The 58,512-nt window shown below is 45.2% G+C and overlaps 1 protein-coding gene across 1 annotated transcript; it reads right to left on the reverse strand.

Annotated features, from left to right (window-relative positions):
- Positions 1 to 21,882: 21,882 nt before the first annotated feature.
- LOC114635959 (A disintegrin and metalloproteinase with thrombospondin motifs 17-like) lies at positions 21,883 to 54,572 on the reverse strand. Its single transcript, XM_028784303.1, has 7 exons — positions 54,489 to 54,572; positions 51,498 to 51,599; positions 49,727 to 49,872; positions 37,686 to 37,852; positions 30,368 to 30,495; positions 23,928 to 24,048; positions 21,883 to 21,953 (listed from the first exon to the last, which is right to left on the reverse strand). The coding sequence occupies exons 1-7, from the start codon at positions 54,570 to 54,572 to the stop codon at positions 21,883 to 21,885; spliced, it is 819 nt and encodes a 272-aa protein (XP_028640136.1).
- Between the last annotated feature and the right edge of the window lie 3,940 nt (positions 54,573 to 58,512).

Genomic DNA, 58,512 nt, shown 5'->3' on the forward strand with positions numbered 1-58,512 from the left:
GGGGGGAACTTGTCTTGGGGATGCTGAGGATATCTGCATCTTGTCATGGAGCCTGAATGACATCTATATCTGTTGGAGGACCTGGGCCTCCCTCACGGCTGACACTAAGGGTAGACAGAGATGCAGAAACGTATCCAAGCTTCACTTGTGGAAGCCATGCTATAGCTTGGGGACCATGCATCTGAAATCCCAGTGAGGGTTCAGAATGGAAGGGTCTGTGCTTTGCCTGGGGAAAATTATGACAAGCCTTGTAAAACCACCAGGTGCCTGACTGGCTTTAGACATAATGTAGACGTGTGAGGCAAAGCAGGCTTTTCTGTGGGAGACAGACCTGGCTGTAGACCAGTGAGCGTCCCTGAGACTAAGCAGCTAGCAAGTGCATTCCCAGCCACAGGGATCTGGGAGAAGGGGCCAGCAGGAGGTAAAGACAGAGTACACAGCCCACCTGCCCAGGCTGAGGCAGACCAGGACGGAAGTGTCAGATGACAGGAGGTAATTGTCCCAAGGCTTGCTGGGCCTTCAAGGCTGAATTGCAGGATGCGGGTGTGGGCTCTAGAAGTAGACCCAATTCACGCTTACTTTCCTAGCCAACAGACCTGCAGTGGCCACTTGGAGAACTGTTTCCTGCTAAAAACCAAAACGACAAAACAAAGACCCCCAAGACCCCCAAAACGAAGTGCTCTAAACTAGTCTTTACAAGAGATCTTTATTATCTCAGTGTGGGAATGAGACCAGCAAATTGAGGCTCCGTGTCAAACCAGTTTCATAGCCGTGTTTGATTAGGGCGTATATGTCTAATTGGTTTCAGATGCTAATCTCTAGGAGTCCGTGGGTACCGCTGATTGTGAACATAATATGCGCACTCCAATGTGGGGGACCACAGCCTGTTACACAGAGGGAAGGAGCCTTGAAGTGATATGAAATAAAGAGCACACCTCAAGAGAAAAGGCGATTAAATATTAGTGCTGACAATCTAACTGGTGGTGAGATGCTTTCTCTGACTTCCGTTATGCTCCGAACAGCTCCCGGCTGCGTGCACACTTCACTGAGCTAAAGACGCATGCGTTTTATCAGAGCTTTTGGTGAGGAGGGGTCCTATGCACGCTTCCATGCTTGTTAGAGAAGGCAGACTCCTGAACTAACAGCCGATGTTCCTGCATGAGCCTCACTTTATCTCTAGCCCCCTCTCTGCGCCCCTCTGAAGATTTGCTTTGAACTCGGAATAGTTGTGGGGGTTGTTTCAAAGGCTTTGACTGGGAAACAATCTCGTTCTAGAGAAATGGCTCTGGGATAGGTCCCTGGGTCCCAGAGATCCTACTTGTAGAAATGATCTACAGTGGAATCGCTGGCAGATCCCCAGAAAGTTTATGGCACACATAGAAGCTGGCTGGCTTTTAGCTCAGCAGAAACTACAATGGGGTCAGCACCCTCATCAGGCCTCACTCAACACCCACAGTAGGTGGTGGCCAGAGAATCTTCTGAGTGTTAGCTCATCTTCAGGGGCACCAATAAAGGGCGGGGGAAGGGGTGAGGAAGAACTTCTGGGACTGCACTCGCTTCGGACAACATGCACTTTGATAACAAATGCACACACTGCTAGAAGCCCTGTTCTTTAGGAGATCAGAATCAACAGTATCATCCAGCATGTACAAGGCCTGTGTTCAATCTCACCACCTTCACAAAATTACCCACGATGGGGTGTTGGCATAAATAGTCCTTGAGATTACTCAGACCCGGAGAAGGGAACTGTGGCATGACTTCCCCTGGAGGCCTTGGATACTGAGCCCATGTTTGTGTGGCATGTGTAGAGTTCCTAGGAAATAATATAGCACTGATATCCTGCCTAGCCAGTGTATACAGGTTTCTGAAGACTGTCTGAGGAATAATTTGTGCTTACACGATTCCCCAGTGCCCGGAAGCTGAAAGTGGCCCATGCAGTACAGACCACACATTGCTTCCACAGTTCACTTCTTTTTTTTTTTTTTTTTAAATATTTTATTTATGTAAGTACACTGTAGCTGTCTTCAGACACACCAGAAGAGGACATCAGATCCCATTACAGATGGTTGTGAGCCACCATGTGGTTGCTGGGAATTGAACTCAGGACCTCTGGAAGAGCAGACAGTGCTCTTAACCTCTGAGCCATTTCTCCAGCCCCACAGTTCACTTCTACAAGGTGCTTCTGAGCTCTGGGGTAGCCCTATGCATGCTGCTATCTGATAAAAAAGATTTGGGGCACAATCGTGCTGGCTAGTTTTATGCCAACTTCAGAGGAGAGAACCTCAGTTGAGAAAATGCCTCCATAAGATCGGGGCTGTGGGCCATTTCCTTAATTAGTGAATGGTGTGGGAGGGTCCAATCCAATGTGGGCTGGGCCATCACAGGGCAGGTCATCCTGGATGCTATATAAAAGCAAGCTCAGCAAACCCTGAGGAGGAGGACAGTAAACAGCACTCCTCCATGGCCTGTGCTTCAGTTCCTGCCTCCAGGTTTACACCTGGCTTGATTCTTACCTTGGCCCTCCTCAGTGGACTGCAGCTCTCTGGGTATGTAAGGTGTACAAACCCTTTCCTCCCCAAACTGCATTTTTGTCACAGTGTTTTCTCACCACACTGGGAACCCTATCTAAGACAATGTCCATCTGTTTAATGGGTACCAGATGTCCTTCCCTGGCTGTCACCCATGTGACTCCAATTCTTGTCTTGGAAGAAACGTCTTTTGAAAAAGATAGGTGTTCTTCCAGTGAAGAGCCAGGAGGAGATTCTGGGGAGGAATCTCAAGGTGGAAGGAAAAAGACCAAGAGAGAGGTGAAGGGCTGGAGCAATGTCTCAGTCAGTGATGTGTGTGCTATAGAGACACAAGGATCTGAGTTTGGATCCTCAGTGCGTATGCCAGGCACAGCATCTCGAGGGTGTAATCCCAGAACTGTATGTGAGGACAGAGATAAGAGGACTGATGAAGGTTACTGGCCAGCCAGCCTGGCCAGATCAATGAGCTTCAGGTTGAGTGGGAGACCCTGTCTCAAAATAGAAATGTAGACAGTGACTAAGAAAAGACATTGACATCTCACCTCTGGCATCTACACACACGTGTACAAATGTGTGCATGAATGCACATTTGTATACTCTCAAGAACATGCCACATACAGAGAACATACAAACGCATCACACACAAATAAATGGACAAATGAAAATGATAAAAAAGAGAGAAGGGCACCTGTAGCAGGGAGCCGTGCACACTTCCAGGAACCAGAGGCATCCCTTTCCATGCAGGTTCTAGGGCACAGGACTCTAATTACCCAGCTGAGCCGCCAGTTTAGGTGGAGGTACAGGGCCAGCACTTACCATCAGATGCAGTGGCACCGTGGTAGGTCCCTTGGCTGAGAACTTCTCCCACAGGCCTCTTCTCACATAGCGGACAGTCGTACCTGCAATCTGGAACTCTCCAGGGAGTTCTATCTTCCAGTCGCTGTTGATGGATCTCTTACTGGAGTCTTTGAGAGCTAGAGAGGAAATCGAGAACTGGAAAATCAGCGCCATCTAGCCCGTCCAGTGGTACTCTGGGGGTCCTGCCTGAGTCTGAGGCCTCCGTGAGGGCAGGCAGGTACCAGCAGCAAGAGGACTGTACTCTCTGGATACCAAGGACAAAGAATGGCTCACAGAGAGTAAACGTCCCCTGAAGAGCTCTGAGGGCTGATAGCACATCTTCCAACACAGCTGCCTAGCTCACGTCTGATCCCACAGTGGGACTTGGGGAGAGACCAGAGGATGGAGATGCCAGGATCCAGTCCAAGCTTATGGTAGTAGATGGTTTCTTGATTGATGAATGAGTTCTACATTGGTATATTCAAGGCCACAAAACATGTCTTGGAGCTTTGAATAAAACTCATCTACTCATGTGAGATTAAAAAAATAACAACTGTTAGTTGTACTCTTTGGGGGGGTTAGTGTGAGAGCTGAATACATGCAGACAACACATACTGATAACTACTAGTCTGTACTCTACATGTGAAAGAGAACACACAGGGCTTATTCTGTGTCTAGTTTACTACACATCACACTATCTCCTATAGTTCCACCCTCATTGCTGCCAAGGAGAGGCCCAAGGTAGCCAAGCGACCAGCATCATCTCTAGCCTAGTTCTGCTCAAACTAGGCTAGGGACCTAGCTGAGGGACCCTGAACTCCTGACCTTCCTGATTCGACCTCCCTAGTGCTGGGGTTCCAGATGCCCAGTTTATAGAGTGCTGGGGACTGAACCCAGAGCTTCCTGCATGGCGTGCAAGCACTGTACCCATTGAGCTATATCCCCAGCACCTTGAATGATTTTAATTTCTATGTGTGTGCATGTTCCTGCATGAGTTCATGTGCACCATGTGTAGGCAGTGCCTGCAGAGATCAGAAGAGAGCATCAGATTGCCAGGCATGGAGTTACAACCAGTTGTGAGCCACTGTGTAGGAGCTAGGAATTGAACTGGTGTCCTCTACAAGAGGAGTACGCTTTCTTAACCTCTACAGTATCTCTCTAGCCCACTTGCCCCCATTGAGATAAGGTTTACATTGTAGACCAGGCTAGCCGTAACTACTCTGCCTAGCTTGACATGTCTCTAAAAATGAGATGAACAAACCAAATCAATCCCCAAACCCAAACAAACCGATCCCTCCAATCCAAACTCCTCAGCATCACAAGTTATTGGGGAATTGTGACCCATCTCACCTTAGTCAGGGTGTTCTCATGAATTGGCAAAGACAAGAAGAAAATCATGTACGTTGTGGGTAGGATTGTACATTTCCCCAGCTGTTATGGGAAATGCATAGGAAAAGTATAGACCCAGTGCAGGATCTGGCTTCCTCACTTCTGGTAACTCTCTCCAGGAAATGAAATCAGCACACCTAGAGATGTGCTATAGCACTGCTCACAGCAGTAAGGCACATGTCAGCCTGACTGCCGGCTGACAGATGAGGGGACACGGGAAATGCAGAGCACATCTGTGAATCGGAACATTAGTTATCCATGAAGAAAAATGTAAGCGACCATCTGTTTTACTGTCACCTCCCTGGGCCTGTGGAAGGGCAATATAACTCCAGTATCCCCCAAGGATCTGACACCCCCGCACTGGAAAAGCGGATATTCTTTTAGGAAGGGATGTTATTCTGTTACACATTTACACATGAAAACCCTGGCTACTCACAGATATGGTGACAGCACTCAGCAGCTGCCAGGATGGTGGGGTGGGGTGGGTGGGCCCTGAGCTCTGGGTAATCAAGGTCCCACACTCTCTAATTCACACTTCTGGTGCAAAGCTTATAAAGGGGTTTAGGGTAGGGCACTCCTGCACTACTGTCTCCTGAGGTCCTGTGGCCTTCTTGCCTAGGAGAACCCTCTACAGTAGAGTTCAGAAGTCCTTTTCTTTTGTTATTGTTGCTGTTTAGAAAAAAAAATCACTGCATTAAAAACAAACAAACTAGCTACAAAACAGGGCTAAAGAGATGGTTCAGGTTAAGAGAATGTACTATTCTTCCAGAGGACTCAGGTCTGATTCCCTGCACCCACATTGGGAAGTTCACAACTGCCTGTAGCTCTAGCTCCAGGGGATCCAATGCTTCTGGTCTCTGAGTGCCCTTGCACCCATGTGCACATGCCTACACATATAATTAAAGATAATAAACTAAAAAAATATTAAAAACAGACAAGGAAGCAATAGCAACCGCATGTATTTTGGCACTTAGTAGGTGGCAGATGACCGGAGGTGACAGTAAGTCTTAAGGTGGTTATCCAAAATGAAACTCTCATGTGCTCTTGGTATACACCAGAGTGCAGGTTCTCCATGTCACTTTGGGGCCTCAGTTTACAGTCAGAGCATTCAGAGACCATTCTGTTTCCTAGCTACTCCTGCTTGCTGAGACTAGCACCTAAACAACGCATTGACAATCAGTTCTAGTGACTCAGAGGGGTCCCTGGAAGCCATGTTGGGTCAGAAGCCTGAGGTTGCGGTGGCTCAGAGAGGTGGCTGCAGGATATAGATCATGTCCAGCCTCAGCTCCCTGGTCTGTGGGATGCTACAGTCCCAGCAAGTGCAGTGACAAGTGAGCTTGGGACATTTCAACTGTCCAGCCACCCAGGGGAACAGGCAGGATGCTATCCAACATGGTGACGTATGTCTCAGCAAGGCTGTGTAGAGGAACTAGAGGATTCCTGGCAAAGGACTAGGAAAAAGAATTCTCTACTACCTATTTTGCTAGAAACATTCAATGGTGATTGAAAATTTCTGGCTACTGAAGAGGAAACGACCAGACACCCTCCACCCCCTCAGTTCTTCTAACAACAGTTTTGTAAACCATTATTTAAGAAGCACCACCTCAAGCACTCTCACCCATTAACCTCCCCAACGACTCTTGGAATTATTTTTCTACAGATCAAATGAAAACACAGAAGCATGGGAAGGCTAAGTAACTCTCTGGAAGACACTCGGCTATAAAGTTGTAGCAACGAGACGGGAACCAGACAGACCACGCCTCATGCACTTGGCATGCCCTCTTCAGGTGGAGGTAGAAGAGGCATCTGCTGCCTTTCAGCTTCGCTTGAGGTTTGAGAAATCACTCCCTGGACATGTTCATATATACTTGCTTTGAGGAATCAATGTGGGCTGGTAAGAAGTTTTAGGACAGAAAAATGATGGACCAGAGTCCTCTAACAATGAGTTGAGGATGCCCGTGGAATAGCAGGTTACCTTGGCCAATCTCCACTCTAATCTGAGTGTTTACTGGCAGGGGCACTAGGACAGGGTGCTCCTGGTCTCAGGGAACTCATAGTTTGGAGAAGGAACAGATCACAGAGCGGTATGACACAGCTCCACGTGCACATTCGTGTCTTGGGTGTGTAACTGAGGGTGACACAGGCAGGCAACGGGAGATGCTGGGGGGAAGAAAGACCCTAAAAATTTAGCTATGGCACCCGGGAAAGGAAATTGCTTCTGGAAGTATGTGGTGGACCTGGAGGTGAGGCTCGGATGAGTGACCTTCGGTGGCCACAGAGTCAAGATGGTCTCCTGTGGCAGGAAGGAAGGGAGCCAGTAAAGGTGACAGCTATCTTTTCCCACAGGTCTGGCTAGGGAAATGGGGTGAGAGATGGAGAGAGGTCACAGAAAGGAGGTGGAAGGTGACCGGTACTGTGGCTACAGTAGAGGATTCTGGAGCACTTGCAGCTGTTGGTGAGCAGGAACCAATGAGATGAGCAAAACTTCTTAAAACCAGGTGCTGCCCACAGCACACCTGGGCCCCTGCTGGAACCCACTTGCCGAACTCAGAGCAGAGAATCTGGGCGGCAGCTCTCTCTTCTTCTCAGAAATTCCCATGTGTACTAACCGTCTGCGTTTACCTACCAGCCTACCTTCTCAGCTCAAAGCTAGGGCTAGGAGTCCAGAGGTCAGGACCTTGGCCTTTCTTGCAAGGTAGCCAACTTGACTGCCTAGTATACTTGCTGTCCAGCCTGATTCTCCATCTTTAAGGGATGTGCCCCCCTCCGCCACTGCCTGCCATGTCTGCCCCCTGAGCTTCCCTTGAGAGTGTATTTCCACTCTAGTCATGTGGGACTATGCCCAGTTCTAGGCTTTGGTTGCCTTTCACTTTAGAGAGAAGCACCTTTCTTTCTAGGTGTTGTCCAAAGATGTAAACCTAAGTTATCACCATATGGAACGAGCCTCCGAGAGAGGCAGACAGTGTTTCCTGTCACATCATTTGAGACTCCTAGATTCAGCAGGACCTGAAACTGAAGCCCAGAAGCTCAGTGATTAAGGATTGGATTTGTTGTCACTGTGTCTTTAGGAGGCCAGTTTGCAAAAACACTAGTCGTGGCAAGGGCAGGGCAGATGAAGGAAGAAAACTACTCTTATGAATTCGTAGGGTCACCTGCGCTATTCGCAAACAGGAGCTCTATATCCCTGATGTGCAATGGGCCCAGTGCATGCTCCTGGGCTGCTGTTCCATCCTGCAGCATGTCCTGCACAGGCGGCCTTGTCTATCAGCTCTGTGTGTTCTTACCTCTGGGCCCTTTTGTAAGATGTTCTGAATGACTTACAAACTATGATCTCAAATCACCCTGGCCCACACCCAGAGGTCAACATCTGGGAGGCAAGGTCTGAGAAAGCACATCTAGAGAAGGGAAAAACCATACTTAGGGTTGGGGGACAGTTATTATCATCAGCTGTTGGGTACCAGGGGAGCCAGCATAGAAGCAGCAACTGTAATGGGCAGGATGGAGGTGGAGGGCATGGCTGCTGAGCCCTCTGCTCATCTGAGCATGGTCCTCAGGACAGTGGTGCTCATGGTTTTTTGGCCATGATTTCTCAGTTCAGGAAGAATTTGAAGCAAGAGCTTCCTGAGGTGTGGGCATGGCTTTTAACTCTTCTGACTTGGGTGGGACACAAGATTTCTAAGTTCCTATATTCCATGTACAAACAAACAAACAAACGAACAAACAAACAAGCAGAATTTAGCACTTGATAGTCCTTTCCAAATGGTGAGAGGTCAGTCTTGGGGTTTGTTGGGACACCAAAGTCATTTCTGATGGTGAACAGGTAGCTTCCCTTGGAGTCTAGTGATTCAATGACTTGATGGGGTTGTCGCTTCTTGTCCCCTTAGGTTGCAGTAGGAGCTGCTCTCCCACTTTCTGGGAGTGGGCCCAAGCAGGGTTTGCAGAGGAAGATTGCTCCTCTGCAAGGGAATGTGTCCTGAGGCCGATGGATATGATATGCCTATTTTCTTAACGAAGCTGCTGTCTTCTCAGCTCTCAGGCATCAAACCCTTTTGGTCTGTAAGCGTGTCAAGACCAATCAGTCTGCAGTCTACACTAGGATTTGGGGACTCAGAGAAGACTCAGCAACATCATCAAAAGGATCCCACATGCTTTGATTTATAGGCAAATAACAGTCTGCAGCAGAGAGAGCTGGATTCCACCGGTGGTTTGATTTTATCTGCAAGGTCTGAGGTTCTGGTTTGCTGGGGAGATTCCTCAAACTGCTTCTCCCTGGGTCAGAGGCTGCATGTTTTAAACCATGATTCCCCCTCCCTGAAAAAGGTATATGCTTTGTGGATTTTGCTTACACGCCTTCAACAGTTAGACAGACTTTTTGCAGGGTGCCACAGGAACAAAGAATTTGACCACTGTGACAGAACGAGACCTTTGCTTAGCCCACAGTATGTCACATGCTGAACAGCCAGCTATTTTCAGCTTGGGACCTTTTCTAGGTGAATGTTTAGCTACCATCTTGGGACTTATAGGCATGCTCAGAGAAGACAGCAAGTGTCCCTTGGAGCAAGGAGAAACAAGGGGGCACTCCTTGTCAGTGGTGGCCATGCAGAGGCAGGCTCTCCCCCTGCCTACTCCTGGCTCAGAGGAACCCAGAAGGCCAGAGGGTTCTTTTTGGTTCTTCCCTAACAGAAGTCAACGGGAAGACTTGACCCACAGTCAACCCGCTTCTAGTCCTGGCACTGTGTCAGATTCTGGTTTTTTTTATTATTATTATTATTATTATTTTATTTCCACTAGGAGTTCAGCCAGCTCTGTTCTTAGCCATGGATACAAACTGTAGAGGCATTTCCTGTTCCAGGTGGTTTTGAGCAGAAAGCCAGCCAGCGTGGGCTGAAGGTAGGCGGGGGTGAAATTCTTCAGGAACTGCTCCCAGCAAATGTGAGAGTAATTCAGAATGAAACTGGGTTGACTTCCAAGCACCCAGCCCTGAGTGGAAACACGGCTTGCTGGAGCTGACTCTAGAAACATAACCAGCAAGTGTGGACCACCTTCGGGCTTGCTCCTGTCTATGTGCCAGGGCCTGGAATGCTCGGGTTATGAATTTGGGGTAAGATAAGGGGACCAGGGCTGGTTCCAAGCTCCCATGGAGGCATGGCACTGCTTCTGGGAAGCCAAGTCATTCAGACATTTAAACCGATCCTCTTGGGATACAGACTGGCAGTTGCACACAATGAAAAGTCATCTCTGTCAGTCACCCTCTGGCCCTGATTAGACTCCACGGGCGATTCTGAGAGGCTCCAGACTGAAATGGATTCAGGTGGAGTGTGGAATGGGGCATGAAAGTAAGCCTCTTGGGGCTATCGATTGCTATCTGCCAATCTAGCATGGTGATGCTCTGGGGTAGATTGAGGTGTGGGGGTCAGGTCTCTGAGGTGCTGCACTGCCAGTGACTGGGCAACACAGAGGTGGAGGTTACTCTCCTTTGCATCTGTGGCCTCTAGGCTTTCACAGTAGAGCTGACACGGCCAACTGTGACAGCAAGCCCTCATGTGAGTCCCAGTGACAATGAGTTCCTTTATATTCTAGGGCTTAGATATTGCGGATTGTTGGGGCAGAGGATCTGGTCCTGTTCTCTGCAGTGCTTACGTTCCACAGAAGCGCAGAAACGGAAGTGGTTTTATTATTTCTCCCAGGCTCATGGAGATGGGTCAGGCAAGATGGCTGCTGGGGTATCTTGGGACTTACTTCGCTGCTTTATGGAAGAACTGGCATGACACACTTAGAGCTGGTTCAGCTCTTAGATTACCAAGTTCCCAATTTTGTGAAGTAAGGGTGAATGAAAACTGACCTTGGTCTCTTGTGGAGTCTTAGTGCCGCGCCCTCGGGAAAAGAAATATGCTTTCCTGGCAGAAGGATTCATTCCTAGAGCATCAGCTGGGAAAGGTAAATTTGCGGGGTGACACTAAGCAGCAAGACTTTCTGATGTCAACACTGCAGAAGCTGACCTATTTTCTCTGGTAAGGAGAAGGAGGCAGGATCTTCAGGAACTTAGCAGAGGGCTGCCACTCTGAGAAAGTTGTCCAAAGCAGCATAAGGCTTGTTTTAGACAGCTTTCATAAGTACTGTCTATGTGGTGGTCTGGCTGGGGAGGAGTGGGCTAGGCTGGGCTGGGACAGTGCCCATGCCTCTTCCAAGGGCAAAGGTGCAGTATCCCTGGGAGTGTCTCCTCCTCGGTAAGGATAACACTGATATTGAAGGCTCTATAATAGCACCACCACCACCACCACCACCACCATCATCTTAGGCTCGATGTAATAGCTCTGTGTTCTTCACTAAGATATACGTGCTAGAGATTAGGTTTGTGTCTGTCTCAGCAGAGTTAACTCAAGTTGTGACCATTTCTAAGATCGGCATGGATACTTTTGTGTGATCTCAAAAAAGGTAGGAATGTAGTTAAAGACACAATTTCTTTTTCTGTCAGTGTTAAAAGTTCAAATAAAAAAGTTTTGTGGGAAATTCTGGTTGATCCCCCGAACACTTGGCAATTATTCTCCTCCCTTACTCCCTGGACACCTCACAACAGAGGCTGAGAGAGGGGCCCCTGAAGAGATCAGTCATGTCTAGTTTAACCTGAACAAGGACAATGGGGTTTCAGCTGACCAAAGAATATGGCTGACAGCATCTCTGTCCCTCTGAACCAAGAGAAGAGCAGCCCTTGAAACCCAAATGAGTGTTTTCTTCCTGAAGCCTGTGGAAACAATACTCCGGCATTCAATACAGTGCTCCTACTTCCTGATGCTCAAGGACCAGGCCGATCTTTGCTGGGGGTTAACAGCAAGACTGGGATCACTCAGAGGACCTTCTAAAGAAGCTAGGAGGGGGTTCAGTGAACCCGTCCCTCTACAGAGGGCAAAGAGCACAAGTCAAGATTTCAACCCTTTAGAGCTATGTAAGTATTCGTACTTAAAGTCAGCTAGTCAGTTACTCTAAAGTTAGGTCCCCAGAGCTTGATGAGGGCCAGTGCTGTTCTGTGTCCCCATTCAGCTTAGGATCATCCTCAGCAAGAGACATGTCCAATGTCCTTGGCAGCCTGCAAGGGCTTGCTGAAGGATGGCCCAAGGGTCTCTGCTACCTGTACTAACTGCACTGGATTCTCCAGGAGAGACCGTTGGGAAACACACTTCCTTAATGACTCATGGATTTCTCCATATTTTTATTCTCTATCCTGACCAAAAGTGGTGATTCTGACTGTACTCTTCCCCCCACAACATACCTTGGGTCTTCCTGTGAAAAGTGCTGTCTGGTCCATTTTTGGGTACTTATGGTATTACAATGAAAGTGCAGGTATAACACCAGAGTTATACCCGGGAGAAGGTATATAGAGAGTACAGGTATATATGAAACTGGGAAAAAGATTTGGTATCGGAGCTATAAGTCCCCAGTCGTCAGAATCAACTCATAGGGCAGCAGCTTTGAGTGAATGAGTTTTGTTTTACCCAGGAAGCTGTGAGCAGGTTTGTCTTCCACCACACGGATCCGCCGAGCTCCAGCCGGAATGACAACAGCTTCAATATAACCTGTGGTGACAGATGACATACAGCTGAAGCACACCTCAGTCCTGGGTCAGAGGCCCACATGGAATCCCCCACTTAAACTGCCAACCATGCCTCCTGTGGTGAGTTCAGAATCTGCAGGCTCATGTGGAGGTCAATCTAAGAACATTCAGCTTCTTGACCGTTCCACTGGTAGGTATTTTATGTTGAGTTGCAATCCCCTCTCTTGAACACGTATTTTGAAACCCCTCAACCCAGTCCCTCTACAGAGGGCAATGTGTACTAGTCAGGATAAAAATCCAAACCTACAGGGATATGCACGTGTTCGTGTGTGTTAGAGTATGAGCTCATTTGGAAATAGGAGCACTGCACACATATTGAGCTAAGGTGAAATCATATTGAATTTAACAGGATCTTAGTCTCGACACCTTTTCATTAAAAAATTATATTTACTTGTTTGTCATGTGTGGGAGCACTTGTGTCACACCGCATGTGTGGATGTCAAGGGGAAACTTGGGAAAGTCAATCCTCTCCACCATGTGGGTTTGAGGGATCAACTCAGGTCACTAGCCTTGGTGGCAAGCTCCCTTCTCTGCTGGGCCAGCTCACCTTAAAATAGCTTTTAAGGAGGAGGAATTTACACACAGGTATAGGCAAATGCCGTGAAGACACGACAGTGGACCTGGGTGAATCTTGTACAAGGTAAAGAGCACCAGAATGCACACCACCAAAAGCCGGAGGAGAAGAACAGACAGACCCTGCTGACACAGTTATCTCAGACTATCTGTCTCCAGGGTAAGGACCCAGGTTTCTACTGTTTGTGGCTCCCAGCCTCCCAGCCAGCAGCACATTGCTATAGCTGCCTGGACTCAATATGGGCACATCGGAAGGACTCTCCGGTCTCACGCCTCTGTTGGGAGTTCCTTCACGCTCTGTTGCAGCTAACCTTTCCTCTGGATGTCCACAGGATCATAACAAAAGCAGAGAGATTCGTCCTATAAATGCCATCCCCTTCCCTTGCCGAGCACCACCTCCTACCTCTGCTGCCCTGGTGATTTCTGTGTTTTTTGTAGCATACACTCATGGCAGTCTTGACTATTGCCATGTAGACGGGGAGCTCTGCATACTCCGTCTGCTCACAGAGCTGGACGAGGGTAGTTAGTGACCATTCAGGGTGGAAATGCCTGGAGGTGGTCAGGGATCCAGTCAGGGAATGCCAAGTGTGCTATGTCAGTAAGTGGCCCAATGGGGTTTGGGATTCTGAAGTGTAGACTGGTAATCCTTTACACCCATGCTTAGGTTTGAGAAATGGGTATCATGCATTTGCCTCAGCCCATGGGAGGGTGCTGTGTAGCCCAAATATGATCACTTTGAAACACACTTAGAGATTTCTAGGTCCAGCTACATGAAGGACCTATACATGTTGTCAGTGTATAAGGAGAATTTAAAATGCAGCCACGAAGTACACGAACATTTATGTAAAAGGCAAACAGTATGTTTATGAAGTAACAAGAACACAATTTTGCAAAGTACAGATCCACACAGCACCTAAACCAGTGGTTCTCAACCTGTGGGTCATGACCTCTTTGGCAAACTTCTCTCTCCAAAAGTATTTACATTAAATTATGATTCATGACAGTAGCAAAATGACAGTTATGAAGTGGCAATGAAATAATCTTATGGTGGTGGGGGGGGTCCCCACAACATGAGGAATTGGATTAAAGGGTCACAGTGTCAGGAAGGTGGAAAACAACTGGATTAAGCCGTGGAGATTATGAATTCCGTTTAATTGCCCTGTGGTCTTGTATTTTTGGGGAGAAAACCAATACCACAATTTCAACAGATGCACAACTAGTATGGGTTAACTTCACTAACTTGTTATGATGAAAGCTATTAAAATTTTAGGACATAAAGAGCCTCTCTGCACCACAAGTGATAGCAAACGCCTTTTCAATGGAAAAGAATCTTATGGATGCTAAATACTACCCCATCCTTTTTTTTTTTTTCTGATTACAACATGAATAGATATACTATTCTGCATTTCACTATGTGAATTATACAATGGAAACAAAGGATTTTAATATAACATACATTGTATATAATATAACCATAGTAGGACAGGGAAAAATACAGCCCAGGTTGGACATGGTGGAACACACCTTTAATGGCAGCACTTGGCAGAGAGACAGAGAGGCAGAGAGAGAGGCAGAGAGACAGAGAGGCAGAGAGGCAGAGGCAGGCAGATATCCATGAGTTCAAGGTTAGCCTGGTTTACAGAGTGAGTCTGGGGCCAGCCCAGTCCTACATAGTACAACCCAGTCCCTGAAAACCAACAAAACATAACAGAAAAGACACAGCCACAAGGACACACCCTGAGGCTCCTTTTCTTTCTTTTGACCCCTCCAATTAGTGCCACCATATTATGAATCCGTGAATCTGTCAGTCCACATGTCAGAGAGGAGCCCCCGTGAATGTCCCGAGTTGTACTCTGCTCAGCTCCTAAGCAGTTCTCCATCCGAGCAAGTGGGCAGTGGAAGCTAACCACCGCATGGATACAGATCCTATGCTGCTTCGCTGCACAGCTACCAAGCTTCAAGTGACAGAGTTCTAACTGCCCCAACTACTTGTATAGACAGGTCTGTGAGGCTGTGAAGGGCAGGCCAGTGAGTAGGGAATAGGATTCCCCCTAGCTTATAGTGTAATTAGCTAGAATATGGGTTTACCCATAACAGTTGAAATCACTTTGACCACAAAACAATTTCTATCTATTAAGTTTACACAAAATATATGAGATTATAGATGGTAAGACTTTCAGGAATGGCTCAATCTTAAGGTCACTCTATCCCATTTATTTCTCTTATTGGAAACACCGTTATTGGTTTGGTATATGGTCATTTATATATCTTCTTGCATATATCTGCACAAATATAAGTATGTATAATATTGTACATTAATGTTAGGAGTATCATTATAGCTCAATATTTTATGATACTACAATATTTTGAATAAAAATTTGCTATTTTAAAGACATCATCTGTCTCAAAAATGATATGCACTAATATATACAGTTCTATTTCATGGTTTTGTTTAAATTCTGATGAATGTATTGCCTTGGCAATAGCTACCTATACTGGTATAAACAATGTTAGAGACAATGGAATAGCATAGATAAATATATATATATAAAACTTCAGCAGACCCAGTTGAGCAACATCTAAAAAGTGTTATATGCTATGATCCAATATGACTTATTTCAGGAATGTAAGGTAATCACTCATATTAATAAGAGATAAAATCTACATGATTATCTCAATAGAAACAAAGAAAATACTTGGCAAATTCAGCCAGGAGTAGAAAGGGAATATCCCCAGCATGATAAAGGTTATCTCAAAAAGCCTCGCAGCTAACAATTTCAAAATACTGAGTGATTCTCCCCTTAGGAGAAGAGTTTTTCAAAAGCATATCTTGCTTGCTTTTCCTACTCAACTGTGTATTGGAGACTCTTAAGCAGTTAGGCAAAAATAAACAATTAAATATATAAATACATAGAAGACACAACATAGGAGGAAAAAAGGTGAGATTATCTCTATTTGCACATGGTACACTGCATGCACAGCAAGGTCCAAGGAATTACCCAAGGGAACTACTAGAAAGCGATGCAGTGGGTTGGAAGATGCGGGGAAACTCTAACAATCTGTTGCACTGGGAAGGAACAGTTAGGAAACTGTTTACGTATCATCCAGAAACAATAAAACATTTCAGAATAAATCTAAGCCATGATATGTTAGTCCTCTGTATTGAAGGCTACAACATATTATTGAGACATATTAGGGAAGATCTAAGTAAATTAAAAGCTATCATATGTTTATGGATCAGAAAGATTTTATTGGGCGGGGAGGGGGTCCTGGGACTTGATCTTGGACCTTGTGCATGAGAGGCAAGCAGGCTACCATGGAGATCCAGTCACAGCACCGGAAGACTCAGTAACAGAACAGGAACATCAACCTGCAGACCTAAGGTAATAACTGTCAAAATCCCCCCAAAGATGTGTTTTTGCCAAACATGACAAATTGATCTTAAAATTCATATGGAAATGCAAGGGCCTCACAGGAGTCAAAACACATATTTCAAATGAAGTTGGAGAACTCATACTTTCTGATTTCCAAACATTTTACGCTAACTACACTAATCAAAACAGTGTGGCACACTGGTGTGAGGATAGATACTTCTATCAACGGGATATGATTGAGAGCCCAGAAATAAATCATTTGTTGCTTAGTTTTATAAAGCAAAGACGCCAGGAATACTCAATGGGAGAAAGAACAGTCTTCAACAAACATCATTGGGAAAATTGGCTACCCTCTATCTCAGACCACATTCTCCACAAAGCCCAACTAACTAAAGGTGGGCCATGGACCTAAATGTAAGAGGTGAAACTACAAAACTCTGAGGACAAGACAGAAGTAAACCTTGGTGTCCTAGGACTGGGCAGCAGCTTAACCCTATAGCAACAAAAGAAAGTCAAATCTTGGCTCCTATCAACAGCTAAGAGCTTGTCATTCTCCGTCATGAACACTGTGAAAAGGCAGTGCATAATCCTGGGACGAAGGAGTCGTGAGTCATTTATCTTATCAAGAATCTGATTCCAAATATATAAATAACACAATCCAGTAATAAAACAAACATCCCAGCTTAAAATAGGCTAACAGTTAAATGGGCAGTTCTTGAAAAAAAAAAGATACAGACATGGCCTGGCCATTATGTCTGTTCATGAAAATATGCCATGTGGCATGAATCACTAAGGAAGCTCAATCAGAGAGGATGGTGAGGTACGACATCATCTGCACTGTGACTGCTGCATCAGAAGGCTGGAGAAGGAGTACTGGCGAGCAGCCTGGCAGAGTGGGACCTGAATCCATTGCTAGGTAGAACCCAAGGTGTAGCAGCCACCCTGGGAAAGATTGGTAACTTTCCCAAGAAAGTATGTTTCCAAGTAACATACTACACACAAAGGAAATGAAAATCTGTTTGCATGATAACTTGTATACAAAATCTTACACCTAGTGCCATTTGTGGTAGCAAAAACCACCACCACCACCACCACAAAAACCAAACCAAAACAAAAACCCAAACCTGCTGAACAAACGGCCAGTGTAGCCTAGCTAAACAATGTAGTAGCATTTGACAAGGGAAAAGGAGAAATGTTGCTGTAGGCAGCTACAAAGATGAAGTTTGGACACATTGTACTAAGTAAAAGAGATCACACAAGGCACCACCTGCTCCTGACTGTAGCTGTGAGACGGTCAGAACAGGCAGATATATCAATACAGATCTGTAGTAGCGGGAACTAGGAGGGAAACCTGGAAGGGTGGCTAACTGGTTTCCTCTAAGAATGCCTCTTTCTAAAAAAAAAAGGGAGGGGGAGGGCAACAAATAAAACCACTACGGACACCAAAATCACTCCCTCCCCTCCCCCACCTCACTTCAACCCCTTTGAGATAGCATTAGATTTTTATACCCCAGATACTTCTTAGAGAATTTTGTTCCTTCTGGGGAAGTTAAAGAATTATTGGATATGGGGAATACATAATAGTGATGTATCAAAGATAAAAATTCTTCAGGGTCCAGGACTACACAGAGAAACCCTGTCTTGAGGGTCAAAGTGATTAAAATGTTTTTTGGAATTTCCATTTAAACCAGAAGCCATACACTCGAGAACAAAACAAGTTTGTGGAGCCAAGCTATAAACCCTGGGGGGTGGGGTGGGGAAGGGGGCAGGAGAGCAGGTGCCAGGGGTGGGATGGGGTATTTCTTCCTGTTTGGACTAACAGCTTGCTATTAGCACCATCAGCTGGCAGCATCGGAGGCAGAGTGTGGAGCTGCCTAGGTCTTAATTAGTTCATTTCCCAAATTCCCGAGCAAAGAACATTTGCAACCAGGCATGGTCACTGTGCTATTTTTAAATCTAATTTTGGCATAAGTCGCAACACTGAGAAGGCATCTGCTTTCTGTCTCTTCCTGCGCCTCTCCTGGGGTGCAGAGGCTGATCAACAGTGGCAAGCTCAGGGTAGATGTGCAAACCAAGCCAAGTATGGTGGCCTCTCCCAGCAGGGAAGTGGCGGTGGTATACAGGCCCTGCTAGTCTTCCTTTCTACTACTATGATCTCTGTTATCTATCTGTCTGTCTATCTATCTATCTATCTATCTATCTATCTATCTATCTATCTATCATCTATCTTTTTCTTTCAGATAAGGTGTCTCTATTTAGCCTTGACTGTCTTGGAACTTGACATATAGACCAAGGCTGACGTTGAACTCAAAGAGATCAGAGACATCCACCTGCCAGGCTTAAAGGCCTGTGCCACTATGACCGATTAGTTTCTCTAGTTTTAACACAGAAGGAACCAATTAAAGAGAGAGACACTAAATGAAGGCCAGGTCTCTGACTCTCACTCTCCTCTGGTCAGCTCTGACCCAGAGCTCAAAACCTACACTAAGTGGTAAGAAGAGTGACCAGGAAGGGAGAGAGAGCACATTCACCAAGTCCCAAAGCGTCTTGTCCCTCAGTCCAGATGTCCCATGACTTAGTCAGAGATAGCACATGGAATATAAAGAAAGGGAAGAATCACTCTGAGGATGTAGAAGATAAATTCACATTTTAGACCAAGGAGCAAGGCTTCACCTAGGAGTAATTTTCCATTACAGTTCCAGTCACCAGGCAAGAGGGATTGGTTAGAGAAACAACTTGATTATGAAGAAGCCATTGGGAAACCAAGCCTTTGCCATTGTTCTAGGACACACATCAGTTTTGTATCAAGTGAAGTCTTAAGGACTGTGAGCTCAAGTCTGTCTTGACTCTACCAACTAATATTACCAGGCAGGAGGCTTTTCCCCCTCTGTGCAATTATGTTTACCTGCATTTTCCAAGCAGTTTTTCTTCTAGAAGATTTGGAATTATAGTTTTGTTGTTAAGCAGTATTGACTATTTTGGGACAAACATCACTGAGATATTAGAATAGTGGCCTAATCTTGATTATGTACTGAGATTCTTTTTCTATGTGGTATCTAATTCATGGGGAAATAAAGAAATTTAATTTTGTTAGACAAATCCCAAGATATCCAGAAAGGATTTTGTGAAGTTTCTGCTTTTCTCTGTTTACAGAATTGTTTATGAGAATTTAGACTCTTCAGCTTCTAATGGGGTCACATCCTGAAACATCAGTTGTAAGTTGAGAACATCTTAAGTGCATGCACTACACCTAATCTACTGAAGGTCATAGCACAGCCTGCTCCCACTGTGATTTGCTCTGGGGAATAGTGACTTGCTACAACGGCATCCTGGAAGAGAATTAGTCAGCAAACTGCAAGGCTGGAACAGAATAAGATCCAAGGTACAAAGTCTGGTTCTTATTAGAAATGGATGGGTTCCTCAGTATCCTCGAGTGGAAAACTTGCTGTGGAAGATAAGTTGGGCACTATCTGTGTGGATTAAAGTGGTTCTTGACTATAACTGAAAAGATCTCCTTGGGCTCGAGAGGCCCATGAGTCTAATCTATGCTTTAGCTGACCCTTGCAATGTGTGGTCAGCACAGCCAGGTCAGATCAAGGGTATTGCCTTCATCTCTACCAAGAAGGCATCAAGATGCACTCTGCCAACAGGGAAATCTTGTGAGAATGGCAATATGGAAACTTCCCTATGAGGGAGGCACCAACCATGACTAGCTTTCTTGTCTTTGCATTGCTTGCTAAGGTACCAGATGTGGTTGATAAGAATACAAAGCCACCCATGGGACCCTAGGTAATGTTTTTGTCTGTCTCTCAAGCCATGGCTCTGTCTCTAATATTGGTTTTAGCTTAGCTTCCCACGGTTGGCAGGTTGGCAATTGGACTGAATGTGTCCTATAGTAAGTAGTCATTGGTCTTTGTTTTGCCCATGGCTTCATTCATGACTCATTCTCACTAATTCTATTCAGAAAACACTCAGGTAAGTAAGCAAGAGCCCCACACCAAGCACGTCACCTTCAGGACCATGCCATAGAGTCAAACATCTTACACGAGAAACACTTGGGAATCGCCTTTGCCATCACACATGTGGACACCTTTATACAAAGATTGTTCTTGACTGAGACAAAGAAAAAGGTTGCAGTTGGTGTGTGCACCTTTAAACAATGGGTATCGTTCCCTTCTATCAGTGGGACTATGCCTTAGCACCGTCATAGAACCATGAACTTTCTCATGGTATTCCCATTCCCCACACCTGAAGACAGAGCTCAGAACTCAGAATGTGGCAATGGCTGGGGGCTAAGGACTGATGATACTACATGGTGTGTATTTATTGTATTCATAAAAGGAAAACCACATTAGCCTTTCTGTTAGCCATCTACTGTCTCTTCAAGAACAAAGTGCCAAGGGATCCAGAACCCATCAGGCACCTTGGTTGGGCCTCAGTTGGAACTTTGGCCTATCTGTATCCTGGATGTCCACGGGAACTAGTCATCTTTCCAGTTCCACAGAGCAAGATGGAATAAAGATGACAACATTTAAACGAAAAGTTCATGCTTGATGGGAAAGCGTCATAGCAGAAAATTCCAACCTACTCAATTCAAATAGCCTAGCCATTTCAGTCCAGTTGAAGGCTTGAGAATTCCTTCTACCCATGAATAGCTAAAGGCCTGTCTGTTCAGGACTGGGAGGGTAAGGGGGGAGCAGCAAATATTCTACACTTAGAAAGCTAGTTCCCCAGGCAAGGCCTTGAGGTTTTCCATCATAGGTTTCTGGCTTATCTAGGGCACTGTATGCATCTACCCTGGATTCCCAGCTCAGGGGCTTTTGTAAGCAGACCTGGGAGAGTTCAGGCTGGGGTCAGGCCTTCACGCAGGACCTGGCAAAGTTCCTGCGTTTGATGTTGCTTTATCTCTCTGTATGGCATTTCTCTTTGATACCCACCCTGAAGGGTGATAAGGCATTCCTCCCATTTCCATTCCTCGGAGCTGGGCACAGATGAAAGCTGCCTTCCTATCTATACCAGCAAGATTAGCAAATCTACTTGATTGGGGTCACCAAGATGTCAAATGCCCTTGACCTTCATCAAATTTCTCTGCTGAGTCTCATTCAAATATATGGATTTACCTTTAGCCAGAAGTGTGTTCTCTCCACCTGGCTGCCAATGTCTTCAGTCACCTTTTATAACTGATGTATACACGGGCCCTGGCCAGGTGCCTCACCTCGACTGTGACTAATGTCATGACTGTAACTTTGATGGTCTGTATATCTGATGTTGAAATGTATGCATGCCAAACAAATGTTCTCAGTGGTGGGGTGGGGTGGGGAGGCAGTATGCATTGACCCAGTGTCTGTATTCTGCATGAATGTACCCTAGCACATCAAATCCTAAGCGGCCAATAGCTAAACACATGCAAATGAACAAGTTTTCATTTACACACAGGTTTTCAATAAACAAAGTCCATACTGATGTGATCTTACCTCACAGACTCTGACGGTAAAGGGTTTAAAAATTAAAGCCAAACCCTTGACTTTGATACTAATGTGTGTCATTTGGCAGCTGCTCAGAAGTGACAAGCTCACAGGTCGATGACGCTAATGTTTGCTTCCCTTCCCTGAAGCTTTGTTATGGGGTCTGTACCCCAAGCAGCTAGAAGTAAGCATATCAAGCTGAAAGTTCTGATGAGAGTTACCCCCAAAGTTCCCCATAGGATTTTCCTTCCAGGGGACACTTATTCTACAGCCACAGAAGCCCGTCCTCCTCTGGAGGGCACACAGACGAAGCCCAGCACTGACTGGGTAAATCGAGGAAGGAGGGCAGGAGGAAGGATGCTGCTATGTAAAGGTTAATGCATCTGTCCTGACCTAGGCTGTCTGACAAGTGAGCTACTATGGTAGAAGATTCCAAAAGTTATGGGAGAACCTTCTTTAATGTTCTATTGAACTCGTCAAGTGGCGGGTGTTGCAGTACTCAACCCATCTAATACAGAATGATGCAACTGCACTGAGTTCTGACAACTGAGGGACAGCATAACCTTCCATTTAAATGAGGCATCTACTTATCATCATCATCACCATCACCACCACCATCACCATCACCATCATCATCATCACCATCATCACCATCATCACCACCATCACCATCATCACCATCATCATCAGTTTTGTGTGTGTGTGTGTGTGTGCAAACACATGCTTGTCATAGTGTGCATGTGGAGGTCAAAGGACAACTTCTAGGAGTCAGTTCTCTCTTTCCACCATGAGGGATTGAACCTATGTCATCGAGCTTGGCAGCAAGTGCCTTTCGTTACCAGCTGAACCATCTTGATGATTTTAAATAAGGGTCTTAATGATTATATTTATCAAAAGAAATCAATATTAAATTGTAACCCCCTTGCCAACTGTTGAGATTTTATTTCCGACTTTGGTGATAACCATACAAGGCAAATTCAGGGTGCCCAGAGGAGAGACAGTATCAGATACACCGAAGCAAAGAGCAATCAGCTAAGTTTTAGTGCTATGCTGCCCAAGGAAACCTTCTATGACAACGAGGGTGCTCTTCGTCTGACCCAAGACGCACCAGCCCTGCTGGCAGTGGGGAACCTGAATCGTGGTCATCATTCCTAAGTTAGTTTAATTTCTGCTGGTTATGATTTAAATTTGGGTGGACTTAAAAGGCCAGTGCATTTTGCACTTGACAGTTCAGGTCCAGAGGGCAAAGTCCTCCCAAATGAACTCATCCTAGTGGTAGCTTCTGTTTCCTTCTGAAGCAATGTGATGGGTGTCAACTTCAGACGTCTTCAACTTTTTAAAAAACATTCATGTGTATGTACATTGTGTGTGTGTGTGTGTGTGTGTGTGTGTGTACACAGACGTGTGTGCATATGGATGTGTCAAAGTGCATATGTAGAGGTCAAATGTGAAGTTGTGGGAGTTGGTTTTCTATTCCTACCATGTGGGTTCTGAGGATTGAACTCAGATTACCTTCGATTTTCGTGGCAAGCACCATTTTTCTGCCCCTGAAGTTCTGTTTTAAAATTTAAATTTGCATTTGCTATTACCTCTGGCTTTGCTTTCACAAGATCCGGAGTAGTGTGTCCCTTTGATAGTTTCTAGAAGGGATGTTCCTATAGACCAAGATTTCTATCCACACAGGAAGTTCAGATTCTGCCTTATCCTATGGATTGTTCTGCAAGGCAGGACTTAAAACCATGATTCTGCTCTCTCATCAGGTCAAACTGAACCAACATGTTTCTATGCAAAGCCACAAGTAGAAGTTAAAGTAGATGTGGCCCAGCATAGACTCACTCATTCCCTTGAAGGCCTTGAGAGTCGCTTTGTAGACTGCCTATTCTTCCTCAGTCTCTCCCACAGAAGTACTACTCCCCAGCCAACTGAATGCCATAAGCTGATGTCCTCTATGGCAGCAGACCAGCAAAGCGCCTCCTGCTTCTGGACAAAGAAGTCCATGGCAGGAAAGGTGGTACCAATGGAAAGATCAGGAAGACCTGGCATTGGAATGGTCACATACAAAAATCCACTAGCATCGAGTCAAAGAAGATGAAATATAAAGTGTGTGTCAGTGTGACCTGTAACAACCACAGCCCTCGGGCCCGGCACTCACCTGTCCCCCGGGAGTGGCTGAAGTCACCCTTCACCACACGGCAGGTCTTGCCATCCCCACTGCAGACACCACACCTGTCTTCTTTAGCCGCAGACCCGATGATGCCGTCGCATCCAATTTTCTAGAAAACCAAAGGGCTGGGTTCATTTGTGTTTAAGATTCGTCGAAGCTTTTTCTCTGCTGATTTTTTGAAGCTGATTCCGTGTACAAGTGATTTCTCTGAGAGGCAGTGTGCCGGGGCTTGGGAGGTGGGGTGTCCTGTCACTTTTTAGTTATTATTGAATTCAGGAGAGAAAAAAAAACTTAACCAGAATGCAGATTTAGTTTGCCTTTTTAATCTTTTTATGAATTTATGTACTTGAAAACATACACCAAATGTATTTAAAAACATGTACTATGGAATAAAGGAGCCCTGCTACCCTAAAATACCCACAGGGGTACCATACAGATCTCTGAGAAGTAGGGACTATCCACCTCTGCCTTCTCACAGCAGAAACTCAGGGTGAAGCAGGTAGCCGGAGGGGGGGAATGGTCACACCATGCTATACCTTGCTTCTTATCCTGTGGCGTTGCTAAATAGAAGCCGACCAGGGTTGAAAGGCAGAGCATCCCAGATCATGGAATCTGCTCAGAGCAGAAAGCTCAGCCAATATCCCATTCTAAAACTGTACGCGAGGTTCTGCATCCTGTCTCGGAGTCTCACAGTTACTATCCAGGCTGTTGGTGGTACAGCTACAAGCTGGCATTGGAACAGGCCCCTCACCTCAGCCTTGTCATCTGGACCTGCTTCCTTTCAGCTTCCCCTGTCTCTGTCATGTGTTCTCCAATGTAGTTCTTTCTTCCACCGGCTTCCTGTGATTTCTCATCCACTCCCATGCTATCATGGCAAGTCTCTGGCTTCACTGCTGGCTACTTGTCTTGAAATTCAGTTAGGATTTCCTGATTAAGCAGCTTTGGATGTTCTACATAAACATCCCACTTGCTCCCCTTAGTTTCTCCCAACAGCAGTGAAGGGAGCTTTGTACATCAGTGCTGAACAGATGCAAGTAAGATGGCCCCTTAGGTGAACCCTGGATTCTCAGGAAGAAATCAGATGGTCCCTTAGATGGACTCTCAGTTCTCAGGTTGGGACAGGCCTCCCAGTTCTGCCTATGCTGCCTGCTGTGTTATTTGTCACCATTTGCATCTGGAAGCCAGGCCTGCAGAGATATCCTTGTCAGAAGAGCAGCAAATATGAAGCCTGAAGGGCAACAGCCAAAGCACTTTGCCAAGAGGACACTTTCTCCCTTTGCTAAAGTCAGTGAAAGAAGTCTATAATATGTTTGGCAGGGACAGACATGATTCTTCTGAAATGGAAGCGACCATAAAGCACAATTAAAGTCATGACTTCTGAGTGTTAGTGGAGCTTTAACAACTGCATTTATGAGCCTCAGTGTTCCAAGAGAACATGACCCAAGGAAACTCCAACAGTCAGTGGTCTAAAGCCTTCCCACGGCATTCTGCCGGTCCTGGGCTACTCTTTCATTTACCCTTAAGGAATCTTCAGGACACCCACTTCTGAGCTCCCAAATTCCTAGCCAATCTATGCTGGCCAGAGTGCTGCTCTTCTGGAAAAGTCAGGGACCAGAGTGCTTCGTGGCATAACGAAAAGTGCAAGATGTCATGGAACTGGCAAGCTATGCACAAGTTCTCTTTGGTCAAGGCAGTTCCTGTACTACATGCAGACTTACAGTTCAAAGAGATCTAGTTCAGAAACATGTGCACGAGTGTGCCACATGCAGGAGTGTGCCATGTGCAGGCCATGTGCAGAAGACATCTTTTGCCCCAGGAATGAGAAGTATTGGTCTCTACTGATTTAAATCCTGGATTCCAGGCCTCGAAGTTTTGCCCTGTTGCCAGCAGCAAACAGCCTCCTGTCAGCACACCTAATGGCTGAGGCTTTGTCCTCCTTCTCCTCTTCTTTGACCTTCTCTTTACCGTTTGTCACAGTATAACACCCACACTATCTCCAATTTGTATATTCTTGTCTCCCTGTATCCACTGAGGATTGGTTCTAGAACTTTTCAAGAATAGGGAGATCCAGGGATGCTCAAGTCCCTTACAGAAAATGATGTAGTATTTATCCAAAACCTGCACACATTCTTTTGCTTTCACTTGTCTCTGGAGTAGATATGATGATGAATACATGTAAATGCTATATAAATAATTTTATATTGTTTGTAATTAAATAATAATTTGATAACTTAGCAATGATAAGAAAAAAATTGCATATGTTCAGGAAAAATGCAACTTTTTCTGAAGCATTTTGCATTTAAAGTTAGTCAAATCTATTTATAGATAGAGTCCATCCAATGCCTTTATTGATGACTACTGTGTCTAACCTGAGGACAAATCTGTGTAAGAAAGAGATAGTAAGGTGGAAATAAGCAAATGTATCAGTGTTATGGCTCTTGTCTCTTTCCCAGCTCTTGTGACTTCTTCTCTCCTCACTTTTCCAGCTGCCTGGGCATGGTCAGCTGAGTATGTGCCAACTTTGAGCCAACCTTCTGCTTTTCTCTGATTTTCTTAGTAATTTTACCTTCTTTGTAGACTTCAACAACCAAAAGTCTCAAGCCCAATTATTCTTCTACTTACCATACACGTATAGTCCCAAGAGTCTGATGTGTAACCTTTTCAGAATTCTGGACAGTGTTTGGATTTAGAGGATCATTTGATCTCCAAAGCTGCTCTAGTCTGACTTGTCTAGTCAGACATTACCAGTACGGCTTGAAAATGATAAGCAAACCATCCTAGCCTGAAATCTCTAAGCTATTTGACAATACCCAGATATCTGCCTAGCCTGGTGTTTTGGTCTCCAGATAACATCCACTGTCTACTTTACTATGCTCAAGGCCACTCTTGGTTCAGAACCTTCTTGCTCAGGATGGATATGAGCCACCACACTGTTGTTTTGATCTCAGTGCTATCTTGATCTCCATCTGAAGACTCAAGGAGCAGACCCATGACTTATGAAATGCTATAGCCCAACGTATGCACACCGACTCTGTACAACTTCTACCCAAAGCTCACCAGCTCATTTTGTCTTCCCCCATGGTGAATACTGTCATCTTGATTAGCTTGAGAAGTGCCCAGGAGATTGGTAAATCAAGCCTGAGGGTGTTTCCAGGGAGGATTAACCAACAGAGGAGACCCAGGACGTTCCAAGGTGAAGGAAGGGCTCAGACAGAATAAAAGAGGAAGAGACAGAAAGTCTAGCATAGGCATTGTCTCTCGGCATAGGTGTTGTCTCTTGACACTGGTGTGAACTGCTTGGCTCTGCCAAGCTTTGCCTGCCATGGTAGACTGAAGCCTATAAAAGTGAGATAAACTAAGTATTCCCTCTTTTGAGGTGGACTTTTTAGGTATTTGATCACGGTACTGCTAAAGTCTAACTCCTTTCTCCAAATGCATCCTGAATCTGGTCACCTCCTAGTCTGTCTTGCAAGCACCCCAGCTCTTCCCAGCAAGGTGAGTTTCTATAACAGTCTAGTCTACTCAGGCTCCAGCCCAGCCAATTCCAGTGACCAAGAATGCTTTGCCTCTCCTTTAATCTCTTGATCACACTTGGAGTAAACCCAAACTCTCCCTGCATCTGATCCCCCCCAAATCAGGCCTGTCTCCCACGTTCCACTACCCTGAGTTTTCACGCCTTGACTGAGGCAGCTTTGCTCTTGCCCTCTTCTGGTGGGAGATCTCTGCTCTTAGCTCCACCAGGGTTCTCCAAGGCTGTCTTCTCTCCAGCAGCTGCCATGATGCCTTGTTCAGTCCTTCTCAGCTCTCAGTCATGACCCCCTCACTGGCTTTCCTGGGGCAGGGGTTTTTATTTTTTTCTCCTTCACATATACTAGCTCTTTATGGTTTTGTTTCTTTCTCTTCAGGACTATTTTGGAATTTAAATATATATTTCTATTAATCCTTTGGGTACTTCATACACTATATTTTGTTCATATTGACTCCTCATTCCTCCGGGATTCTCCCCCACGTCCCTATTTTCTCCTAACTTTCCCTCTCTCAACCTTTAAACAATACTCCATGGAGTCAAATTTTTGTTGGGGTGTGGTGCCATCCACTGGAGCATGGCCATATCCTTAGAGAAAAGGATTCTCTATCCCTCCCCTCAGAAGCCATCTATGGTCAATAGCTCCTCAGGGGTGGGAGCTTCACAAATCCCTCCTACCTCTATGCTATAACATCAGTTGACTTGATCTCATGAAGATCTTGCACAGACAACCACAGCTACTTAAGTTTGAGTGTAGTGGTCCCATCTTGTCCGGAAGATACTGCTTTGTAACGTTTCTCCCTGTACTTGACTCTTACAATTTTTCTGCAGTATTCCCTGAGCCTTCAGAGGGATGATAGAGGGATGAGATGGATGTCCCATTAGTGGCTGAGGATTCTACAGATGCTTGTTCTCTGCCCTTTTTAGCAGATATGAGCTTCTGTGTTAACCACAGTCCATTGTACAAAGAACAGTCTCCAATGAGAACTAAGTACTCCACTATCTACGAGCATAGAGACATACATTTAGAAGACAGTTTGATACTCTATTTAGCAAAATAATAGTAGCAGGTTTACCTCTGAGACCTGTGAGTTTTCATGTCACAGGCTTTGAATCAGATATTGTACCAGGGATCTGCTTTCTCCTGTGGAGGAAGTTTTAAATACAATCCGGAAGTGGTTGTTTGTGCCCATAATATTCATGCCACTGTTATGCCTCTGGGCCAACTTTCCCAGTGTGGGTCATTATTGTAGCATGCAGGGTCCACATCTGGGCAAGGATCTGAGAAATCTATTGTCAAAGTACATGGGACATTCTCAAGTTGAAAAGCCTGACATTAGATCCAGTTCCACGGATGTGCCTACGGGCACAGACTATCAGGAACTGAAGCTATGCTCAGCACGAGCACAGGCTTCACTGGCTGGAGAATGTTAGGATTCTCAGAAGAACCTCCTTGCTGGCAAGACTACTGATGCAGATGCCTGCTAGGGGCCAGGGTGGCTCAGCTGGCACTGACCTAAAAGGTACAAGAGCTCCGACTTGTAAAGCTGCCAGCAAAAGAATCACATCACTGCTTTGCAATATGCCAACATGCAGGATGATCCAGGCAAGCATGGAATTTAGGAAACAGAGACCACTAACAGGCTTCTTGAGAACTGTCAGCAATGCTTTGATTCAGTAGTAATGATAAAGGCTTTCTTCGTGCTGTCCAGGAACAGGGCCTGGAACATTTTTTGCTACAATAAAGTATCCCAGAAGGGCCTGCTCAAGCACTTCTTGGTTTCTGGGAGGTGTCTTTGCTAAGACTCATGAGCACTCAGTTTATCTGTTTAGATACAACGCCAGGATATGTTTCCTTGAAAGATTAACCCATGTGACTGCCTTGGGCTATCCAGGAAGAAAACCTACTTAGGTTGAAACTGTTTGCTGCAGGAGCTAACAGAGATACTGAGTTTCCATCTGTGTCTTCCTCCAACAGCTCTTCATAGGCTCACTTGACAGGGACACAGTAGAGGTACAGGGTGACAGTGGCTGGGCACACTGGACTGAAGGCTTGTATCCTCCCAATTCCCATCGCCCCAAGGTGATATTATTAGGAAATGAGCCATTGGGATCTGATCACATCCTGATGGCAGAATGTCCAAAGATGGAGTTAGTGTCTTTCTAAAAGAGGCCCCAAGAGCAGCTTTTGCCCCTCCATCTTGAGAGGATGGAACAAAAAGAAGCTGTTCATGAGAAGTGAGCCCTCTCCAGATGTGAAATATGCCCAGTGTTGAGACCTTGGCTTTCTGTGCCCCCAGCATGGTGGGAAAGTTCCATTGTGTAAAGCCGGCTTGATAGGGTTAGTCTCTGCTCAGGCTGCACGCTCAGATGGAGTGGAGTCATAAGGAGATGAGCCCTGCCGGCAGAGGTTGCCTTACCTGAGCTTTATCTTCCTTGCTTTGGCTATTTGTCAATTTCATAACAAGTCACAAGTTGGGGATCTATGGCTCAGAGGGTAGAGGGCTCCTCAGATGTCCCTCCCTGGACACTGTGCAAAGGTGCTTGCTTAGTTCCGTTAAGTGTTTGTAAGTAAACAGAGTATGCTGTCTGCTTATTCTCCGGTCCTATCTCATGCACACCAGGTCTTTGTATAAAGCACGATATCTAGAGGAATTTTCAGATAATTTCAAGAGGCTGCTGATCTTTCAGCCACTTAAGCCTACCATGGACATAATGCTCAGTTGCTTCAAGGGCAGAGCATTTGCCGGTGGCCACTGGCCACGTAGGACAGCTAAGACCTCTTTGAGAAAACCTCCTCCCCATGGACCCACAAAAGCCCCAGATCCATCATAGATCCAGTTTGGGGATGAGGGAACCTTTCTCCACAGCCCCACCAAGGACAGTAGGAAAATCAGGTCACCTGGCATCTGCCATACACGCAGAGGTCAGTCTCGTAGGGTCCACAGGGTGTGCCATCCAGGACCCTGTCAGCCACCAGCAGCGGGGATTCCTTCCCGAGGGGTGAGCAGTAGAGTTCACAGGGTTTATCTGAGGAGGGAAAGGTTGGTGGGTGTTTATGTGGGAAGGGATATGTGGAAAATGTGGGAGGCGGGGTGAGAGAGGATGGACAAGCTCAAGTGAGCACTGAGCCCAGATCCCAGTCACTCAGCTCTGTCCTCAATACTTGAGGACATTTAAAAATGACACTCGGATCAGGAGCCCCTGCCTCAGTAAATGGCAGAGCAGACAGCTTTGTGGGCTTCCTTCTCTTGGTTCTCCTCCTTTGCAGATACAGGACATTCCCTCTTCGTCCAGTCAATAGACACAGCAGCTGCACAAAGGCTATGAGTTAGCCTGCCTGTGCTTAAGTGACTGTGTGTCAAGGCTGAGGCTGGGGCCTGCTACAGTAAGGTGGGAAAGTAGGGGAGGGTGAACAAGAATGCCCTGGGTAGGGGTCAAGAGGCCCCTCGGGTCTCTGTGACAGTTGTTTCCCTAAGAGTGCTAGTGTGTGTCCACTAAAAATGTTTCAGAGTTCTGTCCCTCACTTGTCCAGCTGCGGGGCAGTAGAGCTGTGATACAAGGCCTCACGGTTCTGGAAGAATCTGAGTGAAGGTCTAGGAAGGGGACACAGAGACCATTGGGACTACTCATGAGAGCCAGGTCAGCAGCTAGAAATAAGTCCCTGTTCCCAGTGCTTCTGGGACAATGTGAGCTTATAGACCACATTAAGTTTCTGGCTTTGTCTATGCTGTTCCTTCTGCCTGCAAATGTCTCTTTCTACACGTCTTTGTAGGAGGCTCCTATCAACCTAGAAGCTTCCAACCCAGAGTTTTCTCTTCTGTCACTCTAACATGGGATCAGGCAGGCTTCTCCATGTGCACTTGGTATATATAGCCATTGGCTTGGAGGTCTAGAATTGTTTGAGCAAATCCTAGGCATGAAGGGTTTTCCTTATAAGGCAGGTTCAATTGATAAATACTAAAGACTCTAGGATCCAAACAAAACAAAACAAAACAAGACAAAACAAAACAAAACAAACCCTTCACGTTCTCAAACCTTCTGAACTCTCACATGACATTCCAAAGAGAAAATTCTACACCTCTCGTGTGATAAATGCAGCCAAAACATAGGTGAATTAAAATTATAAGATTATGTTTAGGTTATGTATATAACATGTATATAAGCCATAAATAAAATTCATGTTTAGACTGTGTCCTGCCACAGAGCTAGCTCATTCTGTATATACAAATATTGTCAAGTCCAAAAGATTTCCAGTTTGAAAGGCTTATCATTGCACATATTTTGGATGCAAGAAGGATTTTTGACTTGTACCTTCAGACTGAAGTATGGAAACCCTTAGGCACCAAGGGACCATGCTTGTATCTTCTGCTCCCAGCCCAGAACTGGAACGTAAGTTCATGAGACTTAAAATGTATTTGAACAAATGAATGGACCTCATCTCTGAAACTGGCTGAATAAGAGGAATGCATCTTTTTTTTTCCCCTCCTCTGCCACCTTGCCCTGATCCATTTGTCAGACTATTTTGAAAGGAAATCCTGAGAGAGCCACAGAGACTTTATGCTACCTTGTTGGGCTGTCTCCAGCATCAGCCTTCCCCAGTGAGCCCCTTTTGGTGGTCTCTGGCAGGGGTCTAAAGGGTTTGGTAGCAGATGTGGCATTGGAGGTCTCAGCATCCCTGTTGGAGAGGGCTTGTCATAGCAGACAAGCCATCTTACCCAATCTCAAGGCTTTTCCTGTCTGCCTGACGGCCCATGATGACCCAGCTCTATGGGAGGTCACCTGAGAGTATGACAAAAACAGTTTCCAGTATTCAGGCTCAACTCAGTTCTCCTATCTAGTCGTAAATGAAATAATTGACTTTGAAGAGTAGACTGGAGGTCTTAAATTTCCTAGGCAAGTTATTTACTGGCATGGCTGGAGCACCATACCCCAAGTACTCCACAGGCAGTGCTAAAAACAGGCAATGAGTGGTACATGTTCTCGAGGCCCTATCTGTTTGATGAACAGGTGTGGTGACCTTTGCATGAGACAGGTCACATGGCATGAGTCTTTTATGAGCACAAGGAGGACAGTGCCTGCTCTAGATGGAATGCCTCATTTCTTCGTGAGCAGCTGGAAGTGGCTGTCCCTTCATTTAGAGAAAGTGACCCAAGAAAGCAGCCAGTGATAGAAGAACTAAGAAAGACGGTGTTGGAAACTGAGGTCAACTCCTAGGAAGCTTATTGGATGGGATTAATGAGAGGTCATCAGGGGTTTGAGACTCTCTGTGAGCGCCTTCGGGGCACAACCCAGCTCTGCAGTCTGAACGGTCTTGTGTGTCTATGACACACCAGTGGTGCATTCTATGCACTAAGGTCTCATTGTGAAAAAGTAGCTCAAAAGTATGGGTCCTAACTTCCTTTGGATTAACATGTTAATTCAACACTGAGGGCCAATGGATTTTTTTGACAGCAGTGATGATGATGATGATGAAATAAGAAAAAAGTCATAGATATTTATGATCATCTACATGCCAAACCACATGCTAAATGATGCCTACCCCATTTAGTGCAGATGAGCATGGGGCTCACAGGATACATACAGTCCTCCAACAGGAACAGCCACTCTCTGCTTTGTTCCATCTTGATGTTCTTTTGACCATCAGTGTTTACTCTGGCCGAGGCACCCTTGGGGCCCCAAATACCAAGGGATAAAATGGTACCACCCAAACCAAACCACAGTGTTCATAAATATTTATGGTTTCTAAGTGTATGCTCAGGTTTGAACAGAAATGGGAATGGGGTTTGGCAGAAAGGCAGAAGCTCTTCTGAGGAAAGTTGGAGTCTAGAAAGTTCCAGCATGGAAAGGGATAAAAGTTTTGGTTCTTTGGTAGAGATTTCAGAGATGTGGAGTCATTAAATCAGGGGAGGTAACTCCAGGGGACAGATGTTGGCCATGATCTTTTAGGGAAGGCCTTCTCCAGAGCTCTACCTGCCTCTGACTATGGCTACAACTTCTTGCATTTGTCCATCTTCTCCAAGGGGGTTCTTTCTCCCTAAGGGATTGAGAGAATGGGATTCAGAGCTCCTCCAAATTCTCTGAATGGTCCCCTCCAGGTTGCTGTGAGTGGGAAGTTAAGTCTCCAGGAGAAAAGATCCCTTTAAATAGCACGAGGTGGTGGGTTTCAGCTTCGAGCACAGTGTGAGAACTCTTACATCCCATACTCCTAGGGAAGGGATGAAATCTTAAAAGCTGTACAGCCACCCACAGCAAGGAAAGATGCCTAGAACATGCCTCCTGCATGGATGGTGTGTGCTTAGATGAACTCTGGCTGAGGCTTCTGTCTGGCTTCTCAGAGACCTGCTTGTTGGCAAGGGCTTCTGACTGACCAGAGGAAGCAGAAGCCACAGCCAGGGCAAGAAAGATTGGACTCTGAGGTTTGAGAGCTGGTGATTACATCAGCTTAGAGGTCTGGAATTCCTCCCGAGCACCAGAAGGAACACGGACACTGTGGCTCACACTGTTCTTACAGCCCTCTCGGACTCGGTTACAAAGTCTTACTTTGTCTTTACTTTTAAGGCAGAGATCAGTTAATGTTGAGGCCAGAATGAATGATCGTCTAAGTGCTGTCTTCTGTCTTGGCTCCTCAGTCTTCTCTCCCACAAGCTGTCCATCAGGACTTCATAACCAGTCCCCAGGTACCAGGCTTTAGCTGATTAGATCAGTAAAGTCCGCCTGACTATGAAGAGACCAATCAGAGTCTTTCTTCTGGAGTAGCTAGACCCTCCAGATGGCTCTCAGTTAACGGGACAGCACTTACCACAGCCAGAATAACTGAAGTCTTTTCCCTGATAACTCAACATTGAAACTCCGTGACACAGAGAGGTTCTGGCTCATGGCTGGTGGGTCTCAGAGAAGGCTAGGTTATCTTATTTATAATTCAGAAATATGCAAAGCTCTGAAAATGAGTGTTTTCTTATATGTGTGGCAAACTATCAGGCTGCAAAACCAGCCTTTCCTGACAGAAATGAGGACCTACCTCATTAGGGCCCCTCCCTGCTCCGCCCCCGGCAGGCTGCCATGTATCCTCTTGGGTGCCAGCAGGGATGATAATATGTGGCTACTGAGCCATCATTGACTTTCAAACACTACAGAGCTTTGAATTCTGAGCCATAAGTGACCTCGAAGGATTCGGAGATGTGCCACAGATTTACTTAATCGGAACTGTGGATTCCTCTGGTTGGTTGTTTGAAGAGAAGGTTTAGAGAAAGGCAGCTTGCATTGGGGCAGGGCTCCTGGAGGCCATAGAAGAAGGGCCTAATGTTTTCAGATATCTTGGTTCCAGCCCCTCACTGATCCTTTGGGAACACCCTTCATCTTTGTCACAATGCTGCTCCATCTCTGGGCCACTTGGCTGAGTAGCAGTCATGGCTCTGACCCTCCCATCCCGTGTTTGCTCAGACACTCAGACTGGAGGGTGGGAGATGTCTCGTGTGTGAAGCAAAGGATCTGGGAAAAAGCCACTTTGTCCAGATACAGCTTTCCAACACTTTTGTGGGAATGGAGCCTGCTGTTGGCCTGGTCACATGGGTCTGAACCTTTGGATGTTTCTACTGTGAAAAAGATTCCCCCAGGGAAAGCAGAAACACATCTGGCAAGGGTCCACCTCAGCGGGTTTCTGTCTAAAGGCTTTTCTTCTTTGGGATCTTTTCTGAGGAGAGTCTTTGTCCTCCTTTGGAGGTTGAATGGATTTGTGGTCCCGAGTCCTCCTTTGGAAAGTCTACCTCTGCAAGAATTCTTTTTGAAAGAGGGAAAGGGAAAAAAGAGAAAATACTGCTTCCCCTTTACTGAATTGTGCGTCACTCGCCAAAGAATTCTGCAGCGATAGCAGTGCTATGAATAGGGCAGTTATAATGGGCTGTGAGAAGTCAGAGCCCAGCCACAGGGATCACTCCTATCACAGCTCAGCTACAACTGTGCCTTTTAGACAGAGGGGTTTCAGGGGAACATTTATCATCAGCCGCCTGAATCAGCCATTTATTATTGCGTTATTGCCCTTCTGAAATGCTGTTAAAAATGCTGGCTTCTGTTTGTACTGAGAGAAATGGAACCTCATACGTAAGAAGTCGTGGCAATTTCACCACAGAGGACATTGGGTCATGCTACCCTCACAAAGCCCTGAACCAGAGGTCTTGCCTTCAAAGGCTGAACACCTCCACTCTGTAAGTCTTATCAAATATGGTTGGCCCTTTCAGGTCAAGGTATTTGTTAGGTCTAATTACTTGTTACGTGGGTAGAATGGAACAAGAGACCAATGTGTGAGAAAATGTATCTTAGATCTGTCAAGGTTCTCAAGGAGCCTCCGCATGAGGGAGACAGCAGTCTTAGTTACCATGATGTTAAGGGAACCAAAACATTCAGCCATGCAAAAGAGGTTAGTGGTTAATAAAATTTAAGATGGAGATACTCAAGTGGAACTTCCACCCTGAATACCTGAAGCAAGACTGGTTAAAAGCAAAGCAAGCAAGCAAGCAAGCAACAAAAAACTCACCCCACCCCACACACACACAGAGAGCTGAAAGGAAATGTTCCAGGGGTGAGGGTATCTCAGCCCTCATGCCTTCTGTCTCTAGGAAAGGAGGAGAGGACAAAAGAGGCCTCAAACCATCTTTCCCTGGCTCTCTGGAGACAATGGAAGGCTTGGTACCAGAGCAGTTCCCATCACAGCAAGCTGCTGTCCTGGAACACAGCGCTGTCTCTGGTAATGTATTGGTTCCAATCAGGGGTCTGAATATGCCTGAGGTGGCTGGGAGCCTCTGGGCTGCTCATGCATCGCTTTAATGCCAAGATATAAAAGTAAGGGTGCCTCCAACAGCACCTCTTATTTTGGGAGAGGGAAGTGTCATCTCATCTCTTTCTTCAGGGAAAGTTGGGGATGCGGAAGCTAAGCTCCTCCTGACTTCTGCTGGCTAAGTGACAGCATGGTCATCATTATGGCCCCCAACCCCCACCAAGGAGTTATCTTTTCAAATACAAGAAAAATTGTCTGGGGAATGAGCTTTCAATTACTTCAAAGGTCACCAGGTAGGCAGGTACTGTTGAAAACAATATGTGTTATTTTACAAGCTAGCTCAAAACTGAGAGGTCAGACTGTTGGGGTAAGAGCTAAGAGTGGCAGATCAGAAACTGCTGTTGCTGGGGATATCTGGGCTCCCCCCACAAAACAACTAGGTGCATGTGAACTTGTAATCGCAGGTGAGGATTTCATGGGGAAGAAGACCAAGACTTGGTGTGAGAATTCATTCTTCTGAAAACCACTTGGAAGTTATAGAGATCAGATTCAGTTGCTTTACTTCTAAGGATTCTTTACTGTGCCTGTGACTTCTTCCTTCCTGCCAGAGTATTTGGGTACCAAGAGTCAGTGAGTTAGTCTCTGAGTCAATTCTGTCAGCTGCTGGAGCTTAGACATCACATAGCCTGTCACCTCTCATCCTCAACAGCTTCTTTTGCATACTTAGACAGTGAATGTGGATCTAACATGTGCCTGGCTATTGGTATGCGTGATACATGGGACCATATTGTCAGTATTACAATACAAAGTCCTGTTTCTTAAAGGGGAAGAGTTTTAGGCAAAACCCCAACACTCTGGACTAGGCCTTGGGTTGTCCTTACCTACAATGACCAGAAATCACAGATTCTATGGAGACATGGCCCAACACCTAGACTTGTTTCTGTGGACTGAAAACATAGTGGCAGCTTATGGCATAGTCTCCTGGTGTTGGAGAAAGCTTTTAGAAAGAAAATGAGACCTGTGCTGGTTACCCTCTTTCCTATATTGTACACGGTTCTCAAAAGTCTTCCAAGTACTCCAGGCAAAGAGTAAAGCCAACCCAAGTGAGCTCAGGGAAGCAAAATGGCACACACTCAAAACACACCGTTCTACTCTTGGCACCTCAGAACATAGCATAGTGGGAAACATATGCTAGCATACTTGCCCTGCTGAACATGAATCTAGCCTGCTGTCTGCCTTTATGGCCTCTGTGAGAGATCTCAAGTTGTTAGAATTCAGCTTCACTATTATAGGAGCAGGACCATGACTAACTTAGGCAGAGGACAGAAGTGTTCTCAGGTGGGCTGGACTGGGAGTTGAGGATTACGAGCATCCCTAACTGGGTTTTACAGTCCTTGGGAAAAGAGTGAGTGAGGCTACATTGAAAGGAAGGGCCACATGCCATTACCATCAACCACCACTGCTGTCAACAGGCCTCTCTTCTTGCTGCTCAGTCGGTCATGGGCTTGGCACTGTTGGTCCCGGAAGCTGGGCACACCCTTGGGGCAAGGCAGGTTCTCACAGGCAGCATGTTCTACGCTGGCACCCTGGCAGTGTGTGCCTCCAGGCCCAGGGCTAGAAAGAAGAAGACGATCCGTGTTAGCCAGCTGGTCTAGTGGAAACAGTAGAGGTACTGGACTGTCGCTAGGAAGGTGTGGGTAAGGTTTCCAGACTAACTGGGTCTCTCATATAGATCACATCTGGGTAGGCCCAGCCCCATACCATGCTAAAGTGTGTTCAGCAGAAAATTACACTGGAAGACTAAAAAAAAAAAAAGTCATCTAGAAACAGGATACAGTGAGTATCAGTTCAGCAAGACCCAAAAGTTGTATCTTCTATCCAGGTTTAAGACTTGGTCATGTGTAACCTTGAACATCCCAAAGGAAATTTTGTTACTTAAAAAAAAGTCACTATAAATAAAGAGTATAAAATACTCTTCGATATATTCTAGAAGTTTCCAACTTTTAGGGGGAATAAAGAGTTCTTATTTACTTTATAACAAACTGGGGTGATTAATACATTCATGCATGGTTGGTCCCTAGATATCGGCCAGTTAAGTCTCAGCTCTGCAAGTGTGAGGTTAATACTGTGGTCTGGATTCCTAGGTGTCATGTCTAGACTGACTGGATGATAAGCATTTCTAGAGAACGGGCTGTGTTCCCTGGCAGAGTGCACAAATTTAAGGTTCATTAAAACAGAATGGTGGGATGCTGGCTGGGTTGGCCACAGTGTGGCGTTGCTTAGCTTCTTTGAGAGGCCCCAAGGCTCCTTGAGGGACTCTGACCTAGACAAGCTTAAGGGTCCCATACATCTCCATGGTGCCACGGTCATGAGATGACACACTGCCTACTTGCTTTTTATTGAAATTCAGCATAAGAAAGATTACGTCACATGTCTGGTACCTGTACGCTGTACTCACAAACCAAGTATTGAGGGTTGGGTATTTCTTTCCTTCCCTTTGTCTCTCATCATGTCTAAAGGCCACCCTGTGATCATGGTTTTAGAGGAAAGATGTAGGAATAGAGAATGGCGAAAGTCTTTATTAAAAATGTACACCAGCGATCAATGAGCCTTTTCCATAAAAGGGCCAGAGAATAAGTAGCTATGGTCTTGTGAGCCACACAGTTTATTGCAGCAACTGCTACTGGCATAGAAGCAGGCAGAGACAACATGTAAAATTAAGGGTTCAGCTGTGTTGTAATAAAACTTTATAAAAACATCTGGTGGAGAGGATGAGTCCACTGCTTATAGTATAACAAAGCATCATGGGAACAATATGCCAGGTAGAAGGAAAGGCCTCTTGCAGGTCCCCATCAGCCTCACACACACTAAAGAATTTCTTCCTCTACAGAAGAAAAGGTTGGGAAAATTACATACTGACGGCTCTTCGAGGGGTCAAGTTAAGAAAAGCCAGTTCTTTAAGTGCTGAAGGGATCTGAAGGGTGGACCCCACGTTCTGTTTTCTGCCTAGAACACCAGGCAAGCACATCTCGGAGAAGTGGTCATATCATGAACCTAGATAGATACAACCTCACACCATATCCCCAAGGACTCTGGGCACAGGTACCATATACCACAGAATGGGTTTCTGTATCACAAAGCCAGTACAGAAGGAACGGAGATAGACTAGGCCCCTAAAGCCACGTGGGGCATTGAGAGGGAAACTTTCATTGTAATAGGTAAGTTCTCACGACTGGGAAACAAGAAGGGATGCATGGTAGAGCAGTATCCTCTGGCAAAATGTTCCAAGCTCAACCATGTCCCCTCTCCTTAATTGTATATTAAAATTCAACCCTGCGCCGGTGCCTCCAGCAGAGCCTGGGTTGGACAGCAGTACATAGCAGATTGAACTGAACTACATGAAGATTGATTACTTTAAAATGACAGGGGTTGGGGGGAGGAGAGGAGGAGGAGAAAAGAGTGGTGGAGAGGGAGAGAGATGTCAAAGAAGACAGAAGAGAGAAAAGCCCCAGGAATCTCCCTACATCCACAATGCAGGGATATGTCTCTATCTAGACAGCTAAAACTGTCATCCATAACTACTTTTGATATGTGGGAGTGTATGTCAAAGCTTGTAGATTCCTGGCTGGTACACTATAGTTAGCTTTGGTCTACTTCATCCTTTAGTGTGATGGAAGGTAATATTCATCTTCCACCTAAAGCGCCATGAAAGACAGGCAAGATCTTGATGGAACTGGGATGTAAGAAAAGCCTCATTCGCCAAATATCCAGCCGCTGTGCTCCAAGTGTCGACTGTGCTTCTGACCACTGAGCTGATGCTGTTGAAGACCCCAGCAGGTGACATGGCTTCCAGGGATTTTCAAAGATCAGCTACCCTGCATGATTTTTCCTTCTTAATGCCTGTCAGTTTCCAGGACAGTCAGGACTACATAGAGGGACCCTGCCTCAAATAAATAAATTAGATAGATAGATAGATAGATAGATAGATAGATAGATAGATATGTGCCAGACATTTAGGGATTAAGTCATTTAAAAGTAATTGGATCTCCAGAAGTTAGAAAGCTATGAGGCATGGCCAGGAAAATATCCAGGGTCAGAAAAGACCTTAAACTTTTCCTTCAGATTGACATCTGGCATGGAGATCTCATTCAGCCATAAACAAATAAAACAAAACATATCCGCAGACCCCTATAAACAAACACAACAAAAGATAGCCGCAGATCCCATCCCCCGTAACTCTGTTGTTAGGCAAATTTGTTAATAGACAAATACTTTAAAACAACTCTCATAAAGACACTTAAGAGTAAAAGGAAAACACAGAGATCAGGGTATGCTGTATGAACATGAGATGGAGTTATTACAAAGAAAGAAAAGTAAAATTAACCACAATGATCAGATGAGCTTAGGGCAAGAAGAAAGAACCCACAAGCTTGAGAAGATTTTCTGTGTTGCTGCACCAGAGCGCTCTGACCAAGGGCAGGTGGGGGAGGGGTTTTCATGTCTTCCGGGTCACATTCCATCACGGAAAGGCTCAGGATATAATCTGTAACATTCTGAATGTTTGTTTTGAACTCAGGTAAATGTAGGCCCCACCCTTAATTTAGGGAACTTCTCTTTGCAGCAGATGGAGAACATTACATCACAAGAAATCAAAACAAAAATCACAACAAATCAAAATGCAGAATTGCAGAGCCAGTTCCAGTGGACACACGTGAGGCTCAGGAAACATCGTGGTAGGGGGACGGAAAGACCGGAAGAGCTGGAGGATCAGGGAGTTTGCTGTGAGAGTGTGTCTTCAAGGAATGTCAGAAGCTACCCCCCTCCCCCATAAAGTCTCACCAACATGACTAACTAAGCATGCGCTGAACAAGGACAACAACAATAGACATGCTGATGTGGACAGGGGAAAGCCCACAAGGCCTCAAACCTATACAAAGGACTACAGGCACCTGAGGAATGCTGGGAAAAATCGTCCTTCCCAGTGAACAGCACACCAACTGTTCATCCAATATGAATGGCCAGTCCTGAAATTATATGTACAAGTAACATTATATAGACTAACCACGCTGTATTTAAAAATATATATGTATGTATACACACACACACATACACACACACACGAGCAGGGAGGGGCTTATAGAAGAGGTTTGAGTAAGGAACAGGAAGGGGAAAAATGATGTATTTATATTATCTCGAAAAATAAAAGAAGCAATTTAAGAAAGGCTATAGAAATGTAGGAGAGTGTCTTGCAAATTTTCATGAAGTGATACTCAGGACAACATGAGAAGAGTCTCTAGTTAAAGCAGGCTTTGTGCTCAGCTTTGCAAATACAAGGTTCTAGAAGACACTAAAGAGAAGCAGGCTTTCCTCCCCATTTCCCTCGGCACACCTCATTAGCACCTTCGAGCATCCTCCTCCTTCATGCCTCAGGATAGGAACCATTGAGGCAGAATCCTGTCCTGTTCTTCAGTGCAGCTTCTCTCCTCTGACACCCCACCCTGCCTTCCCAGAGAGTTCAGTTTACAAGTTTCTCCCCTCCTCTAGCTGAGACCTCTCTGAGGATGCTAACAGAGTCTCAGACCTAGGTGTGTAAGAGGGCATCCTCATCTAGATGAGACATGAAGACTCTGCCTACATCTACACGTCCTGTATCCATCAGAGTTCTGGTTGTCTCTAAGCAGCCATTTCCCATCGACTCTAATCACGTGCGTTATAAAGCAAGGGGTTTCTTCACAGTAAACTTACTCTGGTCAAAGTGTCCACGAGGGCTGGGGAGATGGCGTACTGGCTGAAGTGCTTGCCACACATGCATGAATAATGGAGTTTGGAATCCAAGCACCCATGCAAATACTGGATGGGCATGATATCCTGCTTTTACTTTTAGCCATGGAAGACAGAGACAGGGGATTCCCCAGAGCAAGCTGGCTAGCAGAGCTAGCCATCTCAAGGATCACGGGGTTTGATTGAGAGATCCTGTCTTGATGAATAAGGTGGAGGAGGTATGGTGGATGGGTCTCAACATCAATCTTGGGCCTCCATATCCGTGTGCACACAGGATGCACAGTTATACAGTGCAAACACGCATAAACACATGCACAACACACACATACAAAGGTAGAAAAAGAAAATACCCATGACTCAAAAAGTGATAAAAAGCAATTAGAATTGTTATTCTGACCAACACGGGAAAAAAGAAATACTGACCAACTAGCTACATGGTCCACTACTCTAGTAATTCCCCCTACCACGTATGGCAGGATCACACGGGCCCTTACTCTTCATGTCCAGCTGCAGTATGGTGATTTCTCAGATTCACAGTGTTGCTTCCTATAGTTTTAGTTATGGACAATCAAACATGGTCTAAAAATATAAAATAGGAAGTGCCACAAATATATAACTCATAAGTATTAAATGCCTTTATTATAGCCAATAGTGGTGATTATTTTATCTTTGGTATTAACCTGTTACTGTACCTAATTTTAAAGTTAAACTTCTCATGGGCCTGGATGTATAGGAAGGACACAGCATATATAGGGCTCGGCATTATTCATGGTTTCAGCATTCCAGTAGTCGAGAGGGATGGCAACCATACAGACTGTGTGGAATAACCAGGCCATTGATGGGATCTTCCCACATGCATAGCGATTCTGCAGCCTTTAGGAAAGGGAGGCCTTCATCCATGGCACAGAGAGACAATAAAGAGTCGGTGTGGGAGGGTGTGGTGGCGAAAAAGTTCTATGGAGGATGACACAGGTAGGACGGAGTTTACCAACCATCCCATGCTGGGTTGACTGGACAAAGCCGGAGTCATAGATGTAAGGGCCTGGGCTTTGGGAGATGTTTTGCTGAATCAACAAGGGCAGGGAGGAGAGGCTAGATCCACCTGTGATAGATGTGAAGCAGAGGTCTGGCACGCTTGTCCACCTTGGAGGTCCTCTGAAGCCATTCAGGGTGGATTAAAACAAAACACATCTAAGAAGACTAAGACAACAAAATCCTAGCACAACGAGGCAAAACTGAGGACACTAAAAATGAGTTCATAGTAGAACAGACATTCCCTTTTGAGAGCAGAATAAAGGGCCTATATCCTTTATTCTGACAGAGAACTAGAAGGCCCAGGCCTCTGGGCTCTGCAGCAGAGGCTCCATGGCTCTGTAGGCCCTGTGACAGAGAGGTGTCAGCAAGTTGAAATCTTACCCTAATGTGAGAGCCTGGTGCCTGAGGATGCACAGAAGACAGTCTGAGTTAAAAACCAAACCAAACCAACAAACCTAAAAAACAAAAACGAACCCAGAAGTTCTTGGCCACGTCCTTCAGATGCAGACACTAAAGATTCAGTGTGGGGAAGGATGGTTGTTGAGGTGTATGAACTAGGACTGGAGATGGGGAACAACACAGAACTGCTCAGTAGTTGTCAAAGGATGGTCTGACACAGAGAAGTTGGGAATGAGGCTTTTTAAAGATGCATCTCTAGGGCTCAGTGGATGGTTTATAGTCACATAAGCATAAGGACCAGAGTTCGGATCACCTGCACCTACATAAATGCTGGGTAGCCATGGCAACCCGTTCGTAATCCCTGCATGTGGGAGGCAGAGACAAGACCTCCAGAGCAAGACACCTAATGAAACTAGCTGAGTTGTTGAGTTCTAGATTTAAGTTAGAGATCCTGCCTCAAGGTGGGGAGAAATCAAGGCAGATGCCACTCTCCACAGGCATGAACACAGACATGCACCTACACATACATGACCACACACACACATGTAAAAATATGCATGTCTGGTGTCAAGCCTCCATGTTTAAAGCGTCATCTTCCAGGACCTTCTAAACATTGACCCAGCTTAGACAGATATGAACTAAAATGGCTTAAACAGGCCCTGCCTAAGAAAAGGATATCCAAGGGAGGCAAACAAAAATGCTCAACTTCACTGCTGGTGAGTGAAACCTAGACCTTAGGAGATGCTACAACATGCCCTCCAGAATGTCCACAGTGGAGAAGACCAACGGCAGTGTGTAGCAGCAAGGGGATGGAGCAAATGGAAACCCATGGGCTCATGGCAGCACAGATGGAGTAGACACTATGCAAAGCCAGTTGTCATTGTGGTCACACATCCAGGCACCCAGAGCCAGCACCTTCACTTGCAGGGTGCTAGCACACGCATGCATGGATGCTACAGTGTGTGTGAGCCTGCTGCTAATGAACGATACTTTGTAGGCTGTTTTAATTTTCATTAGGTTTGGCTTTTATAAAGATGTTTAAGAACAAATGAGAATAAGGAAGTGAGGTTTTGAGGAGAAACAAGTATGGAGAGAAAGGTGTATGTCATCCACCTCTGATCCTCCCCAAGCTCTTCCTGTCTCTTACCAGGGTCGACTTCACAGCTCCACGGACTGCCCTGAGCATCTACAGAGAACCAGTAAAGATAAGGAGATGGTAGATTGGGCGGTGGCGGGCCTGCCCTTCCTTGGGAGGGATAGGACAAACAAATCCAGGTAAGCTAGGAGAGGATCCAGCTGGTGCACCTTGGAGCAATGTGTTCTAGTGTTAAGGTCTCTGAAAGGTATCTAAGCCAGACTGTAACTGCTGGTAAGAATGGACAACTTAGGTTTTTGTTTGTTTGTTTGTTTGCTTGTCTGTCTTTCATAATGAGGAACACATAGAAAGTCCAGGTCATTATATTAAAAGTACACATGGGACTCACTGGGGCTGCGAAGCCAAGCACAATCACAGAACTCTACTCTGCCCTTCCCTCCTGAGTACCGAGTGACTAGCTGCTTCCCCAACCCTTTGATGTGGCCACGGGGTGACAATGCTGCAGTGGTCCTGATGTACCAACCTCTTTCCTCTGCTCTTCATGTCATCCTGCAGGTACCGGGACAGAGAAAGCTCTTGACACATGTGCATCTGAGCCTTTCTCTCTGCCTCCGCCTTTCACCCAGCATCAAAATCCAGAACAGAGATGAATTTTCCACTAACTCTCACTGAGAGCAATGCAAATTGGAGGAAAGAATAAACAGAGGGAGCCGGTTTAAAAACATAGATGTCCCCCACCTCTGTGTGTCCAGGGAAGTAAAAAGACCAATAGCTATAAAAAACCAGGACCAGGAAAAAAGGGTGGAGTGATGGGGGGGTTCTCTGGCCAGTATCTTTGGACAGTGAATAAACCAGCTGCAGAATAGAGAGGGAAAGGAGCCAGGGATGTGCAGAGAAAACCATAGGGAGAGGTTCATGGGAGTGTTCCAAGCTGTACACAGTGGTGAGCTCTGGCCATCCTCTCGGAATATCAGGGCAATGAGCTGTCTGATTTAAGGAATGATACAGAGAATATGTTGTTATGGTCAGAGCTTGGCACAGAGTCCATGATCAGCTGTGCTTTGTAACAATCATCACATAGGCATTGTGCCAGATCAGGCCATACGCTCTAAGCCCTAAGTGCCTGCACTGCTGACCCAGTTACTTCAGGAAACACCAGGGCTGCTGGGATCCACCTGCCCAAAGTCTGAGCGTGTTTTCCTCCTCTTTCCTGGGCTGGCTCTGGGAAGATAAGATGGACTCTTGTAGATCATTTTCCAAGGAGAGAGGGTAAGCTGCTCCCATTCCCAACAGGAAATGGAGCTGAGCGCATAGCAAGTGAGCAGACTGACTACCAAGGTGTCAATATTGCAGGAGCAAACTCAGGTCATTTTCTAACTTGAAATACCCAAGGCTGGAGTGACATGCTCAGGCTTATTTCTGAGCATTTCTGGCTAAAGTGACAGCATTGCAGGGGAAAGGTAGCTTGTTAGAGCATCCAAAAGGTGATACAGGTTAAGGGGGCTTATTGGTGATCTGTTATTTGGCCTGCTGAATTTGGTTAATTTTTGTGTTTCTGAAGGGAAGAAAGACATTAGGGATGTGTGATGGAGGCCTGGGAAAGACAGAGAGATTGCTTCTCCCGGGAAAGCAGTATGTCCCAGCATATTTTATTGAGCCACTGTTCTGCGGTAGGCAGGGAAGGGAAGGCGGAGCCTGCCCTAGGCCTACAGGAAGCTCCAAGGCCAATGAGAACAAAGCAAAACTCAGTTTAATATAAGTGGCAGAGCAGCTGCAATGCTAGGAGGATGCTTAGACAGAATGAAGCTGAACCCCACTTTAAATATGGTGGTCAGGCATGGGGCTCCTCTGGGGATAAGAGAATTACACTGAGATCTTCAGAATGGCAAAGGCAAGTTAGGACTAGGAGAGTGCTGATGAAGGCCCTGGGTTGGACCATTGTAGCTGAAGAGCAGACAAAATGCTTCAAGGTGGGGGTGGAATGAATGGTGGTCATGCTGGTCCCCTAAGACATGGTGGCTTGGAACATGAGAATGTCACTGTATTAAGAAAAGGGGTTTTAAAGGGGATGTACTTCAGGATCTTAAGCTGAGGATATCTCAGACTACACGGACCTGAAATCCAGTGGTACGTACTTCTAGGAGACAAGAAGAGACCACATGAAGGTGCAGGTAGACTGTGGTATGCTTGTAAGCTGGGGAGGACAAGGACCACCAGAGCTACGAAGCCAGGACAAATACAACAAACAATCTTCCAGGCATTCAAGGAGGAATCAATCCTGTGGATACCCTTGATTTTGGACTTCTTCTCCTTCTTTCTTCTTCTTCCTTCTCCTCCTCCTCCTCCTTCTTCTTTTAAAGAGAAATTACCAAGCCATTGTATTTACCTGTGTGACCTTGGGTAAATCATCTAGCTGCTATATGACTCTGTTTTGTATCTGCACAACGGGGATTCAAAAAAAGATGCCTCTTCCACAGAACTGCCTGGCTAATAGCCAACAGAGCCCATCTATTCCACAGTGCTTCAGGAAATTGCTATGTGGTGACAATGGCCCCATTCACCTGACTTGTTATAGACAGCTGCATGGGAGACGGGGGGGGGGTAACCATGGGCATGGGGCTGTGCCCTTGAGTAAGGCAGAAATGGCGGTGATATGGACGAAGAGGGTAGAAGTAAGCAGGGAAGAGAGTGTAGCTTACAAGGGCTCTGGTTTGAAATTGAGGTAAGGGGAATTGTGGGAGGGGGGGCAGGGTTTTGTATGTCTTTGCTTGTTGCTGTAAACCATGCCTGGCATTATTTATTCCTAATGCTTACTTAGAGCAGGAAAAAAAAAAATCTGTTAGAAGAACACAGACTTTGAAGGAACAAGAACAGTGGCCTTCTCTTTCTGGTACATTTTAAGCACCAGTCTGTCCCACAGCCACCAGTGTGTTTGGCTGTCCTTTTATCTCTCTCAATTCTCTGTGACAAGGCACAGGAGGTAAAGAAGAGGTAAATTTATGACGGTGTGGTGAGCACCAGTTGAGAAAGCAAATTCGTGAAAGAAAATGGTGTAAGCACTGTCTCTTCTGGGGCCACTGGGTCTGGAGGGATGGGACTAGACTCCCAACACATAGAACCCCACAGCAGGGCAAGCCATGGTGGGCACAGCAACACAATTCTAGGAACTAGGAAGTCTTAAGGAGACTCGAATAGAGCACTAGGAGGGCATGCCAAGATGCAGTTAGGATTGTAAGAGCCTTGGTGAGTTGCTACAAAGCCCTGGAATGTCTCCTCTGCATGTTGTCTCCTGCAGGAGGATCTTAGCCAATAGCACTGCAAGACAACAGGGTGACACTGGTCCCTGAAAAGTGTGCTTAAACCATTTTCCCAGCTCTGGGGACATCGTGTGATGTGCACAAGTACTGCTGTCACCTAAAGAAATCAAACCGCCCAGCATGTCAGGACACAGGGAATGTTGAACATTTAAAGGCTCTGCATGTGCTTGCTGGGTATCACCTGATAAGGTTGACATATGTGATAAGTCAGAGGAGACCAGTATTCAGCCAAGGGCTGTGAGCTCTAAGTACAACACAGACAGCCTTCCACACTCGTGGAAGCCCCTCCCACTCTGTGCTGAGCTGCAGTACAGCTCTGTGAGGTAGACTGGACAAGGTGGGTGGTGTCATCCTGGTTCTGCTAGTGATAAGGACCACTTATGCAATGTCAAAGGTATCCCACAGATTTTTACAATTTTTAACAGTCGGACAAGTAGAAGCTACTGGGGACTATAGTGTAAGGAATATGTCTGGACTTGAAGACTGGCCTGTGCCAGTTTTCACATTTGGGTCTTCCTCCTCTTGCATGCAAGTGGACTCTTTACAGAGAAAACTAAGGCCCAGGGAACAGGAGAGTTTTCCTTGAGGTCAAATGGACAGTGACTATGATAGCTTGGGGTCAAAGCTCAGGTCTATGAATCCAAACCCACATCTCTCCTTTGAGAGTCGGAGCTATGACTTTCAACTGAGCCATGTTTAAAAAAAAAAAAAAAAAAAAAAAAAGAACCTACCCTCCAATCACATATCACCACTCAGCCAAAGGTATTTAATCATCTCCCTCTGGCCTGCCCCCTTAGTAGGAGGTCATCTAGGCTTTCAGTTAAGAAAGTCATTCCTAACAGTTTAAACACCTACTGTGTGCCAGACATTACCTGTCTCTCAATTGAAAAAGACATTTTACATAACACCAATTGTTACAGATCGCTTTAGGCCACCCACTAAACTATGGATGTCACGCCTCCTTATAAAGGACATTCTCCTAGCATTGGTTAGCTCTTGGCATCACCTGGGGCAGTGAAGGATCCAATCACCCCTGTGATTTAACTATGCAGCAGGAACATCTGGGTTTTTTACAAATGAGAGGTATCTGCTTATTAGTCATCCATATGACTTTGAAGCGGAAAACCATTTCATGTTTAGACACAATTTAACACTTACTCTCTAAATAGACTAGATCGGACTGAAGACATTCAAGAGAGAAAGTAGATCTCAAAGAGGATGTTTAAAACTGGGAAAGTTCAAAGGAGGAGAAAACCAATGAGGATGTTAATTATTATATTGGAGCACAAAAATCTATCCTTGAGTTCTTCAGGGCAAATCTCCTGGGGTGAACAGGAAGGGTCTTTGGTGTATCATAGTCCATGAAAAGGAATTTAGAAATACCTTTTTGTTTGTTTGTTTTTTTTCCTGCCAGATAGTTCTAGAAAGAGAAACAGTGAAAATGACTTAGATGAGCAAACTCTGAATCCATCCATAGATACTTCCCGGCACATGTTAAACCTGCTCCCAAATCTGCCAACAGCAAGTTGAAGGTCAACCTCTCCTTCAGGAAAGTCTCCACACTTCCTGAGAATGACCTTCAACTCAGTAGACCATGATGCAGTCAAGACAGATTGTCATCTAGCTGTCTTAGGGAGTCTTTATAACACAGCCAAGTAAGGGATTATGGAGCCAGCTTATGCTCCCATTGGGACCCCACTGTAGCTCTCTGTTTAGCATAGGTAAGATGACATGATACACTCAAGGCCCTTGAACTTGACTGTGATCTATTCTATTTCCCTTTTGAAGACAATTCTCAGCATTGGGGAAAAGATCCACAGTGTGGGATGCCCTTGCAGTAGGATCTGAGGGGGAACTTACGGGGGGTTGTCACATTTCCTCTGCCGGAATCGTGCTCCTGTACCACAAGTTCGGCTGCACATGCTCCAGGCACTCCATGGACTCCAGTCCCCGTCCACATGCTCTGGGATGGGTGTCTTGCTCACACACTCTCCAGCTCGGCACCACTGAAACACACAGAGGGGCCACGCTCAACCAAGCCACTCACTCCCACAGAGGATCGATTCCCTCTTGGTGTCAAAATCCACTTTGAAATTTCTGCAGAAGTTGAGTATTTCAGGGTGTACATATTAGCCAATTCTTGCTCAGCCTGGTATGCAATCTCCCTGGAGTTTGGAGCTTGCCACAAACTTATACAGGGAATGTACTCCACAGAGGATTTCTAAATTCTCAAGAAATGATAGCTCCACAAGGCAGAAGAACACAACCAAAGGTATGCAAACTCTGAATAATGCATGTGTATCTCTCTCCAGAAGGGCAACAATTGCAGCATCTAAGGCCAGAATTTCAAGGTTGGATTTAGTACTTAGAAACAACAGTCAAAGGCAGATGTGGTGGTGCATGCTTCTAACCAGCCATGGGAGGCCTAGGCCAGCCTGCTCTAGGCAGATGGAGGACTAGAGGGATTAGCTGTAGGTAGATGTATCCTTTCTGAAGATCTAAAGGAAGCCAGTCTCTAAAACAGATTTCCCTGAGGGTGTGGCCCAGTGCTCCCCAAGCATAACATCAGAACAAAGCATTACTTTCTGTTTTAATTATTTCAAGGCTTCCAATAAGCTAGGCATGGTAGTAAGGGGCCTGAAATCCCAGCGTTTGAGAGGTGAAGGATTGAGAGGGTTGAAGAATCACATGTTCAAGGACAGTCTGGGATATACAGCAAGTTCTAGGACAGCCTGCAGTATATACAGAGATTCTATCTGAAAAGGGACAAAAAGGAAAAAAAGAAAAAAGAAAGAAGGAAGGAAAGAAAGAAAGAAAGAAAGAAAGAAAGGAAGAAAGAAAGAAAGAAAGAAAGAGAGAAAGAAAACTGGAAGATGAGGATAAGAGGAAGGAGGGGAGAGGAAGGGGGAGAATGGAGGAAGGGAGAAAAGGGAAGGAGGAGGGGAAAGGGGAAGGGCTAGGAGAAAGGAGGAGGGCAGAGGAGACAAGAAACCAACTAATGAAGGCTTGCACACAGGACTAAAGAGGAAGCTGTGGAGCTGCAGGTCCTGCCCACCTCTTCTCTCACACCCTTAGAGTCTCACCCTCTCATAAGGACCAGGTAGCTGAATAAAACCTAGCTAGAACGAACTCATTTCCTGTTTAATACCCACTCATTCAAAACCTTTCCCCTTGCCAGGCAGTGGTGGCACACACCTTTAATCTCAGCACTTGGGAGGCAGAGGCAGGTGGATCTCAGAGTTCGAGGCCAGCCTGGTCTACAGAGTGAGTTCCAGGACAGCCAGGGGTACACAGAGAAACCCTGTCTTGAAAAACAAAACAAAACAAAACAAAACAAAACAAAACAAAACAAAACAAAACAAAAGCCCAACCTTTCCTCTTTAAGAAAATTGACAAAATGAGCTCATTTAATAAAAAGAACCAAGGAAACGACTGATTCTTGTGGCTTCATAAGAAACAAGGAGTGACACAGACACTCTGTGTGCCATGGGCTCCATGGGTATTCCTAGAGTGCTCAGGGGTATTTCAGAGGTTCCTGGGCAGAGTATACTGCCTTCCAGATGGAGGGAGGCTCGGTGTCCAGGAGATGTGCGGTTGCTTGCTGGGCCTGCTGGAAGCTGGTGTTAGTTACCTTGTCTGCTCCACATTCAGTACCATCCAGGGGAGGGTCCAGCTTGGTCTTGCAGGATGTGTCTCCCTGTACCAGACACCACAGACCAGCACACATCAGATGCTGTAGGGTAAGAGAAGCAACCATGAGCACCTCCAGAGCACTCCCAGATGGAGGTCCCAACTGGGGTCATAGCCATTGAGAAATCACCGCTCAGATTTGGGATTTGAAACACATGCAGAGAAGAGAGGGTCATGAGTCTGGAACTCTAAAATGTAACTGGTTTATTCAGCTCAGTGGAATTTCTGCATTTATTCCTAGAGAGGTTTGTCTAACTCAGGGGATTCTTGGAGGAGCTTCCCAGGAGTGGTCAGTAAATAGATCCCTTCCACTGGGTGCACGGGGTGAAGGAGATATCCATGGGTTGACAAAGGAAACAGGAACAGGCTTAGCCCGACTTCAGAGGCAGCTTCGAGACCAGGGTCCCACGAGTGAGATGGTGATTTAAGCAGAGACCATAGGAGCCAGATACAGGAGACCAAAAAGCAGAGGCAGCCTTTACTCTCCCTGCCTGGCTTATGCCTCTGCTGAGCTGGGCATAAATTATTACAGTATTTTACCTAGAGAAACTTGGAACGTCCATGAATAGAGAACTAAAGCAATTCTACTAAAACGGGAATAGGCATCGAAAAAGACGGACTCCTGGCTGTACTAATAAGACATTTGGACATTGACAAAGTGTTCAGAATGAGACAAATTATCAAAATTACCAGGGCAGGCATGGCTGTTCTCCTCCCCAGAGGACTTGTGAGTGGACAGGATCATCAACCATAAGAGATGCAGGCTGGCTGACCCTGATCCATTGGGAGAGGGATTCTGGGCTATGTTCTACACGTGGCTTAGGGGCCCTAGTGGGACAGTCTGTTGCTCAAGGCGGTTGATGAGTTATACCCATCAATGTACCTTTCTACACCTTCCCCCTGTAGATGGCCCCTCACAGTATTTCCTGGGATTGCTTCCCACATAAACTACTTGCACCCAAATCCTCACCATGATCATGGCCTGAAAATTGGAAACAGATGTTCCTACGATGCTTTTAAAGACACAGAGCTTGCTTCCAGGATGACAAACCAATTCAGGCTAAGAAGCTTGAGTGTGAACGGGAAGACCTTACCCTTCATTGTGTGGCCCGCGGAAAGCTGGTGCCATCCAGGCAGCATGAGGGACACGCTGCGCCCCTCACCTCCCCCCCAACCCACAGCACAACACAGTGAGGTGACAGTGAGTTTTGCAAAGGGCGTGCTGTGCTCAATTTAGAAGGCTGCTGTTCCAAGCAGTCTCAAACATCTGCACCGAGCAGATGTGCAACTGTGCTGTCTGAAGGAAAGAAATGTGTGGAGATTGGAAGGACAAAAATAAAGTAGAAAGGAAGGAAAACAGTGGTGGTGGGGGCTCTTACAACAAGTGGAGGAAAGCTCGCAGCTCCTTCTCACTTCTCAAGTAGGTGGGAGCTGGTCTGAGCATTTGAAGGAGTCAGTGACCTAAGTGGAACACTGCACATGTGGATCCAGAGAGATTGACCTGTCCCCATTACTGTGTACCTCTCTATGGAACAGTAAAAAGATGAGAACCCAGGCATGGCACAGCTGCTCCCATAAAGATGACGGCACCTCATTAAAAGCCTGATCCCTGGAACTCTCACCTAAGAGTTCCTCCAGAGTGTTGCAGTGATGTTCAGACACGTGGTCACGACACAAGGCAGACCCAGGAGCCCAGTTAGGGAGCAGGCAAATTTAGGATTAGGAGAGAGAAGAAGGAGGTGGGGTGAACTGTTTATTGTGCAGTTTATGTTCAGGGCTTTCTCATGAAACTTCCCTAATTATCAAAGTCAAAGAGTGGGAGGTTAGACAGAGCCTTCTAAACAGTACCAACAACAAAGGAGGAGAAGATAGAAATGAGTTATACTCCATTGAAATGAAGGGCTTGTGTTTATTAAAAGGCAAGAATAAGAATATCAGAGAAAGTATTGGCAATAGACTGGGGTGGGTATTTGCAATAAATATAACCAACAAAATGTATCTAGCACTTAAAAAAAAGAGAGAGAACAACAAACTAAAACTATTACAGATCAAATAAGAAAAAAGACCTAGTGGGAAAATGGGCAGAAGACCTGAGCATTTCATGAGATAATATTTAAATGGCAATTAAGTATATGGAAATATGCCCAAACCTACTGAACCATCAGGCAAAGGCAAATTAAGACCATCTTTAGATACTTGTACATAGACTGGAAAAAGTTGGAGAATTCCAAACCTTGACAAGGATACAGCCAACAGGAACTGCTATATACTGATGTTAACATTTGGATTTTTTGAACAACTTCAGAAAGTTATTCATTAATATTTCTTACAGGCATTGTGCACTGTCATATCTATAATTTCACTCCCAAGAATATACCGGAAAGAAATCTGAATATATGTTCTGTGAAGATGTCAGGAATGTTCGTTTCAATATGACTTGTGTTAGTAGGTAAGAACAAGCCAAATGCTTCGGCATTAGAGCAGGCAGATCATGGTTACAACAGTAGAATACAGTGGGTTTCGTTTGCATACACTGCAAGCACAGGCAAAACTCTGGTGTTGGGAATCACACTGGTGGCTTTGGTTTTTAAAAGGGGGGAGTAAGCACAACGGAGGCTTTAGAAGGGCAGCCTGGGCCCCATGTGTAGCCGCCCACAATGCCTCTTCAGGATAGTTTTCAAGTATGCTCAGTTAAATTTGGCATTGTCCTCAATGCTTTCATCATTCTCTGTCTTGTCCTTGTCCCCATCCTCCAAGCATTTTCAGGTACCTGTTAGCTAAAATCTGTGACAATATGTATTCTGCAAGAGCCTACATGGCTGCTGGCTCCCCTGCAGTATTTGATAGTCTGTACTTTCTTTTTTCCTTTCCCTTGACATGTCTGGAGGAGTCAACTGCCAAGCTGTTAACAGATCTGCAACCTGAGTGTTACCATCATCCTCCGGATGGTTTTGAGCCCCTCATGACTGTGCTGATGGCGGAGGCATTGGGCAAAGTCATTGATTTCCACACTCATCTTTGCAGATGACCACGCCTACCATTTTTCTTTGTCTCTGATTTACTTTTAATCCACAGAATGCAACACAAACAGCAGGATGTGACATCATCATTATCTCATACAACACTGGTCTCTGTAAAGGCTCCCTGAATTGATTTCTAGGCTTGCCTTCTTTGGTGAAACTAGTTGCCATGTTGGAAAAGACCATGCTACAGTGAACTGAGCCCAACCCGACAAAGTAGACAGCATGAAACTTTAGTCGTTTCTCCAACCTACGAGGAACAGGGGCCTTCCAACAATTCCTCAGTGAGGCAGTGAGTCCAGCAACAAACATGTCCCCAGCTGAGCTTCAAATGAGACTGTAGGCCAGGCCTATGCCCTCTGCATAATCTTGTAAAATCACTGAGACACAGAAGGCCTGGCTGAGCCTTGCCTTTGTCTCTAACCATCAGAGACTGAATGATAATAGATATGTTTTAAGTGGCCATATTTTGTGATAATTTGTTACAAAACAAAAGTGATCTAACAAGATACACTTTTTTTTAGTACTTTTCCAAACATCACAGACAAGAGATATTTTTGTAAGTATCTAGAGAATAAAAATATGGAGGATTAATTGTATATACAATGTGCAATAGAGGAGATGACTGGAAAGAGTCCCAAATTTCTACAAATGAAATGCTAGCAGAAAAGCAAGGAAAGCCAGGAAAAACAAAAACAAAAACAAAAATGAAAAACAGAACCTATGCCAAGAGTCATCTGACATAGCAACAAATGAGCTAATCGTGTTTCCTAAGATAAAACCTTTATGTTAGATCACGACAGCTCTGCTCTGTGCTGGGTAACAATCACTCAATGTGACTGGAAGCCAACATAAAGGCAAAGGAGAACAACAGTTCAAATGTCAGTCAAACTTGAACCCAGAACCCAAAGCATGAAATAATATAAGGATATAAATAAAACCCTCGATGGTCATCTAGTACCTATGCTCAAGTAATATATAGTATTAAATCTCATCAAACAAAACTGACTTGGGATAAGCAACAAAACTTGGTAAGCAACAAAAAAGAATTTAGCATAATAACTTAATGGGCTTTCTCAGCCCATGACGAAAACAACAGTCATGTAATAATTGACACAAGTGATATAAATAACATAACAGAATTGATAAGAAGAGTTCCGGTTCTTAAAACAAATGTGTCAAGACACATCTTTTAAAAAAGACATTTATTTATTTACTTATTTAATGTATATGAGTACATGGTAGCTGTCTTCAGACACACCAGAGGAGGGCATCAGATCCCATTACAGATGGTTGTGAGCCACTGTGTGGTTGCTGGGAATTGAACTTAGGACCTCTGGAAGAGCAGTCAGTGTTCTTAACTGTTGAGCCATCTCTCCAGGCCATCAAGACAAATCTTTAATGGTCATGGAATATTCATAAAATGTAGTCCCAATAAGGTTCAAGGTTCACTCTGACTACAGAGTGAGTTCAAGGCCAGCCTGGGCAATTCAAGAAGACTATGTCTTGTAAAGTAAAAGGGACTGTGCATAGAGCTCTCTCTTGGTATATGCAGAACATTGCTTCAGTGGTCAGTACCGTGAGCATGAACACTACCACCAAGATGATCAAAACAGGAAGATCTCTGTAAGTTCAGCCTCATCTACATAGCAAGCTCTAGGCCAGCCAAGACTACACACTGAGACATGTCGCAAACAACAATATCATGGTAACTGACTGACTCTGACCTCTGGCCTCACACACATTGTAATGGTTAATACTGATCATCAATTTCACAGGATCTAGAATCACCTAAGAGGGAAGCCTCTGGGCACACCTATGAGGGATTATCTAGATTAGGTTGGCTTCTTCTGAACCTGTGAGGGGTCAACATCCTTGCTAGGAGCTCAAGTGGGCAGTGCCCTTCTTGGGGTTGAGGATTGCACTGCATAAAACAGTAGAAAGCTACCTGAGAACAAGGACTTCCTGTGCTTCAGATCCTGACTGGATGCAGTGTAACCAGGCAGCTCAAGTGGCTGTCACCATGCTTGCCATGATAGCCAATTCCCTCTAACTGTTAGATGAACTGAATATGACCCCCTTACGTTGTTTATCATCAGGCATTCTGTCACCAGACTAATTACCCCTTAATTAATCAACCTAATTAATCCCCTAAATTAATCCAAACTAATTAATTTCCATTCCTCTCTCTCCCTCTTTTCACTCTCTTCCTCTTTCCCCTCTCTCTCTGACTACAGACTGAGTGATGGAGGAGACCTAGAAAGTCCCTATGGCCATCCTGATAGATTCTTAGCACCCTATGGCCATCCTGATAGATTCTTAGCACCCTATGGCCATCCTGATAGATTCTTAGCACCCAATGGCCATCCTGATAGATTCTTAGCACCCTATGGCCATCCTGATAGATTCTTAGCACTGTTTTTCTCACAGGTATTTCTATTTAACTTCCGAGAACAACTAACACCAACATTCTTAAAGTATCTAAGAACACATGAAGGGAAGGCATTTCCCCTATTTTTTTTAATACAAACTAATATAACTGTCATGTTTGGAGTAATGTAATTGACCCCAAACAGAATGAGCATAAGGAAAAATCCATACGGAACTTATTTGTGAGTAATTGTTGCAAAGACTCAAAATACAATTTGCTAGCACATTTGAATGAATTATACCAAGAGCAAATAAAATTTGCTCCAGAATTTGGAAAGCTAAGTATTCAAATATATGCTAATAAATTCACCATCTTACTACCTAAAAAGTGAGGTGCTATAGCTGGAAAGATGGCTCAGAGGTTAGGAGCACTGGGTGCTCTTGAAGAAGACCTGGGTTTGGTTTCCTAGTACTCACAAGACAGCTCATTACAGCCTGTAAGTCCAGTTCCACAGGATCTGACACCCTCTTCTGGTATCTACGGGCACCAGGCATGAACATGCTCCATGTAACAACATACATGTAGGCAAAACACTCATGCTCATGAAAAGATATTTTTTAAAAATGAGAATTTATTTGTTCTCTCCATGGATAATGAAAAGATATTTAATAAAATTCAATTGTGATTCTTATTAAATGCTTAATAAGATTTAAAACAACGTATACTTTTTAAACTTGATAAATAGCCATAGAATAGTAGAAGCATTTGCCTCAAAGCCAAGAAGAAAAGGATAGCCACTTGTTTTATTAGATCAGAGAAGAAATTAGTGGGTGGGCAAAGGGAATCCTGTAACTAGAAAATGAAACTAATCAACCAGAATATGCACAGTATCCAGACAGTTCATTTAGGAAGATGGCTGCACCCCCTTTTAAGACATATCAATTCAGTGATATAATGGAAGAAAAGACCTCATTCACGAAAAGAACAGGACTATTTTGTAGAAGTAAATGTAAGAAGAAATATGCAAGATTTATACAAAGACAAATTAGAAGTTCTCCCAAGGGTGGGTCAGAAGACATCTAGAAATCATGTAAGGGAACATGGTGTTACTGTAGGGATGATTCAGAGTTAGGTACAAGGACATACTTTCCACTAAGTTAATTTACAAAAGAATCGAATTGAATTTAACACAATCACACAATTTTGAACTAAATGAGAATATTCTGAAGACCGCATGGGAAAACAAACCAGGAATATTGTATAATTCACCAGGAAAATTGTAGAGAAGCACATGTTCAGCATATTAAAATATTTTATATAAAGCTATGGTCATGTAAACATTAAGTGCATGATGTGATTAATGGGACAGACAGGGGAATCCATAAATAAAGAATAAGACATGGGGTCTGGAGAGACAGCTCTATGGTTAAGAACACTTCCTGTTCTTGCACAGGACCTGGGTTGGATTCCCCACACTGGGTTACTCCAGTTCCAGGGATCCAACATCCTCATTCATATCATATATATATATGGAGAGAGAGAGAGAGAGAGAGAGAGAGAGAGAG

This window comes from Grammomys surdaster, unplaced genomic scaffold (assembly GCF_004785775.1).
Source record: "Grammomys surdaster isolate TR1022 unplaced genomic scaffold, NIH_TR_1.0 120418, whole genome shotgun sequence".
Classification (NCBI taxonomy): Eukaryota; Metazoa; Chordata; class Mammalia; order Rodentia; family Muridae; genus Grammomys; species Grammomys surdaster.

What these genes read in the sequence shown, in the direction of transcription:
- LOC114635959 (XM_028784303.1), bottom strand. Translation starts at nt 54,572, where the DNA reads ATGAGTGTGGAAATCAATGACTTTGCCCAATGCCTCCGCCATCAGCAC. An exon ending in GACAGCAGTGGTGGTTGATG is followed by an intron (nt 30,496 to 37,685) that starts GTAATGGCATGT and finishes TTCCCTCCTCAG; the next exon opens with ATAAACCCTGTGAACTCTAC. An exon ending in CAGCCACTCCCGGGGGACAG is followed by an intron (nt 21,954 to 23,927) that starts GTGAGTGCCGGG and finishes GCTTACTTCTAG; the next exon opens with CTGCTTGGGGTACAGACCCC.